This window comes from Dermochelys coriacea, chromosome 10 (genome assembly GCF_009764565.3).
Source record: "Dermochelys coriacea isolate rDerCor1 chromosome 10, rDerCor1.pri.v4, whole genome shotgun sequence".
NCBI classification, from domain to species: Eukaryota; Metazoa; Chordata; order Testudines; family Dermochelyidae; genus Dermochelys; species Dermochelys coriacea.
In genome coordinates this window covers 5,833,275-5,905,363 of record NC_050077.1, presented here as the reverse complement: position 1 = coordinate 5,905,363, position 72,089 = coordinate 5,833,275, and the positions used below count along the sequence as shown (strand labels likewise).

At 43.1% G+C, this 72,089-nt stretch overlaps 1 protein-coding gene across 1 annotated transcript; it reads left to right on the top strand.

The window, feature by feature from the left end:
- Positions 1–29,415: 29,415 nt before the first annotated feature.
- On the top strand, positions 29,416–44,416 carry C1QTNF8 (C1q and TNF related 8). Its single transcript, XM_038419949.2, has 3 exons — positions 29,416–29,514; positions 39,422–39,662; positions 41,037–44,416. Exons 2-3 carry the CDS (start codon positions 39,437–39,439, stop codon positions 41,582–41,584), a joined length of 774 nt encoding a protein of 257 aa, XP_038275877.1. The 5' UTR covers positions 29,416–29,514; positions 39,422–39,436; the 3' UTR covers positions 41,585–44,416.
- The last annotated feature ends 27,673 nt before the right edge of the window (positions 44,417–72,089 follow it).

The following is a 72,089-nucleotide window of genomic DNA, read 5'->3' as shown; positions in this document are numbered from 1 at the left end:
TGGTTCGAACAAAACAACAAAAAAATCCATCATGTTATCCCTTTGACCCTTTCTTTAGGATGGGTCAGCCTGTTCCTTGTTATCTGTGTGGAATGTGCTAGTTCTGGTACCATCCTGCACATGCTTATCTTACTAGTGCTTAGTACCTGTTAGGTATGTGTATAATTGCAACATCAGCCTTCTTCTTGCCAGCTTCCGTGAGCAAGGCCTGCCTCTGGCTCACAACTTAACTTTGTTTTATGTTACCAAAGTCTTGACCATTACTTTAATTCAGGCGTTAGGTCTCATACCGGGCCTCTGATACAAGGGTTTATGTTTCAGGGCCTCGGCTTACCGCCAGTGATGAGCTGCCAAAATCTTAACAACCAGTTCCCTATAAAAAGTTCCGATTTAAGGGATGTGCCCCAGTATGTATTTTTTGTACCAACAGGGTTACCATACATCCATATTTTCCCGGGAGGAATTTTTAAAATTTAAAAAAATTTAAATTTTTAAATTTTAAAAATTCCTCCTGGACGGCAATTTAAGAACCAAAAAGCCTGACCTGTCCGGGAAAATACGGACGTATGTTAACCCTGCCTAAAGTTCTTTTTTAAAAAGATGGGCCTGAACTAGAGATGAGCTCTTTTTCACTCGTGTGGGTCCCCGCCACTCCCTGGGGGTGTGCTAGGGTGACCAGATGTCCCGATTTTGGGACAGTCCCGATTTTGGTGTCTTTTTCTTATATAGGCTCCTATTACCCCCCACCCCATCCTGATTTTTCACACTTGCTGTCTGGTCACCCTAGGGTGTGCAGATATGTGCGTCCCAGCTGCTCCCTGCCCCTCTCATTGAAGCAGGTGTGCAGGGTTACTGCCCTGGGAACTGCAGGGCACCAGTGGACATGGGGCCAGCTGCAGACAGGGGCGTGGGGCAGGGCTAGCTGGAGGTAGGGGGATGCAGGGCTGGCTGCGGGCAGGACAGCGGGTGCGGAGCTGACTGGAGACAGTAGGGTGTGGGGTTGGCTGGAGGCAAGAGGGTGCGGGGCTGGCTGTGGGTGCCGCAGGGGCTGGCTGCAGGCAGGGCAGGGGCTGGCTGGAGACAGGGGCTGGCTGCAGGCAGGGCAGGGCAGGGGGTGCGTGCGGCAGGAGTTGGCTGGATACAGGGCAGGGGGTGTGGCAGGGGCTGGCTGCAGGCAGAGGGTGCAGGGGTGGCTGGAGGCAGGCAGGGGGTGCGTGCGGCAGGGGCTGGCTGTGGGCAGGGCAGGGGGTGCAGCAGGGGCTTGCCTGCGGGCAGGGCAGGGCGTGTGGGGGTGGCAGGAGACAGGGTCTGGCTGCAGGCAGGGGGTGCGGCAGGGTCTGGCTGCAGGCAGTGGGTGTGGGGGTGGCTGGAGGCAGGGCAGGGGCTGGCTGTGGGCATGGGGTGCAGGGGTGGCTGGAGGCAGGGCAGGGGTGTGGGGGTGGCTGGAGGCAGGGGCTGGCTGCAGGCAGGGGGTGCGGGGGTGGCTGGAGGCAGGGCAGGGGCTGGTTGCAGGCAGAGGGTGCAGGGGTGGCTGGAGGCAGGGCAGGGGGTGCGGCAGGGGCTGGCTGCAGGCATGGGGTGCGGGGGTGGCTGGAGGCAGGGCAGGGGCTGGCTGCAGGCAGGGGGTGCAGGGGTGGCTGGAGGCAGGGCAGGGGTGCGGGGGTGGCTGGAGGCAGGGCAGGGGCTGGTTGCAGGCAGAGGGTGCAGGGGTGGCTGGAGGCAGGGCAGGGGGTGCGGCAGGGGCTGGCTGCAGGCAGGACAGGGGCTGGCTGGAGGCAGGGGGTGCAGGGGTGGCTGGAGGCAGGGCAGGGGGTGCAGCAGGGGCTGGCTGGAGGCAGGGCAGGGGGTAGCTGGAGACAGGCTGGATGCGGGCAGGGGGTGCGGGGGGTGGCTGGAGACGGGGGCTGGCTGCGGGCAGGGTGGTGGGTGCTCATGGGGAGAGCGGCTCGGAGCAGCCCGAGCAGCAGGACGCAGCCCAGGGCCAGCAGAGCAGCCGGGGACCCAGGGCCAGGGGAGCAGCAGCAGCAGGGCTCGTGGCCAGGGCCCGGCAGCAGCCCACGTGGCTCCCGCAGCGCCGCGCCCCCAGCGGCTGGAGGAGGAATCACATCACTTCCCGGCCAGAGCCCAGCAAAGCCTCAGTGCCCCCTGCAGGGAAGCGGGTTAACAACCGGTTCTAAAACTGCTTCAAAATTTAACAACCTGTTTGCACAAACCACTGCGAACCGGCTCCAGCTCACCACTGCTTACCACGCCTGATTTTCAGGAAGTGCTGAGAACCTGCCCTCTGATAAACCCTCTTAAAGGCATTTCAAGCTGAGCACTGAAAAGTGGAGGTATCCATACTCACTAGTCACTTGGAAATCTCGGCTCTGTTCCCATTTTGCATGGGAGTACCGCACTTATATGTATAAACATGATCTTGCAGGACTTCTGAGCATTATCACCTGTGCTGCAGAAACCCCTTTGGTGTGTGCAAATTAGGTGCAAATGGATTCTGAACATGGACATGTTTTTATGTGCACTCGTGACAGTGTGCAAAACATTTGGCATGCTCATACCTTGTGTACACACAATTGTACTTGCCCAAATGGAGACCAGGTTGAGGCCCCTAATGTCTCGCAAGCATTGCTTTAAATTAGAGCTGGTTGGGAATTTTTTGACAAAATGTGTTTTCATCTGCAAATGCCCACTTGTTGAAACCAAAATTCTTTGCGGGAAAGGGTTGGTTTTGACAAATTTTCCATTTTGGAAAAAGGTTTGATATCCTCAAAGTGTCTTATTTTGACATTTTTGAAACAAAAATGTGGCATTTGGGTGGTCAAAATGACTTTTCATTTTGAAATATATGTTAATTTATAGTAAAAGAAAGAAAGAAAGAAAGAAAGAAACTTTTTTTAAACTTCCAAATCCAAACAAATTTTTCAAAATGATCAAAAACAAATCATAGAATCATAGAATCATAGAATATCAGGGTTGGAAGGGACCCCAGAAGGTCATCTAGTCCAACCCCCTGCTCAAAGCAGGACCAAGTCCCAGTTAAATCATCCCAGCTAGGGCTTTGTCAAGCCTGACAATGATTCCATTGACCTTATCTGATTTTTATTATTATTTATTTTCAGTTCAGAAAAGTTTTGGCATTTCAACTTTTCGTGTTGATGCAGGGAGGGAAATTTTTTCAAAATCTTGAAAATATTTGGTGGGACTGGAAAACCTTTTCCTACTCAGCTGTACTTTAAATACAGGATTTTATCTACAATGCAAGATGCAATCAGTAACTATAGTATTCGCCCAGAATCTGAGCAGTCAAAGACGACTGGGATTTCTAGGGCAGGTTGGTTTCTCATTGGAGATATGCAAATTGAAGCTTTCTTCCCAAAAGTCTGTTATATTCATCTGGACCTGATTCTGAACTCACTTAAACTAATGCAAATCGTGAAAATTCTCTGCTCTTGCCCAGTTAAGTTTCTCCTAATTTCACATACTTTTGCTGAAACACATTTGGAAAAAAAGATCCATTGAGTAATTATGAACAAACAAACAAGTAAAAAATCTAACTCTGATCTCAGATGTTGAAATAGGAATAGAAAAGGCTGAGATTCATCAAATCAGCTGTTCACAAACAACACCTTGCCCATCTCTGCTCTCCACTGTCCACATTCTTCCCTGCACATCGTCACCTGCAGTGTAATTTTAATTTAACTCTCTGCCTGTATGAATTCAAAAGCTGCATTAACAATCCATCACAGCTCAGAGTGTGCCTTGCTACCTCATCAGTCTCTGGCATCACTGTGATTATACAGAGGAGTCTAATGAGAACTTTGTGTCATCCATCAAGAAAATGTCTGGATATTACAAAAGATGCAAAAGAAATTGAACCTTCAGGCATGCTTATTATCAGGACTGTTTTTTTATTTCAAGCTGTTGTTTACTTGGCGAACGCTACTCAGTGGGTCCAGGAGAAGGTGAAAGAACCAGGACACTTAACTTGAAGGGAGTGTGATAATTTCCCTGCAAGGTTACAGACCATATAACAGCTGTCTTCAGGTCTTCTTTCCCATAAACAGCTCAGTAGACAGGGTGCTGGATTGGAACTCAGGAGAGCTGGGTTTGATTTTCAAATCTGCCACTGCCCATCTCTGTGATCATGGGCAAGTTCCTTCAACCTGCTGCGGCTGTTTGCCCATTTTGTCTAGTTAGACTGTAAACTCTCTGGAGCAGGGACTGTCTTTTACTATGTGTATGTACAACACCTAGCAGAACAGAGTCATGAAAACACCTGTTATTCTGCCATTCAGATGCGAATTGCTAGCCAAGACCTAGCTGGGCACATCACTGTCCCTTTTCACAGGACAATCCAAATGGAAAGCAAAAGGTTAACTATATCCGGTATTGTGTGTCCAGCAGTAGCAAGGAAGAGTCTGTAGACTGTTAATGGGCTCAGAGAGATTCTGATGTGGCTCTCTCTCAGTCTCTCCTCTTGAAGTTGTTCCACTGAGTACTAAATAATGATATATGGATTGGATCAGAGAGCAAGTGAGAATGACTCTGTAGTCCCATGGCTAGAGCATTGACCAGAGAGGTGGGGCAGAAAGGGGAATTAATCTAGACATTCAGACATCCTGAGGCCTCCTCTTCCTTGGCCATTTTGTGTGGAGTTTGCTCTGCTCTGAGCGTGCCTACTGGATTGGGCCCCCCAGATGAGATAAGTGGGACCACACCTAGTTTCACCTGGTTGGAAGATTCCACTTGGGATAAGGTGTGAGACTGAAGGAGGAGCATGCATGTCCAGCACCTCGGGGACTGTAACAGTGGAAATTTAGGTGCTGAGGGATTTTCAGGGTTGAGGCGGCAGCTTAGCGGGGCTTTTGAGGATGTCAGTGGTGCCTAAGTGGGAGTTAGGTGCCTACATCTTTTTGTGGAGCTTGGCCTTCCTCTTTCTGTGCCTCCATTCCCCATCTATACAACAGGGATTAAAGCACAGTGGTGTTGTGAGGATACATACATTAAAGACTGTGAGAGCCTATGTGCTCTCATAACAGGGGTCATATAAGTATGTAGATGTTTGATTGTGCCAGAATGACCAAGATATCTGCCTGCATAACTCCGTGGATTGCAGCGGAGTTTCACCAGCAGAGAATTGCACCCAAATTGTCCTTAATGTCAACTCTCTCGTAGAGCATAGCTATAAAAATTCTCTATTGGATTCAAGTACCAAGCTGGCTGCATTCCTGAGATTAGGTTCAATGCTCTTGAGGACAACAAAGCAATTCTACTTAATTACAAAAGGCTCGCTCTGCTCATTGAACATAGTACATTTGATATAAGAATATTGCACTTGTTCTACAACTACACTGAAATATACAATAGAACAAACAGCCTATGCAATTACATTGCATGGCAACATATTCACCCATCTTAGAAAGGCACAGGATAAACACTTGGACTATGCACAAAACAGTTAGCTGGCAGAAGTTAAACATCTACTTTATTTGTTTTTTATAAAGATCCCCAATCTCTTTTCAAGAAACCCAAAGATGCTAATAGGCTGAGATGATTAAATGAAACTTATGAAGAAACACTTTATACCAATTTAGGTTATTTACCCCACTGTGCAAGGTACTAGGGAAGAAGACTTATATCTCGAAATGTTGTTAAGGTACTTCAGCTCATAAAGCAGTGAATGATCCCCAATTTATGAAGACTGAAGGCAATATTCTTTGTGATCCAGTGGGTAAGAACAGATTTAACATTTTTATTAAAGCTAATGTTAAAAAAATTATATAATACATAGGTTGGGAAAAGAGTGTCTGTACATCTTGGTATAGTGCTTAGATTATCCACAAATAAAAAGTTCGTTTTTAAAAGTCATATGATACATAGAGTACATAATCAGCAATAACCCAAATGAGATGCAGAACAAGAGAAGTCTATCCTAACTCTGCCATTGACTTACTATGTCATTTCCCCTCCTATGCTTTGTCTGTCTTATCTATTTAGACTGCAAGCTCTTCAGGTCTGGAAATCTCTCTTATTCTGTTTTTGTACAGCTCCTAACACAATGGGTACTTAGCTTACTGTTGGTTGGTGTCTTCAGGCTCTATTTTAATAGAAATGATAACAATGAATCCTTACAGAACCCATCAATCTGTATTGTCTGGGGCAGACTCTGGGTTATATTAAGGTGTTGAATTCCAACAGTTCTGTGTCATGAACAAGGCATTCTACTCTCTGGAAGACAATGAGGGAGCCTGAACTAAATCTAATTGTGGCTTTCCATTACATTACATTGTAAAGCTGAATGTTTTTGTTTAGTCCATAGAAGACCAGCATCCAATGTCTCCTGTATTCTAAAGTGCTCAATGACATTTGTTTTTCTGCCTGTGCAATATGCAGCAATAATAACTAGCTAATGCCACAATAGACAAAATGCCTCAAGGTTCGTGTCAACTGGAGTGTGATCTCTCTGAGCTGGAGTTTATATAAATTGGCTGTAGCTCATTAGTGAAGAGTTACACATGGTAAACATTGCTGAGCATCCATTAATACCATGCAGTGACATAACATTGCAAGCTATTTAAAAGAAACACCGGGAGAGTGAGGATCATTATTATGGTTATAAGAAAAGGAGTACTTGTGGCACCTTAGAGATTAACAAATTTATTTGAGCATAGGCTTTCGTGAGCTACAGCATCCGATGAAGTGAGCTGTAGCTCAGGAAAGCTTATGCTCTAATAAATTTGTTAGTCTCTAAGGTGCCACAAGTACTCCTTTTCTTCAGGCTATAGCAGTTAGCTAGGTGCACTTAGTAAATTATGACATCAATTATCGGGGATTTAGGGCCCAGTCCAACAGCTCCTGTTCACACAAGTAAGAATAGCAGGATCAAATGCATGCTGGCCATTGACTTTGCATTGAAAAGATAAATGATTAGCAGACAGAATGGAGTTCTGGGCTGATCTTGCAAAATATTGATGCCCTACTGAAGTCAATGGGAGTTGATGACATTCGCCACCTGGCTGGATCAGACCATTTATGTGTAGGTACCAGGTAGAAAGGACTGTCTGTCATTAGCCAACTCTCCAGTATGATGTTTATTGCAGTGGCAATTGTCTGGAGGAATAAGCACAGTTTTGAAAACCAGGGAGTTTGGCGATCCAATCTCAAATCACCAAGTATGGTATTTTGGGGAAGTCACTTCTTATCTGACTGAAAAATTTCTGTTGAAACTGGTTTCAGGCAGAAAATTGGGTTTCTGGGTGAATGCAAACTTTCATGAATAGTGTCTACTTTCTGTGCAGAAATTTGACTTTTCAGCCAAAAACTTTTCAGTCAACAACTGCAAACCTTTGGCTTTCAGTTGGACATGTGCTAAGAAACAAACGGAAAGCTCCCAAACAGAAGTTGAAATTTTCCATGAAAAAATTAGATAATCCCCCACACACACACACGTTGCTGGGATTTTCCACAAAAAACCCAAACAAACAAAATACACAACAACCATCACCATTTTTGTGACCAGTTTTAGTCATAACAATTTTCCTTATGGTAGATCTGAACACATAAAGTCATATAAAATAGCTAAGTATAGATAAGATTGTTTCTTATCCAGACTTGTAGTCAGTGTAATTTAATACCAGGTAAACATCTGTTTGCTGGTGATTGTTTTCCATTGCCAGACAATTGTGCTTTGGTTGTGTATATGTTCCACATTGTGCTTCCAGTTGTTACTTTCTCCTTTTTTGTGATCTCCTGCCTTAGTAATAGTGCTCGCACCCCTGATACAGGAACCTTGGCTAATTGCTCACATCCTTACAAATAGTTTCGTACTTCATTTTCCAGCAGGCATGCAGAAGGAATGTACAGCTTTGCCCTTGTATTATATACCTGATTCATAGCCAAAAATGAAATGAAAAACCAGTGACAGTATTACAGCAAGAGATAGACTAAGAGAAAGAACCTCAGGCCATAGTTACTTATTTCTCTTGCAGTATTTGCCCATGATTTTGTTCAGAGGCCTGATCCAATGCCCACAGCAGCCCATTGACTTCAGTGGGACTCTATGGACATCAGTGGGAGTTGAACAAGTCCCATAAACAACAGGGTGCAAAAGTCATAGATGCAAATATATCACCTTGGTCCCATACCAGTTTGCCTGGACATCATCAGCATAACAGATAATAATTGGAGCTGGACAGAAGTTTCCCAAAGGAACGTTTTTCCCATCAGAAAATGCCAGTTTGTCAAAACTGAAATGTTCAGCAGGAACATGTTGATTTTGATGAAATTCCTGTAGAAACCAGGCACTTTACGACACAACCCTGCCTTGTTTCCTGCCAGGACCTGGGAGGCAGCCTGGAATCCTTGAGTCCCAAGTTCACAGTTTCTTGCTTTCACAGGGCTTCCAGGGGCAGCCCATCAAGCCAGCTCTAGCTCCCCGGCTCCTTGACAGCTCATCTCATGAGCTGCCACAGATTTGCAGCTCCCTAGCATTTGCAGCACCCAGGGACTCCCACCTCAACAGCCCTAGGGCTCACTTTTGCTTTATGTCTTATGTTCCTGAAGCTCATGCTTCAGGGTTTCAGGCCACCTGCAGAACTCAGAAAGGGATTTCTTCTTCCCTCACCAGTGTATTCTGAGAGGGTTTTAAAAAGAAATTCTCTCTCTGAAGCACCAGGGGTGGCCAGAGCTGGAGATGGGACACTGGACAGGGTGGGCCGGGGCTCTGAGGTGGCACCGAGCATTCTCTCTCTCAGGTGCTTGTCTGGTTGATTCTTGCTCACCCGCTCAGGGTCTAGCTGATCCCCATATGTGGGGTCAGGCAGGAATTTCCTCCACGTCACGTGGGCCATGACCTTGGGGGTTCTTCACCTTCATATGCAGAGTGTGGGTGCGGATCACTTGCCAGGGTTGTCTGGGTGTATCTAACTAAATCATTTCCCTGCCATTGTACGGGCCTTGGGTAGTGGTGCACCTCGGTCCTTCACTCTCCCGCCCCATTCTCTCCCTGTGGCACAAAATAGTCTAGTCTCTTGTTGGCTGTAATACTGGGGACTCATTTTGGTTGTTGTGCAGGTTGCTGGGTGGGGGTTGGTTGCCTGTGATATGCAGGACACCAGACTAGATGGTCTGGTGGTCTCTTCTAGCCTTAAACTCTCTGACCTCCCTGGGGAGTCAAGTGGCTGTCCGGCTCCATGGCAGGCTACCCTCCTGGAGGGTTGGTGGGTAGCTGGGATGATGTTCAGTTAAAAATTCAGAGCCCTGGTCTACACTACAAACTTACGCTGGTATAACTAATCCACACCCTTGAGCGCCACAGTTATATCAACCTAACTCCCGGTGTAGACAACGCTATGTTGACGGGAGGGCTTCTCCCATTAACACAGCCAGTGGCAGATTATCCAGTGGACCAATGGGGCCTGTGCCCAGGGGCCCTGACCAACTGGGGACTCCAGAAAAATGGGCGCCCCACCCCCAGCAGAAATTCGTTGTGGGGCAGCGGAAGCCTGGAGCCCTGGCAGAAGCGTCGGGAGGGTGGGGCTGGGGATGTCCCAGCGCCATGACCCTGGTCCCCCACAGAAGCACGGGGCGGCGGGGGATGTCCCAGCACCCAGACCTCCACTGCGGCCTCGGGACTGGAGGAGCTCTTACTCCCTGCCGCAGCCTCGGGCTGGGGGAGCTCTCACGCTCTGTTGCACCCCAGGGCCATGGTGGAGGTACAGAGCTTCTCTGGTCTTGGGCTGCAATGGGGGATGCTGCAGAAAGGAGCAAACAGGTTGCAGGGCCACAGTGGGGGGCAAAATGGGGGGGGACCCTTGGTAGAACAGTGGCGGGGCTGCAGGGGAAGGGGCAGAACCGGGGCAGGACTGCAGGTGGAAGGGGTGGGGAGGGGCTCCGCATTTGCTCTGGCCCAGGGCCCCAGGAAAGCTTAATCCACCTCTGGACACAGCTACTGCCTCTCTCAGGGAAGTGGAGTACCTGCACCGATAGGAGAACTCTCCTGTCTGCACGGGTAGCGTTTTTGCTAAGCACTACCATGGCGCTGTAAGTGTAGACAAACTCTGAGATTATTTTTGTTCTGTTAGGAAACAATGTTGTTGTTTTTCTCAAAATCGTGGATGTTTCCATGGCACAGAAAATCCTATTACCACCCCACTCTAACAATCCAAAAGAGGAGATTTTCGTACACAGGGGCAGTGGGTTTGGATACAGACTGAAATCCAAGCACAATTCTTTTCCGGGGGGGATTGTCCATCTGTCCTATGTAGTTGTGTGAAGAAATAAGGGTGTGCATACAGCCCTTTGCGGCATGTCTGGTCAGGAGTTTGGATGTTGTAGGAGGGGGGAGAAAGCAGGGTCCATGGGGCTGCTACTCAGTGGTGGCAAAACCAGGGGCAGAGGAAGCACTAGTGCCTCTGCTATGGAAATATTGTGGGGGGCTGATGTATGTGTCTCCCCTCTGCAGTGTTTTCCACCCCCATAATATCTCCTGGAGGGAGAGTGAGAGGTGGAGGACGGACTGAAGTGGTTGCCATGGTGCATGAGATCGGTCTCCGGAGAGCAGAAGGGAGACACCCGGCAGCAACACCCAGCCCCGGGGCGGGAGGACTCAGAGCACATGTGCCAGTCAGTTATGTGAGGTGGGGAACAGGGCACCAGCACCAGCGTGGGGAGATGGGGCATCGGTGAACAGGGCACCAACAGTGTGGTGGGGGGTGAGCACAGGGCACCCCCCCATCAAGTCACAGTAGCTCCCCTCACTATCCCTTCTATATCCCCCCTGCTGCTACCCCTCTCCTCTCAAGAACGCGGGGGAGAAAGATGGGAGTGGGAGGAGCATTAGCTCTGCCCATCAACCCATCAGCCAGCAGAGCTGAGCCTTGAGAAGAGCCAGCGCAAAGGGGAGCTCACTCACAATTCGTTCCCAAGGCTCCTCCTGGGGGCAACACATCTACGCATCCCCCTTTGCTTGGGTCATTGAGGAAAGTCTCCCACCGCATATACATTTTTTAAAAATGCCAAATCAGTGTCTCCAAAAAGCCTCTCTAGATGATCCTATTCAATAGGGCCTAAAAACAAGACATTCCCATTCACTTTAGAAAGCTTTCCCCAGAAATAATGGATAATGGCTTGTTGCAGCAGCAGGATGGCCTAGTGATTAGGTGGCCAGCTGGAAACCTGGGTTCAATTCAGCAAGTCATTTAGTAGCTGTGACTCAATTCCCCATGTGTAAAATGGGGAAATACTTCCCTACCTCACAGGGGTGTTGCAAGGACAAATACATTAAAGATTGTGAAGTGCTCAGGGACTATACCAATGGGGGCCATAGAAATACCTAAGAGAGATAACAGGAGGTTAAAACAAGTTGGGCCAACCCCTCTAGCCTCCCCAGTACTACCCAGAAGAGTTTCACCAGGGATGAATTTGGCCCACTGAGGGGCAAAATGTCCAAACAGATGCAACTCTCCTGCTGCAAAGGACCTTATTTGAAGAGGGTTTTCAGACCCACCTTTGGGATGTGTACCTTTCTCGTCCTTCACTTTGAAATGGTTCCATGCTCTTTAATGTTCACTCATCCAGTCCAGCCCTGAAACCAGGATCCCGTGAAAGAGCTCAGTGAGAGGCAGGGTGTGTCAGCTTTGTGTTCCAGCTCCTTTTTTGAAATGCCATTGCTCAGTGATGGCCGGGGGTTGTGCACAATACAGAGAAAAGGGCAGCTGCTGTTATACCCACTTGTCCCCTGAATTCAATGCTTTCCCCCATCAGTCCGCTAAGTAACTGTACAAATGGCAGGCAATAGCCCTCGAGGCAATTCCGATCCTATCACAGAGTCTAATGCTGTGTCTTCTACTGGCTACAGTAGGTGCTGGGAGTTAGAATTTCCTGGCATTACCATAACTTTTCTCATCATGAAATGATTAGAGTGACACTGTAGGTGTGTTCTCAGGCTTCATGCTGCCCCCAGTCAATGAACACTTGCTAAAGCATATTCCCGGTATATGTCAGTGTCAAGGAGTACTGCAGATCAGTGCTAGTTGCTACTCTTGCTTCCCAGGTTCTTCCTAAGCAGAAAGAAAACAACCCTGCTTCTGGCTGTTGATCTGATGCAAGGTGCCAAACTACCGTAGCCTGGTGGTCAGGAAGGAAATACTGCACTGCTGTTCAAGACCCGATCCTGCAATTGAATGCACATGGGCAGATCCTTCTGGCTGTGTGGACCATCACTGACTTGAATGGGCTTGAGATCTATGCATGCAGATAAGAGGATCGGGGTCATGCACTGGACCCAATTATGCCTGAGCTGTGGGACCCACTTAGCCTCCAAAGGCTAACCTGGGAAAATTAGCCTCCACCATCATCCACTCCCATAATCTCTTGCTTGATGTTCACATTGTTATGGTGATTTAGCACAGAAGGGCAATGTAGTCTAGTGGATAGGACACTCAGCTCGGAGACAGGAAACCTGGCTTCTGGTCCCCACTGTGGCCCTGATCTGCTCTGGGACTCTACACAAGTCACTTAATTTTTCTGTTTCATGTATTTAGATTACAAGCTCTTTTGAGCGGGAGGGCTGTCTTTACAGCGCCTCATCTGATGAGGCCCTGAACTCGTTTGGGCAAGGAGGTGCTAATGGGATGCACATATTAGTAACAAGAGAGCTAATAAATGATCTCAGGTTTTGGCACGAGATCTGTTTACAGACAAAGTCTTGAGTTTTTTTGTCTAAATTGGGAAAGTGAGTTTTTTACCCCATTTCCTTCTCTCTGACATCTGGTTGAACTACCTTCACTCACACGTCTCAAAAACCAACACATCACACCTCAGCGATTTTCTGACTGGAAGGTGAACATCTCTTAAAGTTACGAGCAATTTTAAACAGGAAATGTGTGTGCAATGTTAGCTGATAGGGATCATGGCCATTTCTCTCACCAGGCTCTACAGTAGCTGTCATCCAAGAATCAACAGTTAGCCACAGTTACCACAGTACCCAGGATGGATTAGGAACTAACTGTGGAATCCCAGAGACTATTATAAATGAATATTTAATGGCGCTTACTGGACTGGGCATTACAAGAAGATCTTTGAATAACTTGAAAGCAAAAATACTCCACAGAGATCATTGATACCCATTTTTAGTAAAAAGGAAGCATGAAGATGGGGAATCTCTCAGGCAAGGGTCAGGTTGGGTGTGGGTTTTGTGGAGGGAAAGGTCTGCAAGAATGGTGCTCAAAATATTAACACTCTGGTTTATTTAAAGCCAAGCATTGTGGTGACTGGAACTCATTAATATGCCAGGCAGCATCTAAATGTGTTTCTCACACACACATTTTAAATCAAAGAGTTTTGCTTGGAGACCCCATTAAATGTTGCATTTCCATTCTCACGCAACCCTGAATTCATATCTCTGCCTGGAAATAAGACAGTGTGGTAATCTTTACTTTGGTCTTCCTTTACATATGGGAGCTGACAGAATAGCCTTGGGTTTCATAAAACTGCCAATCAATTAGGGGTCTGTGTGTTAAGGGCCTAATCCTAGAAGGTGCTGGAATGCTCTCAAACACCCATGGTTGTTAAACAGGTGTTGACGGTGCACAGCCCTTCTCAGAACCAGGCCAGGAAGAAATAACAGTGCAATTTAGCTAGAAAAATTGTTCTTCTCAAGATTGGGAACTTGCAGCGCAATGCTACTTTACCAAGCAATCATAGACTGACCTCACTCTTGGTAAAACAACCCCCATCCTTTCATGTATTTATACCTGCTCCTGTATTTTCACTCCATGCATCTGATGAAACGGGTTCTAACCCATGAAAGCTTATGCCCAAATAAATTTGTTAGTCTCTAAGGTGCCACAAGGAGGACTCGTTATTTAAGGGAATGTCATTTCATACATGAGATGGCTCCTACCAGGTTGCATTGGGAAGCCTGCTAGAAAGCTAGAAATCTTTAACAAGATTAAAAAGTAGTAATAATAAAACAAAAAAACCAGGAGAAGGTCACCGTTTTAAAATCATTTCTTTCTTCACTCTCAACTCCACTACCACATTCTTAGGATTCTAAGGTTTTAAAGATTATTCTCTGTCTGGGAACATACAGGCCCCTTTTTGTGAAAAACAATTACACATGCTGTGGAATTCTGCCTGCTGCTACTTCTGCATAAATAGGTAAAGCTATTTTCTCCAGCCCGGAAAAGTAAGTTAATTCATTGCTGGAACACAGGACAGTGATGTGTGTGATGAATCATATTCCATGACCAACCTAGCCAAAAGATTAAAGCAAGCCTCCAAGACATTTACTATCAAGTTTAGCATCATTTGTTTGCTCTATACCATGCCATTGCAAATAATCTAAAAACTGCAAAGGAAATTGGAATAATCATAGCCTTCTTTGTTCAGGAAAAGAAAGTACAAAGGGAGGTAATTTTTACCCTCTTGGTTTCAGTGAAAATGTAATTGATGTGATAAACCTATGTAAAAAATGAGGCTAGGATCCTGAATATCAATATTTATCCACTGATTCCAACATCCTAGCCTTAGCTAATTTTACTTGGCTCAATCACTTGGCCAGATTTTGAAACAAAATATGTGTGCAGTTGCATACCTAATTTGCATGTGCAATTACCATGACTGAGCGTGTGGGTAATTGTGGGGCAAACTCAGCAGGTATAGAGGCCCTTGAGGCAATGAAATCACTGCCGATAGGAGGTGGATGGGTGAAGCCAAAATACCCTCCATTGCCCATGCTCTCACATGGGAAATAACAGTCACAGAACAGCTCCATGGCTTGGAGGTTGAATTCCTTCCACTCACACATCTCTGTGTACAGCCTGTCCCAAGTAGCTGGTCCATGTAGTGAATAGGAGTTGGACCTATGTGCAATGAAGTGCTAATTAGGTGAATTGGCACCCCCAGTTTACCTAATCTGTGGGTGTAATAATAACCATGGGTGCAGTGTAGGCATGCAATTGCAAATGCTTTTTGCCTCTGCTGCTATGACCTTAACGTGGTACAAATGCAGCCTAGGATCTTTATAAAGTAAACATTCAGTGCCAAGAGAAAATTTCTGGTAATTGACCGTGAATCTCTTTCAAACCCTTCTGCCAATGCATTTGTATATTTCCTATTGTAGTCCATAAGCATTGTGGCTTAGGGGGCTTTAGCATCAGGTTTGAAACATCTTGGATCCCTGGAGCCATATGTTCAGATATTAGTGGGGCTACCTGATCTCTTAATTCTTCTAAGGTAGAAAAATTGTGTCACATGCAAATTAGGGGAGAGGAGCATCTCAGGCAAGACCATGTAAACCAAAGTCCTGTCTGTTTTGGCATGACATTAAAGATCCAGTGGCTGTCTTTGAAAGAATACGGACTTCCCATGGTGCTTTTAGCAAAAATCCCTCCTCCCATCACTCTTGTGCTATGTGCCAGCTGGCTAGTGTTCTCAACCCCAAGGTGGCTGCATTTCAGTGGTGCTCTATATGCATGCATAGATGTTGTAAAGGATCTATGGATGAAATAGTATATTGTTGATATTTCAGCTCTTTTGACATGTTTCCCACAGTGAGGAGCCAAGGGAGCACATTTGCCATCTGTTGCAATGACCAAGGACCAGCACACAGAGAGGGTGCTGTGATGCTGACAGTCCAGATGCCAATTCTTGTCCAGGCTGCAGGCATTAGCTAATAAGTAAGAACTGACTAACTCATAGCTGGAGACCAGTCCACTTCGCCTCTATGTTAGTTTCACTGAAAATAAGTATTAATCTTATATGTAGTTAGTGTTTAGACTCTATGAAAAGCTTATAAATTGCTGCATCCATTAATCTCAGTTGTAATATCTGTATTCTATTCTATAAGAAAGTATGTAACTTTGGCTTTATAACTTTGAAAATGTTTGTTGTGAACCCAGGCATGGGAATCGTCCCCCAACCCTGCCCTTCCAGAAGGACCATTAAAATCTGATAGGCCATTACGGAACATCACAATACAAAGGATTAGTTAAGGTCCCTATCGCACCCATGGAGGAGTAAGTGCATAAGGTCTCGTCCTTTCGCTTTGAACGCTGGAAGAAGGAAACAAAAATAGTTGACATGATGATTTTTCATCTCCTTGCTGTTTGAACTCTCACAGGGCCAGAGAAACCAAACAGAAGCCAGAGATTCCCAGGGGTTATCTCCTGGGTCCACCCTGAAAGACGCTTTGAATTGACAGATGACTATAACTCTGTCATTTTTAGTATTTAGATTGCTACTCATTTGTGCATATGTTTACTTTCCTTAATCTGTAAATAACTTTCATTTCTTTTTCCTAGTTAATAAACCTTTAGATAGGTTATTACAGGATTGGCTACAAGCGTATTTTGTATAAGATCCAGGGTCCCAATTGATCTGGGGTAAGTGACTGGCCTCTTGGGACTGGAAGCAACCTGAATATTGTGTGATTTTGGTTGTAAGTGACCATTTATCACTAAATCCAGTTTGTCTGGGTGGCAAGATAAACTGGAGAGTCTAAGTGGTTGTCCGTGACTCCATGGTAAGACAGTTCTAATTATCCAGGAGTTCACATCTGTTACTGGCTGGGTACTATCTAATTATAGAACATGCCACCAGTTTGAAGTATCTGCACTGTTTTTGACAGTCTTCCCTGAGATAGGCATTTAAGGTCGTAAGCTACTTTAGACAGCGTGACAGGCATATAGTTGAGGAACATGCAGTCCATGTTACCTAGATTGTAACAATCCCGGTGATTTGTGTTCTTTAAACAGCAATATTCTCCACACGCCCTACTGCAAAACTCATAGCAATTGGGATGGTTCTTAATGAGAAGAGCACAATCGGAAGTCTGTGTGTCTAAAACCTAGGAGCAGAACTCAGTCTATTATAACTGATGTTTTAAATGCAATTGGCAGAAAAAGTCAAAAACACTTCTTACCACACATGGTGGGAAACCTACATACTGAGTCCCATACATCTGAACAAATTCACTTCACAGACACCAGAATGGAAAATATACAGGACAGCTGCAAAACTTAGCTGACTTCCTATCAGAATAATGCACAGCCCAAATCTAACTGCATTTTCAATGTGCATTTAAAATACTGTTATACTGGGATTAGCAAAACCATCTTTTAAAATAAAATCCACATTTTAAGCCTACACTACTTAGCAGTGTTGATTTAAAAATAGCTATTTCCTAGACCAGGAAAGGACTTTTAAGAGAGAGAGAGAGAGGTACATTTTGTGATTGTGTTATCATGTGTTTGTTAAGCATAGAGATGGGACTAACCTAAAACCCAGTTTTCAGTCTTTGTAGAAATCCTAATCTAGACTTCAGAGTTGGGCCTCTATAAATCAATGGACCAAACTAGAACCCTTAAATACCAACACCCCTGAATTTTGTGGGTTGGGTGTATGTCTAACTATACGAAGTCTAAGGAGCAGCCAAGCAAACTGATATGACATGAATTAATACAACTACATCGTTCATTTTGGACACATCTGGTCAAATTCTGCCCCCATTTGCACTTAGAGCTGGACAAATTATTCATTCTGAATAATCATCATTGTGAACATTTTCCCTTTTTTCAGTTTGTCTCTAGTTGCAAAATTATCCTGACTTTGGCAAACATATTTATTTTTTAACTATCCCTTGAAAAGTTTGGACAAATTATTGGCCGAGCATGAACTCTTTGCAATGCTATAGGGTGAAATCCTAGCCCCAGTGAAGTCAATAGCCAAACTCCCATTGACTTTCACAGACCCAATATTTCACCCACATTGTGTGATTAGTAACACTGTCACAAAATTCAGTAGAGGGCTTTACAAGCCACACAGATTATAGATTTATAAATTCAAAGATTTGAAAGCCAGAAGGAACCATTGCAATCTTCTGGGCTGAACTTCTCCATAATACAGGCCATTGGCCTTCTATAAATTAATTCAGGCCTAGCGTCTAATAGTTGCGGTGAAAGTAGGGCATATCTTTTAGAACAACTTCCAATCTTGACTTTAAAATGTCCAGTAATGGAAGCTACTACAACTCTCAGTAAGTTGTTCCAATGGCTAATTACCCTCACTGTTAAAAATTTGCCCCTTATTTCTAGTTTGATTTTGTCTAGTTTCAACTTCTAGCCACTGGCTTTTGTTATATCTTTGTCTGCTAGATTGAAGAGCTCTCTATTATCAAATTTCTGTTCCCTTTGTAGATACTTACAGGCTGCGATCAAGTTACTCCTTCACCTTCTCTTTGCTAAGATAAATTGATTGAGCTCATTGAGTCTATCGCTATAAGATATGTTTTCCAATCCTTTAACCATTCTCTGAACCCTCTCCAATTTTTCAACATCCTTCTTGTATTATGGACACCAGAGATGGACAAAGTATTCCAATAGTGGTTACACCAGTGCAAATACTGAGGTAATATAACCTCTCTACACCTGCTTGATAGTCCCCTGTTTATACATCCAAGGATCACATTTGCTTTTCTGGCCACAGTATCACACATGTTCAACTGATTATCCACCATGACCCTCAAGTCTTTTTTGAAATCACTGCTTTCCAGGATAACGTACGCCGCTTCTGGAAGTATGGCCTACAGTCTTTTTTCCCTTAAATGTATGACCTTACATTTAGCCATATTGAAATTAATGTTGTTTGAAATGCTTGTGCCCTGCTGACCAAGCAATTCAGATCACTCTGTATCAGTGACCTGTCCATTTCATTATTTACCACTCCCCCAGTCATTGTGTTATTTGCAAACTTTATCAGTAATGATTTTATGTTTTCTTTCAAGTCATTGATAAAAATGTTAAATAGCATAAGGCCAAGAACTTACCCCTACGGGAACTTGCTAGATGATCATTCTATATGTACAATTACATTTTGACACCTATCAGCTAGCCAGTTTTTAATCCACTTTATTTGTGTCATGATGATTTTATATCATTCTATTTTCAAATTCCTTACAGAAGTCCATTACATCAACACAATTACCTTTAGCAATAAAACTTGTAATCTCATCCAAAGAGATATCAGTTTAATAAAACAAGAATTATTTCCCATAAACCCAAGTTAATTGGCATTAATTATATTACCCTCCTTTAATTATTTATGAAGTGAGTCCTATATCAGCCATTCCATTATTTTGCCTGGGATCAATGTCAAGATGACAGGTCTATAATTATCCTGGTCATCCAATTTACCCTTTCAAAATATTGGCACAACATTAGCTTTCTTTGTCATCTGGAACTTCCCCAGTGTTCCAAGACTTACTGAAAATCAGCATTAATGGTCCAGAGAGCTCCTTGCCCAGCTCCTTGGACCTGTTGATTTCAACATTTCTAACTATAGTAGTTGCTCTTTAACAATCTCCTTAGTTAATTTTAGAATAGAAAGATGTTATCATCATCATCATATGATATGAATACATCATCTGACTTTTTACCAAAAACAGAACAAAAATATTTATTGAAAATTTCTGCCTTATTATTGACAATGCGACCATTCCCATCTAATAATGAACCAATATCGTTAGGATTTCTTTTGTTACTAATATACTTTAAAAACTGTTTCTTATTGTCCTTCACCCTGATGGCTATAGATTTCTTGTGTTCTTTTGCTTCCCTTATCAATTTTCTACAATTACTAATTTATATTTGCTATCAAATTCCCCTTTTTATTTGTTATATATTGATTTTTTTATAGTTTTTGTTATAATTAAGTGCACATCCTCTTTAAGCCATGCAGTTTGTTTTTTTAACCAGTGTAGCCTTCTTTCTTAAGTGTGGGACTGTAATTTTTCAGGCATCTGGTAAAGTGTTCTTAAAACAGACCTCAATTATCATTCATACATTTTTAAAGCACCAAGTAAAGACTAGTTTGACTTTATTCTGTAAAAGGCTTTGCAAATTCCACTTGCTGTCAATCCCCTGGCTGTATTCTGGCATGGTAATATTTTCAGAGCTAACTTTCTTCATTTTCCCCACTTTGCTTTAGAGTTCAGTACTGTCAATATGTTAATCAGATTATCTGCATCCACCTTTGTATTATCTGCACTGACAAGTAACTGCAAAAGATGTCTGATTTCAGTGCATACTGGGGGTTTTGCCATGTTACAAAAATCACTCCCCATCGGAAGGCCAGGAGGAAAGTTAGTTTAATATTTAATGTTTCCATAGGAAACAGCCGGGTGTGTTTTGCCATGTGATACATGGGTTGTCATGGTACAGAGCTTCAGCCTTGAACAGAAGCAGAGAGAATAAACAGAGAACACAGTCACTGAGCCCTCAGCAGTGCCAGAAAAAAAGGAGAGAAAGAGAAAATACATCAAAAGGAGTACTTGTGGCACCTTAGAGACTAACAAATTTATTTGAGCATAAGCTTTCGTGAGCTACAGCTCACTTCATCGGATGCATTCAGTGGAAAATACAGTGGGGGGATTTATATACATAGAGAACATGAAACAATGGGTCTGACCATACACACTGCAACCAGAGTGATCACTTAAGGTGAGCTATTACCAGCAGGAGAACGGGGGCGGGGGGATACCTTTTGTAGTGATAATCAAGGTGGGCCATTTCCAGCAGTTGACAAGAACGTCTGAGGAACAGTGGGCGGGGGGGGGAGGGTGTAATAAACATGGGAAAATGGTTTTACTTTGTGTAATGACCCATCCACTCCAAGTCTCTATTCAAGCCTAAGTTAATTGTATCCAGTTTGCAAATTAATTACAATTCAGCAGTCTCTCGTTGGAGTCTGTTCAAACTGGACATTCAAACTGGACAGTCTCTTCGTAAAAGAATAAATGGACACAAATCAGACGTCAAAAATTATAACATTCAAAAACCAGTTGGAGAACACTTCAATCTCTCTGGTCACTTGATTACAGACCTAAAAGTGGCAATACTTCAACAAAAAAACTTCAAAAACAGACTCCAATGAGAGACTGCTGAATTGGAATTAATTTGCAAATTGGACAATTAATTTAGGCTTGAATAGAGACTGGGAGTGGATGGCTCATTACACAAAGTAAAACCATTTTCCCATGTTTATTACACCCCCTCCCCCCCCCACTGTTCCTCAGACATTCTTGTCAACTGCTGGAAATGGTCCACCTTGATTATCACCACAAAAGGTACTCCCCCCCTCCTCCCCAACTCTCCTGCTGGTAACAGCTCACCTTAAATGATCACTCTGGTGACAGTGTGTATGGTCAGACCCATTGTTTCATGTTCTCTATGTATATAAATCCCCCCACTGTATTTTCCACTGAATGCATCCGATGAAGTGAGCTGTAGCTCACGAAAGGTTATGCTCAAATAAATTTGTTAGTCTCTAAGGCGCCACAAGTACTCCTTTTCTTTTTGCGAATACAAACTAACACGGCTGCTGCTCTGAAACCAGAAAATACATCCTTTTACTTAAGAAAATGGTTCTTACTCAGATACATGAAACTTCTATCTATGGCATGTTTTCAAGTAAAGGAAGGATGGGCCTTCTCTTAAAAAAACCCAGAGGTTTCTGAGAACTAACTATGAAGATTTGCAAGTGGAACATTTTCTTGCTCTCTTGAAAATTTAAACCTACTGATGTTCATTTTCCAGCTGAGCCTCACTGAATCTCACCCAACTTTTTAGATAAAATGCATTGCAATAGCCTCCCCAAACTCTTCACATAAAAAAAAGGATAGAGGAGGCGCTCAGTTTTTGGAAGGACACTCAGTGCTGCATGTCCTGAAAAACTCATTACTGTAAAATATATGGAGTTTCTTATTAATTTGCTGCAAGCCTAGTACAGTTTGTGAAGCTGATTTTTTTTTCTTAAAGCCACTCCCTGCATGGGCAAAAGCCAAGATTTATAAATAAACTGGGTAAACAGAAATATTCACCTTCCTTGGATATGATTATTATTCAGAAAAACTAGGTTTTCCATTCAGTAGGCAAAGGAACTGTTTAGTCTGGAGAGAACTGTTCTGATGCCAAACACTGGTTACCATAACAGTTTTCCTTGTGTACAAAGCTTGAAGATAGAAAATTAAAATATTTGTCTAAGTCTTATTCTATTTTTGCCAATTTTTGTTCAGCTAAAGTAGTTTTCAGGGCACAAAACACTCTTTACATTGCCTGAAATCAATTGATTGTCATCTGTATTTTTGTATTCATACAAAAGATCACTTCCAACCCTTGTGCTGGGTGCTATACATTCACATAGTAAGAGACATTTCCTGCCCAGAAGAGCTAAGCTTAAATAAGCAAGACAGACAGAAAGAATTATCTCCAGTTATCAGATGGGGAATTGAGAGATTGAATGGCTTATCTAACGTTGCACAAGCAGTTGGTGGCAAAGCCACAATCTGAACCCAAATCTCCCAAGTTCCAGTCCAGTGTCTTAACCACAAACCCATCTCTCCTTCTTAGAATCATAGAATCATAGAATCATAGAATATCAGGGTTGGAAGGGACCCCAGAAGGTCATCTAGTCCAACCCCCTGCTCAAAGCAGGACCAAGTCCCAGTTAAATCATCCCAGCCAGGGCTTTGTCAAGCCTGACCTTAAAAACCTCTAAGGAAGGAGATTCTACCACCTCCCTAGGTAACGCATTCCAGTGTTTCACCACCCTCTTAGTGAAAAAGTTTTTCCTAATATCCAATCTAAACCTCCCCCATTGCAACTTGAGACCATTACTCCTCGTTCTGTCATCTGCTACCATTGAGAACAGTCTAGAGCCATCCTCTTTGAAACCCCCTTTCAGGTAGTTGAAAGCAGCTATCAAATCCCCCCTCATTCTTCTCTTCTGCAGACTAAACAATCCCAGCTCCCTCAGCCTCTCCTCATAAGTCATGTGCTCTAGACCCCTAATCATTTTCGTTGCCCTTCGTTGTACTCTTTCCAATTTATCCACATCCTTCCTGTAGTGTGGGGCCCAAAACTGGACACAGTACTCCAGATGAGGCCTCACCAGTGTCGAATAGAGGGGAACGATCACGTCCCTCGATCTGCTCGCTATGCCCCTACTTATACAACCCAAAATGCCATTGGCCTTCTTGGCAACAAGGGCACACTGCTGACTCATATCCAGCTTCTCGTCCACTGTCACCCCTAGGTCCTTTTCCGCAGAACTGCTGCCGAGCCATTCGGTCCCTAGTCTGTAGCGGTGCATTGGATTCTTCCATCCTAAGTGCAGGACCCTGCATTTATCCTTATTGAACCTCATTAGATTTCTTTTGGCCCAATCCTCCAATTTGTCTAGGTCCTTCTGTATCCTATCCCTCCCCTCCAGCGTATCTACCACTCCTCCCAGTTTAGTATCATCCGCAAATTTGCTGAGAGTGCAATCCACACCATCCTCCAGATCATTTATGAAGATATTGAACAAAACGGGCCCCAGGACCGACCCCTGGGGCACTCCACTTGACACCGGCTGCCAACTAGACATGGAGCCATTGATCACTACCCGTTGAGCCCGACAATCTAGCCAGCTTTCTACCCACCTTATAGTGCATTCATCCAGCCCATACTTCCTTAACTTGCTGACAAGAATGCTGTGGGAGACCGTGTCAAAAGCTTTGCTAAAGTCAAGAAACAATACATCCACTGCTTTCCCTTCATCCACAGAACCAGTAATCTCATCATAAAAGGCGATTAGATTAGTCAGGCATGACCTTCCCTTGGTGAATCCATGCTGACTGTTCCTGATCACTTTCCTCTCCTCTAAGTGCTTCAGGATTGATTCTTTGAGGACCTGCTCCATGATTTTTCCAGGGACTGAGGTTAGGCTGACCGGCCTGTAGTTCCCAGGATCCTCCTTCTTCCCTTTTTTAAAGATGGGCACTACATTAGCCTTTTTCCAGTCATCCGGGACTTCCCCCGTTCGCCACGAGTTTTCAAAGATAATGGCCAAGGGCTCTGCAATCACAGCCGCCAATTCCTTCAGCACTCTCGGATGCAATTCGTCCGGCCCCATGGACTTGTGCACGTCCAGCTTTTCTAAATAGTCCCTAACCACCTCTATCTCTACAGAGGGCTGGCCATCTCTTCCCCATTTTGTGTTGCCCAGCACAGCAGTCTGGGAGCTGACCTTGTTAGTGAAAACAGAGGCAAAAAAAGCATTGAGTACATTAGCTTTTTCCACATCCTCTGTCACTAGCTTGCCTCCCTCATTCAGTAAGGGGCCCACACTTTCCTTGGCTTTCTTCTTGTTGCCAACATACCTGAAGAAACCCTTCTTGTTACTCTTGACATCTCTTGCTAGCTGCAGCTCCAGGTGCGATTTGGCCCTCCTGATATCTTTCCTACATGCCCGAGCAATATTTTTATACTCTTCCCTGGTCATATGTCCAAGCTTCCACTTCTTGTAAGCTTCTTTTTTATGTTTAAGATCCGCTAGGATTTCACCATTTTCTCAATAAAGACACAAGTGTCTAGTCAATGTATACAACCAGTCACTATAGATTGCATAGGTCCGTGCTGCTGACAGAACTCATTGATTTAGTTGGGGATTGGTCCTGCTTTGAGCAGGGGGTTGGACTAGATGACCTCCTGAGGTCCCTTCCAACCCTGATATTCTATGATTCTATGATTACTTATGCCTTAGTTACAAATATTAACCAGGGCCTCTGGTAACAGAGGAAGGGAGAAAAGCAGAAGACTCAGTTAAGTCATTACTGCATCTATTCACTTCACCTGGGAAGCACAGAGGCCATGATCCTGCAAAGACACATTGAGCATTATGACAGGTTTCAGAGTAGCAGCCGTGTTAGTCTGTATTCGCAAAAAGAAAAGGAGTACTTGTGGCACCTTAGAGACTAACAAATTTATTAGAGCATAAGCTTTCGTGAGCTACAGCTCACTTCATCGGATGCATGTATGCCAATAGTCCAGCTGAAGATGAATCATCATCAAGGGTAATAAATGTAGTCTCCTTGCAGGCTGAGCAGCACCTGAATCAATTTCTAGCTAGGTTTCTTCAGAGACCCTGGTAGATGCTCAGTCTATCTCCATCATTATGCAATCTTATCGCACCACTAAAGCTTTTGGTGGCCATGTGATTGCTGACTGTGTAGCGTAATTTCTTGGCAAACATGCTTCATGATTCATTGGTCTTTCATCCTAACAATTTGGCCATACCAAGAAAGCTGCCAAAACTAAACCAGTGCTGATGGAGGCAGGGGCTTGGTTCAGCTACTAATGTTCTCACTGGTGATCTTGTCTAGCCACTTAATATGCAGCGGCTGATAAAGACGAGAACTGAAAATGTCAATCTGCTGCTCTTCAGCCTTCCTGTGAAATGTGGGTACTGAGGCAGAAGATGAATGGTGACATAGAGATCCTAAAATAGATCAATCAATGTGACGCCCTATGAGATTTAATGTTTTCTAGAGCTAATTGAAAAATGAAAAAAACAAATAAAGATTTCACTAATATCCCCCCCCTTTAAAAAAAATCTACAAATTTGAAATTTCAATGCAAATTTTCAAAGAAAAATTCCAAATTTAGAAAATTTCAACCAGCTATAATTTAAATATTACACACACACACACACACACACACACACACACACAAGTGAGCTGTAGCTCACAAAAGCTTATGCTCAAATAAATTTGTTAGTCTCTAAGGTGCCACAAGTCCTCCTTTTCTTTTTGCAGATACAGACTAACACAGCTGCTACTCTGAAACCACACAGAACCTTGGAATTTTCTAAAAATAAGACCAGTATTTTATTATAAAGAAAACCCTGATCCACTTCTAGTTGTGTGTGTTCTTTCTCCCACCTCCAAAGATTTGTAAAAGCACCTATCCCACTTTTCCAGTGCAATTGCTGGCTCAGGGCCTTTAATCCAGCACTTGCTATGCACATTTGCACCAAAGACAAGAGTCAGCTTCATAACATAACATGTTGATCAAACTGATTGTGTGTAGAGAGGTGATGAATCACAAATGGAAATGGATGGAGACAGATCACACAAACAGATTTGATGTTTAAGAATCTGTAATGGAGGCTGTAAATTTTGTTAAAAAACTGAGTGGAAATATCTCCTGCTGGATAGTGTTTGTTAGTATATATTTTAACGGTGGACTGGACAAGTTGTAAATATGTCCTTGCTCATTTCATACCACTTTACTCATCTATGAAAGTGTAAACCATTTCCAAAAAGAACGGCTCCCTGATGCAAGCTTAGAGTTTAGAACACTGTGTGGGAGACCTTACAAGAACGAGTGCTGGCCTCAAGTTCTGTGACGTGCAAATGAATGGGAAAACCCCAGTCCAGTAGAGCCTGTTAATAATAAATTCATTTTAATCTAGAGCAGTGTTTCTTACCCAGTGGGTTCCAACCCCTGGGGTAGTCATGAAGGGCAATCAGGGGAGAGGGGTTATGAAGGAATGAACATTTTCTTACCATTTTAAAGCAAAGAGAATTAAATTTCCAGAAAAACTTCAGGGTGGCCAGAATTGTCAGTTTGTGATGTTAAAATGTAGTGCAGCAGTTGTATTATATAGGCTTAGCATTGCACACTTAATCCATTTTTTACTCTTCTGTAGTAAATGTAAGGGAGTTGTGAACAGTTTTGATGTCAAGTTAAGGGTTGCCAACCTGAAACACTGATTTACAGCAGATGGTAACAAAACAACCTGACTGAAGTTGCACAATAACAGGACAGCAGCCTACAGGGTATTAGCCTCAAGCAAAAGTAATCCAGTGGCGATGTGGAAACCTTATTGCACTCTTAAGGCATACGTTGGTCCCTGGGTACCCAAAGAGATGTTGCCCCTGCCTCCAGAGAGCTATGGAAAATACCATCCTGTACTATTGCTGCTGCTTCCATATCTTCTGGCCGAGGGCTCTCCCCACTCCAGCGCACACCTGCATGTCATGTCATGTTCCACTGTTAGTCTTCTTTGTTACTGGGAACACACAGAGTGCTGAAATGTACAGTAGCCCTGACCTCTGAAGTTCTTGGGGAGTCACATACACACATGATTCAATACTCGGCTTCCCAGCTGACAGGAGCTGAATGCCCAGGGCAGGCAGAAGCACAGAATGTGCAGCTGCAAGGCTAAACACAGCTAGAACACTCAGCAAGTGATGGGTAAGCACTTCTTTCTTTTGGACTGGTCTCCCACACCTACCGATTTCCTCCAGCCAGGCACTCCTGTTCCCTTCTCACCATACCCAAAAAAGACGTGTTATTCCCAGAGAACCAAAACATTACTAATTTAATCCGAGGCTGGGCAAATCAGTAAACAAACCATTTTGGGTTGCATTGTATAATACAATGCAGGTAATTATGCTGTAATTACGTAACAATCACACTGTGGTTAGGCAACACATGGCCTGTATTTATCAATAATCCATGTAACCACAAAGTTCACTGAACAGCTGACAATAACTACAGTGTAAATACAATGTAGTTAATATCCCTCGTTCCTAATATTATCTATCTGTGTTTTGGTAGTGCATATGGACCAGGAACGAAGCCCCCATTGTACAAAGCAGAAGACAGTTCCTGCTCCAAAGTGCTCACTATCTAAACAGGCAACATCCACAAAGAGTAGGGGAAAAGAATAGAAGATTCACGCAGAGTGAACAACGTGATGGTCTGCAAATGTTGTGTTAGCTCCTTGACTTTCAGTGGTGCAGGAGCGGTTTGTTTCCTTCTTAATTCTTTGGGTGGGGATTTGTTAAAATGGGATTAGCAAGATGGAGAGAAAAGGAAAGGAGGGACTCCAAGGGCTGGGCTGGGGGTCTATAGGTAGGAGGGGAGGAAGCAGGGGAGCCTGGAGGGCAGATGAAGCTGAGGTGAAGAGAGAGGGTGGGAGAGTGTTGGAGCAAACAGTCAATCAACACAGGACAAGTATATTTCTTATAGGTGGCACAGGTAGCAATGCATATGCTTAAAATTGCCTGACACTTTGCATTAGAAGACTCTGTTTTCAGTTGTGTGTATCTTTTGACAAACTTCAGCTTCTTGGGCTGCAATGTTCCAGGCTGGCTTTCTGCTAAAAGCTGACTTTATTATGACAATTCAGCAAAAACGGTTCAGCAGTTGAATGGCTGGGCAACCTTAATTGTGCCATTTCCTAACTTGCTTGACTTTGCAACTTTAGTGTGCTTCTGATGAAGGGCTTATTTTTAATGTAATTGAGAATAACATCAGAAGAATAAGTAATTCAGTCACGTAGTGAACTTTTGGGTTATTTGAAAAGGTGGTGATTACCTGCTGAAAAGCAAAACCAGTATGATTATGTTGTCCTTTCAGTGTAATTACAATCATGGCATTATAAACCTGACCCATACTTTGTTAGGCAACAGGTACAAATGAAAGACAGTCCAGGAACTAATGGTTATAAAGATTGTGTCACTTTACTCATGCCATTTATTCCATCTTGACTTCTTCTCCTTGACATGAGCTAACAATAGTTTAGGAGCAATAGATGACATGTGTGACATCCTGTAGCTGTTCATTACCACACTAACGCTTTGGAGGTGGAAGGATTATCCCAGGGAAATTATAATGCATTCTTGGATGTTAGGAAGAGTCCATTAATGTACACCTTTTTTCTGAGATTTGCACCACATCTGCACTAAAATGCAACAGATTGCTGCCATCTTCCTTTTTGTTTGTTTGTTTTGTTATAAATATGGAGTTGCATCCTTCAGAGAATATGGCATAGGTCATGTATGCCTGCACCCTGGGTACATCTTGATCCAAGCAGCCTGGGTTCTTTGCATGCTGGGATTTGTTCTTCTTGGACAGCACCTCCTGGTTAAAGTCAAGGGAAGCTGCAGATTACATTGTCGAGCCTGGCGGGTCCTTAAGAACATAAGACCAGCAGTACTGGGTCATACCAAAGGTCCATCTAGCCAAGTATCCTGTTTTCCGACAGTGGCCAGTGCTGGATGCCCCAGAGGAAATGAACAGAACAGGGAATCATCAAGTGATCCACCCCCTGTCGCCCATTCCCAGCTTCTGGCAAACAGAGGTTAGGGACACCATTTATACTTATTTACTTTCTCCTTTTCTCACCACTGCATCCGGTGTGTAAAAGACAGGGCTGCTTCTCCTTTTTCCCCCCTGAGAAGATGCTGAGTCTACCAAAAGATAATCTGTTTCATGTGTTTCTAGCATTTTCATCTTCCCTCCGGCCACGAGGGCCGATTGTCGGTTTGATTTGTTTGTTTGTTTTTTATTCTTCATCTCTATTATTGTGAGAGGAGCTGTGCAGCCTGACAGGCTTCCTCCAAATGCTGAGAAGGCAACAGCAAAACAAGAAAGCAGGAGCCCAATCCAGCACAATTGGATGAAAACAAGTAGCAAAGGAAAATCACTTGCAAACTGTCTGCGCTGTAGCTGCTGAGTTTCATAAGAAGTTCAACTGACGCTCACTGTTTCCTTTGGACACCGGCAAGGAAGTTGCAGCAACAGAAGCCACCAGACCAACAGCTGAATGAACAGGGGCTTTCATATATGAAGCTTACTAGGCAACAACCAGGAAACTAAGGAGAAGGGGATTTTGAGTCACAAGGTAAGTTAAGTGGATCTACATAGATGGCAAAACAATATCGATCTGGAGTCAGAACTGTTCCCAACCAGCGGCTGCAGGTTGTTCTCGTGAGTCACTATAAAGGGATGGCTGTGCCTCACTTTCTGCTTGCTGCCACATGCAAAATAAGTGAAAGGAAGCGCATGGGCTTTCCAGAATGTCACTAAACTGGCTCTGATTTGTTCCCACTTAATGCTCATTGATTCATTAGTCACCACAGACGTTGAAGCATGAATATATTTTGTACTATTGTCTGGTTTGGGGTAAATGGTGGAAGAGTCACCATGACCCTGTTGTATACAAACAGGGCCCCGGCTCTGCAATGCTCGCCGTTATTTCTGAAAGCCTCCTGAGCTATGGTGACCTTCAGCTGTATTAGTCTGCAGATCAACTCTCTGCTAGAACAGATGTGATGGAGGAGAGAAATGGGAGACAGGCATGGAAACAACATGGACTCAACAGTTTTGATTGTGCTTTTTTTCTTAGCCTCAGCCAGGAATCAATAGTGGTGCCAGAGCAGCTCAGGGGAGAGAGTTATAGTAATCAGTTATTAATTGTTATTATTATTATGATTGTTAGTCACAGTAGTGCAGGTCGCATGGATTGAAGGAGAGACCGCCGGTCATATTGGACTAAGCATCCATTCTCAGCTATTTCACAGGTAACATGAGTGTGGCAATTTGAAACGGGATATTTGTGCTGTTCTGCTGCGACATGTCAATCTGTGCTGTGAAAACATTTTAGTCGCTGAAAAAAGCAAACAACCCTCTCCAAACAATTTCAGCCTTTAGCTGAAACCAAGAAAGTCCAAAGACCAGGTGACTCATTGCTGGTGAGTCACCGAGACAAACGATATTTCCACCAGCAGAGTGCAAAGGAGCATGAGACACAGTCAGTTAATTTGCTTCATCTGGGCAATTGCCCGGCATATTATTTCGATGTAACTTGTCTCCTCTCTCCACAAAGCAGGGCTGAATCATTGTCTGGACATGCTGTGAAAATGGGATTCCTTTCAAGGGCCCGCCTAGTAAAAAAGCATGGCCATTTCCAATCCATGGCAATCATGTTCCTGGCAAGTAGGGACTTTGGATGCACACTCCAAATCCCGCTCAGGGGAAAGTGAACTAGAAAGGGATTTTTATTTCTTTAGTAAGTAAAAGTAACTGTTTACCGTCTTAAATTATTCGTGAACCAGAGGGCAATTGACACCTGGTTTAAAACCAGGTGCTACACCCTAGATCACAGTGGAGTTATGTCTGCTTTCACTGGATCTGAATTAGTGATATAAATATTGTAACAGAATAATTCTATCCCTTTTTATTAGGAATTGGATTAAAAACTTGTTGAGCGGCAAAGTTTGAATCAAAACTTTTGTGTAGCCCATTTTAAAGGACAGACCAGCCAGCCAGTGAGTTTGGGTCTAATCCGAGCTTCTGCAGTGTTAAGATCCAGTTCAAAACAAGCCCAGCTTTTGGAGTATACAAGTCTAAGGGTTTGCTTCAGGCTCTTAGAAGCTCTTTGTGTATGTATCGGCATGTATTCATACAAAGCGAGGAAGCTATAAGCAGCAGCATTAAAAGGATTTCAGCCAATTTCGATTCTGCTCGCAATGCTAGGGAATCCTCTCCAGATTAATCCCAAAATGTTTTGAAAACAGCGTGAACAGAGGAAGTTACCAGGGGGTCATCTGCACTAGGCTATGAATAACATAGGTATTGTAAACCACATTGCCTTTTTGAACCTAACTCTTCCTCTTCATGAATTTGCAAGTCAATTCATGGCTGCAAGAATGTTAATTACTACTCAGCCTGTGCTGAGGATTTAATGCTATAGTTTCTAAGAATGGCTGCCCACCCATTTCACCATGAGCCATTGCAGGGAGAAGAAATTGCTGAGCTGTTTGGACTTGTAGACCTTGCAGTGCTAACTGCTCTGAGAGTGGCAAGGCCTTTGCATAATAAATCATCCAAGAAGAAACTTTAGCTCCTCCAGCAAAATCAAATTACTTCCAAGAGGGAGTCTAGTGTTCACAGTATAACAGCCTTAAAGTTCTTTGCTTCCAGCCAATTCCACCACCAGGAGTGGGGAACCTGTTAGCCAGCATTGAGGACTTCCCAGAAGACAGAAGGTAAAAAGGGTAAAGCAGAAGGCACGTTTCTGCTACTACAAGGGGGCTTCATCCTCGGATCAATTCAAAAGCCTGCAGTACAACAAATCATTGTGTGTTTTCCAGCTATACCATACAAGAGGGATCTTTACCTTAAATCAGCTACTGGGTTTTAGTTGAGGATGTTTATCCTCAGTGAATTGGGCAGTGGCTTAAGCTGCTCTGTAAGTTAAAGGAAAGGTAATCTTAGAATGGCATTTTTAAGTGACCAGGACAAATCCTAGGAATAAAGGGAAAGGACTATATTAGCAGAAATTTAAACAGACATCCTGTAACTCAAGAATAGATCTACCTACTTACCTGGCCTTCATCAAGCGCCTCCCAGTTATGAATGAATTTTATTCTCACAACACCTGTGTGAGCAAATAAAATACTATCCCAATTTTACAGATGGAAAACTGAGGCACAGGATAGATTAAGTGTTGGCCAAGGTCACACAAAGTCTGTGCCAGAACTAGGAATTTAACCCACGTCTCCAGAATACCATGCCCCTACCCACAAGGCATATTGCCTCTTGTATAAACTAAAGAGATTCCCTTTCCCCAGGCTGATTTGCCTTCAGCTTGTAGAGAAACCAAACTGAATGGTCAGACTGGAGGACTGTGTGTTGTTCATTTGGATATTAACCCCCCTTTCCTTGCATGTCATTCACTTTATTATTATTATTTTTAAATCTATGTTCAGACAGACTCTAGCACCATACATACCATTCTCCAGCAACCCACCTCACTCCAGTGACCAGACGGCTGGGCAATGTTTTAAATGTAATGAGCGGGGACATGTAAAGGCCAACTGCCCCTAGAACCCCAACAGACTACAGATCATTGCACCTGAATCACACCAGAGGCCCTCAGGCTCAGATGCCTCCCAGATACCCTCAGAGCAGAGGGAAACTGTGAGTGTGGGTGGGAAGAAGGTCACGTGTCAAGGTTCTTCCCCACTCTAGGGTACAGACGTGGAGATCTGCATGAAAGACCCCCTAAGCTTATTCTTACCAGCTTAGGTTAAAAACTTCCCCAAGATACAAACTTTGCCTTGTCCTTGAACCGTATGCTGCCACCACTAAGCGTTTTAAACAAAGAACAGGGAAAGAGCCTATTTGGAGACATCTTCCCCAAAATATCCCCCAAGCCCTACACCCCCTTTCCTGGGGAAGGCTTGATAATAATCCTCACCAATTGGTACAGGTGAACACAGACTCAAAACCTTGGATCTTAAGAACAATGAAAAATCAATCAGGTTCTTAAAAGAAGAATTTTAATTAAAGAAAAGGTAAAAGAATCACCTCTGTAAAATCAGGATGCTAAATACCTTACAGGGTAATCAGATTCAAAACATAGAGAATCCCTCTAGGCAAAACCTTTAGTTACAAAAAGACACAAAAACAGGAATATACATTCCCTCCAGCACAGCTGATTTTACCAGCCATTAAACAAAAGAAAAACCAATGCATTTTCTAGTTAGATTACTTACTAATTTAACAGGAGTTGGAAGGAATTGCATTTCTGATCTGTTCCCGGCAAAAGCATCACACAGATAGACAAACCCTTTGTTCCCCCACCTTCCAGATTTGAAAGTATCTTGTCCCCTCATTGGCCATTTTGGGTCAGGTGCCAGCGGGGTTACCTTAACTTCTTAACCCTTTACAGGTGAAAGGATTTTGGATTTTATGGCCAGGAGGGATTTTATAGCACTGTATACAGAAAGGTGGTTACCCTTCCCTTTATATTTATGACACTCCGCTTTCCTTGCATATCATTCACTTTATTAATTATTATTATTATTACTATTATTTTTAAATCTATGTTCAAACAGACTCTAGCACCATATACATGAACCTTCCCTCTAGAATCAAATGAAACAGCCAGTGTTTGTTAAAGCCGACTCAGATGCATAAACACATTCAGTGTTCACCTTTGTTATTGATGAGTTATACCACCTCATCCATAGAGGAATCTGGATGTCCGCTGTCATTAAATACTGATTTTCTGACACCCCCCTTATTATTTCCCATAACAATGAAAATTTAAATAGATAACAATAAAAATGCTTAAAACCCATCATTTTGGACAATGGTGAAAATTTAAATGGATAGAAATAAAAATAAACATTGATATCTGTCAAAATCGTAAAAAAAATTAAATCAAACTCTGCCACGGCTATTCATACCACACCTGTTTTGCCACTGATGTAAGGAAGCTCAGTCCTCAGTAATAAGATGTCAGTTCTGTTTGCAAATGAGCACCAAAGTTTGGACACTTACACTTATCAGAATCTGTTGAATTTGCTATAGGGGAGACAGACTTTCATGAGACTGTAGTACTTCCTGCTCTGGTCTGGCAGAAATACCTTAGGAACAGAGTCTTATGTTGTTTTGACATTGTCATCCTAGTCAGAAATGCAGAGCAGGAGAGAAAAAAGACCAAAAAAAAAAGCAAACCAGGCGTTTTCAAGCCTCGCAAAAGATTTGCTTTGAGTCAAGCAGACTAGGGTTCTTATTGTATTTAAATCGGCTCCTACAGTACATCTAATCAGATTTTATAACAAAGCCAACACAGACATATTTAGCATATCCATACAGGTTTCAGAGTAGCAGCCGTGTTAGTCTGTATTCGCAAAAAGAAAAGGAGTACTTGTGGCACCTTAGAGACTAACAAATTTATTAGAGCATAAGCTTTCGTGAGCTACAGCTCACTTCATGCATCCGATGAAGTGAGCTGTAGCTCACGAAAGCTTATGCTCTAATAAATTTGTTAGTCTCTAAGCTGCCACAAGTACTCCTTTTCTTTTTGCATATCCATACAGAGCCTGATCCTAAACCCACCAAAGCTATTTTGAGTCTTCCATCAGGCTCAGATCCATGGTGATCTCACAGGCAGCAAGACTCCACTTTCCTGCTATTTTTTTTAATTGGTTTACCAGGACTGTAACCAAAAGGAATCAAAACAGAAGTCCAAGGGTCACAGTTGAACTATTTCATGGCTTGTAAGTTTCCACTTTAATTGCTAAAAGTTTTGAAGCCATCCCCATTTAACATCCAAAGAAGTTCCATTTTGCCAATTGTGGGAGAAAATGTCAATGTTGTTTGTTTTGTTTTAATTTCCACCAGAAATTGAGCACATTAATGCTGAACTTCCTGGGTTCAGAGCAGGGCATTTGGCAGTGTTACTGGGCCAGCAAGAGATTTTTCTTCTGTCATTGAAACTGCCTATTTGGAATCAGATTAGTTGAGAAGCAGCATCCCCTTAAAGTAACAAAAGCTTGTTAATGGAAATCTGACAGATCAAAATATGTGGAGCTCTCGTAATGAGGAATTATCAGCACCATCACATACACAGTTTGGTCACGTCTACTGTCAGGGAACATGGATCTCACACATGGAAAGAATTAAAATGGGCAAACCTCAAAAGGTTCAGAAGTTGGGTGCTGTATGGACAAACTCCGAAAAATTCAGATACTTTTTCAGAGTTTATTTAAACCGATGACATCTGCAAAATTAGGCTAGAAATCAGACTTGATCCCAAACCTAAAAGTCAGGATCCAAACACTTTTGAAGCTTCGGAAAATACACATTCAAATCCAAACCTTCTGATCTGGGCTCCCTGAAATGTGGGAAAGTTCAATTCCAGATGTAAATGTTGTGGATTGGGTCCCTCTCTCCAAGAAGTCTCCCAAATACCGTTTTTCTTTATTTGTTTTTGTTTTGCTGTATTTCTGCTCCTTTGTTTTAGGGCCCTTGAAGGTGCAGCAAAAATTAAAGAAATATATCATTTGGTAGGAAGGTCGTAACCCCCTGAAGTGTATTTTGGAAAAGTCCTCCTTTGTCTTGGAGCCTCCTCCTATAGCAAGTAGCAGCTAAGAATACCAGACAAATAAAAAAAAATCCTTTTAATTCAGTTATAGGCGTTAATAACATAATGACTGTGTATGATCCCATGTCTGGGCTTTCTACTCATGGAACAACAGACATCTGGGGATTCTTGTTTTCATAGCAGGGAAACATTTTTCACAGCAAAGAAATAAGCTGATTTATACTTCTAATTCTGACCTGCTGCTTCAAAAATGAATCTCTCTCTAGAGGCACCATGAAGGGTGATCAAATAAGAAAGATTTCAGCTTTGCAGTCTCCGGACATTCAGTGTTGAGCTAATATATCATTTTAGACACAAGCAAGCATGTCGGATCAGTATCAGAAAGTAGGACAAACATTCCTCTGGTACAGGATTTTGATTTATTTTCTGAAGACGCACAGACTGCCAGATCTTTATTGTAAGTGAAGGTGATAACAATCAGAGTTCGTTGTTCAGAAGAAGATACACCTGCCTTCTTGTTGAGAGAAAACAGGTTATCACCATAATTGGGACAGTAAGATCCCAATAACTGTCTTTAATAAGAAAAAACACACAACCCTCCCCACATCTATTTCCTTCCTGGCTGTTATGGTTTTGGCTCTCTCCCACTTTTTACATTTTTCTTTTCTTGTATTGTACCTTCTTGCCTCTTTCTCCAGGTTTCTGATGGGTTTTTCCAGCCAATCTCTAGACTTACTTTTCTTCTCTTATTTTTCCCCCTCTGAATTAAGTTGCTTCCCTGTAACTCAGCGCTTGGTCTCTCTTTATTCACTCATTCTGCTTTCTAGATTTCTCTTTTTCCTTTAGTTGCTGTGTGTCTTTATACAGAATGGCTTTCAAACTTTCAAAAATTCTCTACTGTGGCTTTATTTGGTTAGTTTATTCCTCTCCCTCCATTCACTTCTTCCCCCCCAGCTCTCTATTTTGCATCTCCTCTCCTCTCTATTAGTAACCATCTATAACCACATGCATGCTCAAACACCCCGGTGGTTTCATCTAACTACACATGGTCCATGAGTCATTCAGATACCCAGGTTTCTACCATTCGAATCTAAATCAGGTCTAAAAATTCCATCTAGAAGAGGGCAGTGGTATATACACACCAAGACACAGTAGAAAACCTTGGTGAGGCCCAAACTCCATAGGTCTGAAAGAAAATGTATTTCCTGGATTCCATAGACTCATAGATTTTTAGGCCAGAAGGGACCACTGTGATCATGTAGTCCGACCTCCTGTATATAAAGCAAGCTCTTGGACTCCCCTGAATTAATTCCTGTCTGAACTAGAGTTGATCTTTTAAAAAAAACATGATTGAAATATTGTCAGTGATGTTGGGATATGCTTCATGAGAATGCAAGAGCCATCAGAGGAATTTTTTCTTTAGCTTAGATCTAAGAGGTTCAGTCTATGGATGGATGATTTTCTCAGTTGACAGCGTTTTTCATAGCAAAAGGAAATTCTAGCCAAATGCTTGCATTTTTACCCTTCATGGATCATGGAGGAAAATATGGACTTTGTTGATTTCCCCAATGGTGTTACAATGTGCATAGAGCCAGAACACTGCTCTTTTTCTGAGACTTTAAAAAAAAAAGTCACTGAGTGGATGAGTTCTATCATTTTTTTTAATAGCAAAACCCCCACACTTGCTAATCCTGTTAGTTATAGTCACCATTCTTCTGCCTAATGAGGACAATGTATTTTAATCACAAGAGTTAATGTCTCCACATTTATGAATTTTCCATCTCTGGCCACATTAGAAATATTTTTCTTAATGAATTCTCTGATTGTCCTCAAGTAAGGTATTAAAAGCAGGCGTAAAGCAATTATGTCTCCTAAACTCAATACTCTGAGATTGAAATGACAGTCTCCTACAATATATCTCAAAGGTTACTGACTAGAAGGCCAAGGCCCTGAGAAGAGCTAAATACCTTCAACTTTTGCTGAAATTAAGTTGGCGCTGAATAATTTGTAGATAGAGTGAAGCTAATACAGATCTTTATATTGCTGAACAAATACAGTAGTGCAGTAAACTGTAGGTCAGGCCCTAAGTGAGCCTAGAAACTTGTTGACCATAAACAGAATGTCCCCTGTGGGCCATACACCATTTAAGCATGATATACTCGGTCCAATAAATCACCTGTCTGAGGCCTGATTCCCATTTACGCTAAGACCCCTTTACAATATTCTGCCAGTGTAAAGGGTCCTTCAAGTGAATAGAGCTCTAAATCACACCCAGTTTAAAGGCCCTTTTGTGCCGCCAGAGTGGTGTAAAGGGTCATTAGTGTAAATGAGAACCTTGTTCTATAAACTGATACCTACAACCAGATTTCTGTATACTGTGAATGAAAAAAATCTTTTAAAATTATTCAAAATTTGGTGAAGGACTGTTGACTGCTCCCAAATGGATGGGTAGTTTTTTCCGTGCTATTGACTAGAATTAGTTTAGCATGTTAATAAGCATTCCTCGAGTCTCATCATGAGTTAGACAGAACAGAACAACTGAATATTAAGGATGTATGGGTTCTGATTCTTTCTGGATGATAAATTTTAAAAAAACACCAGAGGAAAATGTCTCCTAGAAAGTGCCAGGACAGCCCTCATGAAAATTTGTTCCATATTCTCTGCACGAATCCATTCTCCAGCTGGTGAAGGCATAGTGCTTCCCAGCTCAGGAGAACCAATCTGGATTACCATGGTTTGAAATCTACTGTGAACAGGATCTTTGTGCAAATCATGTATTTCCCATAGCTTGGGCATCCATCCATCACTTCTCCCATCTTCTCCTGATAGTCTAGTAAGAATTGCTGCAGTACTAAAGTGTTCATGAAGTGCCTGATTCAAAGTCTGTTGAAGTAAATTAAAGTCTTTTCTTGGATTTCAATGGATGTTGAGATTGGGGGGAAGGAATTTTTTGCAAGAAACAACTTGTAATTTCCCTGAAGTCAATGAAGACTGTGATTTTCGCCAGTAAGGTTATATTTCCACTTCCATCCTTCGTAAGAAGACTGAGATTTGTATGCTAGAAGGTCTCCTGCTATCCACTGTCTACTATATTTCCCTTGACTCCTCATTTGCAATTCAGGATTTTGGAGCTTGCCAACAATACAGTACAAAAATCAATATTAAAATTCAAGAACCAGTGTTCATGCAAAGCAACAGTCACTTATGGCTGCATTCATTGGGGATATTTGGCTTTCCGGTATACATATGCAGCAATGCAAATATGAAGCCTACACAGAATTCTGCAGGAAGCAACAAACTGAGATAACACTGGTTAACTAACAGGCTGAAAGGAAGGTTATCTGGAGCAAATGGTGATTTTTTTTTCGGTTGAAGGTTTTCTGAAATCAGTTTCTTTCTCTCTCTTTATTTTGGAGAGTTATGTTTGTTACATATGAATTTGCATTATTTTTAGAATTGCAATAATTAGATATTGTAATAGTGAATAACATCAATAATTAAATCATACATAAATAATAAATAATAAGTAATAATAATACTAATATCTAGTAATATTTTGTTCTTTCCATCCAAAGCCTTTGGCAAACATTGGTTCGACAATGGTTACACAGTAGATGTGCTGTGACCAGTACTTGCTACACTAATAATCATCTCTTTGTTGGGTCATGATCTCTCCAGTCTTTATGTTGTATCCATCTTCAGATATACTTAGTTTGTAAACTCAAAGATAGGTACTATCTCTTTGTTGTGGGTGCACATCGCCTAGTGGAATGTGTCCCTCATCCCCGACTAAGTGCTACCCCAGTATAACATAATAAAGAAGGGAACCCTAAGGTAAGTGAATAGGTGGCCAACGGTTGCTCTGGCTTAAATTACCACATTAATCATTCCTATTACTCTCCTGCTCTAGCTGGCTCAGCTGAAGATGAGTGCTGTGCTTCTGATGCTCTTGGTATCCACTGTGAATGCCGGCACCCTACGAGAAAAGGGCTTGCTGAGACAGGAAGCCCGGCGGCTTTCATGCATGCGATGTTGTGGGCCTTCAGAAGAGCCAGTCTTCTTCGCCTCTTCACGATCCGCTAGGATGAGCAATGACCCCGCCTATTCAGTGCCCAAAGTCCAGCCCACAATAGATATCACCATCCTGAAAGGTGAGTCAAGCCCAGGACCACACTTTGTGAATTTACCATAACTTCACAAGCCATGTTCCTCCTCCAAGGTGGAAAACACCCATCTCTTAAGAACCGAAGCTGCTCAGTCTATATAGTTTATCCAAGAGAAGGTCAGGAGGCAACTTGGTTACAGTCCATAACTACGTATATGTGGAAAAGATGTCTGAGAGTTGACAGCTTTGTAATCTACCGGGAGATGGCTGGATGAGCTCCAATAGCAGGAAGCTAAAGCTAAACAAATTCAGGCTAGAAATAAGGCATATATTTTTAATACCAAGGGTGATTACCCATTGGAACAACATAGCTAGGGACATGGTGGACTCTCCATCATGTATTATCTTTGAATCAAGACTGAATAACTTTCTAAAAGATATGGTGTAGCTCAAACAGAAGTTATGAGGTTGATACAGGAATGATTGGGTGAGTTTCTACGTTATTCAGGTCAGACTAGATAGTAATGCCTTCTGGCATTAAAACATATGACTCTATTAAACTTGGATGTTTTGTTCTCTTTCCCATCAACCACACCCACAGTTACTCCCTTCTTCTCTGCCACAGAAAGACTGTATGTGTGTAACTGTATATATGTAAATGATATGGGTTGGGTTCATGGACCTAGGCGGTTTACACATTGAAGTTAATGGGGCTAGGATATCATCCCATGTTTTTATCCCTTTGTTTCTGCCATCCTCTCCCTTACTCACCCTAGGTAGTTGGTCACCTAAATCATAAATCACTCAGCTAAAGGGTGAAAATTCACTTTCTGCAAATATTTGTACCAAAAAACAACAACAAGAAAACATGTTGTTCCCATGAATGAAAAGAGGTATGGACATGCTAAAAACAAATTCTACATAGCGGTTACCGAAGGTTCCATGAATAATTGTTCTCACTATCCATCCTATTAACACAGATTATAGCTCAATTAATAAAAAAATTAGGACTCTAGCCTTCTCTCCCTGGCAAAATGTCCATGTGCTCTTGAATTTTATAGTTTAATCCTTCCAATAATCTGGTTGGAAATAATAATGCAAATGTAAATTTGCATACCCTAGATGATCAGAGTGGTCCCTTCTGCAGCTGGAATCTATGAATCTATAATGTATCAGAGAAAGCTATCTTATTTGTTGTGTGGTTAATATATGGAATAGGCATGTTAGCTAGCGGGTTCCTGTCCATAGTGTTCCTGAATTCAAATCTAGATATGATTTAGTTGTGATAAATATTTCTCAATGCAGCCATTGAGAAAGTGTTATTTTACCAGTTGGGATGCTGGCTATCTACATCTAGACGTCTCTGTGGCATGTGGTATGTGTGCATATGTTTGCAATTAGTTCCTCTTTGTGATCATAGGTGAAAAAGGTGACGTGGGAGAGAAAGGGATTACCGGAGGGGCTGGAAAGGATGGAGAACGAGGGCTACGTGGTTATAATGGATGGAAAGGTCAGAAAGGCCAGGTTGGCCCACCAGGCAATTCCTGCAAGCTGCATTATGCTGCCTTTTCAGTGGGCCGGAGAAAACCTCTCCATAGCTCGGATTATTTCCAGCATGTCACTTTTGATACGGAGTTTGTGAATCTCTACAAACACTTCAGCATGTTCACAGGGAAATTCTTCTGCTATGTGCCAGGAATCTACTTCTTAAACCTTAATGTCCACACCTGGAACTTCAAAGAGACCTACCTGCACTTAATGAAGAACAATAAGGAAGTGGCCATCCTCTATGCCCAGCCCAGCGATCGGAGCATCATGCAGAGCCAGAGTCTCATGCTCGAGCTGCAGGAAGGAGATGAGGTCTGGGTGAGAATGTTTAAACGAGAGAGGGAAAATGGCATCTATAGTGAGGAGTCTGATATTTACATCACTTTCAATGGTCATTTAATTAAACCAGCCATAGAATAGCCAATTCTGCATCTTTGGGCTCAGTGCTTTAGTAGAGCTCCTTGGGTAGATTGCTAACTCCCCTCTTTAAAAGTGCACATGTCTATGTCAACATGGAAGTAAATATGCAGTAAATATTGTCATGGTCTGATTGTGGCTAGCAGCCAGCTGATCTGCTTTTTGGCTTGCTAATCCTCCCAGTCAATTAGAGATATTTCTCATGCAACAATCTTAATGTGAAGAACACAGGTGTGAGCATGTGTGGGAGGGGAATGGGCACTGCTAGCTAAATGAACAGAAGTTACATGGCAGTGCCCACTTGATGAATACGTAGAAGGCCTGAGCTCTTTCTGACCCATGGGATCATGTGCTTATTGTTAGCTAGATGATAAAACAGAAGGACACTGTTCTGAAGTCTTCCATAGGCCCCTTGTAACATCTCTGCAGAACAGCTTGCCAAAGTCATTCAGTACATTACTTCGGTTACAAAATTTTTTTTAATCTATCAACTCTGTTTTAGTGGACTGGCCTAATCATTTTTGTACTCTGTAATTATGTGAAGATCACCTTTCAATCCCCAGCTGTCATATTAGACAAGTTAGTTAACGATTACAATGAAAGTAAAGTGTTTGCAGATTGCTTTGCTTACAAAGGATATCTTTGTAGTTTATGATTGCTGTCTGCAGTTCCTGTCCTCCAGTTCCATTCTAGAACCATACCTTGTACTCCCCTGAAATCACTGTCACCAAAAATGACCATTTCCTAGATAAAGCTCAGAATCGGTGCTCCATCTTCCTCCTCGTTGATCTGTCAGCTGCCCTTGACATAATCAGCCAGGCTCTTCCTCTTGAAATCTTTCCTCTCTTGGCTTCTGTGACTCAGTCCTCTCCTGGGTCTCCTCCAGCTTCTAATCACTCCTTCAGCATGTCCTTCAAAAATCTTCCTCATCTCCCCCTCTCAGTTTCTCTGGGAGTCCCACAGGTCTCTATCCTTGGTCCCCTTCTCTTCTCCCTCTACACCTTGTCTCTGGGTCATCTCATCCACAAACACAAATTCAGTTACCATCTCTGTGTGGACGACCAGGAGATCAACCTCTACTCCAGACCTGTCTGCTTCTGTCCAAATGAAAATCTTGGCCTGTCTCTCTGACATCTCATGGATGTCTAGCTGTCAGCTCAAGCTCAAAGTGGCTACAACCAAGCTCGTAGTCTTTCTCCCCACACTCCGAGCCTGCCCCGGTAAGCCCTCGCTGCTACCTCCTTTCTTGATCATTGTGGACAACGCCACCATCCTTCCTGTCACTTGGGCTTGTAACCTGGACATCATCTCTGACTCAGATCTCTCTCGAGCTTCAACTCCAGGCTCTACCTAAACCTTGCGGATTCTTTCTACGTAACAGCTCTAAGATCCAGCCTTCCTATCCATCCACACCCCTAACACTCTCATCCAGGCTCTTGTTCTCTGGCATCTTGAGTCCTGCAACATCTGTCTCTTGGCAATGCTCATATGCATTCAGAATGCTGCTGCAAGGATAATTTTCCTAGTTTGTTGCTCTGACCGTGTCGCTCCTCTCTTTGCATCTCTCTACTGGCTCCTGCTTCTCTGTCACACCAAATATAAGCTACTTGTCTTCACTTTCAAGTCCCTTCATGGACTAGCACTCTAGCTATCATCTGCCATTCAGTATCAAGATGTTGACTCCTCCCTCCCAACTGCCCACGATGTCCATCGCCACCCACGTGTTGTATTTTCAAACAAGCATCTTCCTGCTCTTTCCTGTGCTGCCCCTCGCATTTGGCAGGAACTTCCCGTAAACATCCAACACCGAACATTTTCCTTCTTAAAACTCTCCTTTTCCATGATACCTACCAAGACCATGGCAATAATTAGGCTACTGGGGTGTTGAGACCCCAGCCTATCATGTTGACCAACATAGTCTCATTGGAGTCCCCTATCTCTCTGTTTACATCTGTTGTCTCTTGCCTCACACTTAGATCGCAAGCTGTTTGGCACACGGACCATCTTTTTGTTCTGTGTTTGTACCGCACCTAGTACAACGGGGTCCTGGCCCATGTTTGGGGCTTCAGGACACTACAGTAATACAAATAATAAATAATAATAATACATTTTCTAATAAAAAGAAAGGGCCATATTCTCCTCTCAGTTATTCCAGTCCAGCCCCACCAGTTTGGGTACGGTTGCAGCAGGATTACAGAGCGTTAGTTGGTCCAGTGCATTTACCTTAAAATGATGCTGACTTTCTTTGCTGTAATTCATGATTTTGTCCTTTTTCCTAGAATGTAATATTGCAATGACCTAAACATAACATGCCAATCCAGCATAGCGCTTAAGAAGGTACATAAATTTCATCGTGTGTAGCTCCATTGGGATGCATATGCTAGAGCAGGACTGATACGGATATCGAAGAGCATTACAATGTGTTACCTTTCCCTTTTTAATGGCAACCATCATAAGGAGAGGCTGATTGTCAGAGTTACTGAGTACTTACCACTCCAGCTGAAGCCAGTGGGAACTGCCAGGGATCAACAATGAAAATTAGTTTACTATAATTTGTAGGCAGTCGAGAAATGATTATATTGTGCAAAAACATCCTTTCTGCAAGCTGCAGTGTTAGTTTCTTAATATTTACTGAAATGCTATGTGCTAGAACTAGAAAACAGACCAAATATATATTTGTTAGTCCCTGTCCCCATACACACACCCCTTGTGGGATGTTTGCATGGAGGATACATTACATTATATTGTACTGTATGTCTTGCTAGGCTAATTGTTGCTTGTTGCTGTACATCTCTTGTTACCAATCGTTTAATCTGAGAATTAACTGTAATAAAGATAGTGTTTTGAACCCATTGGATCTGTTTCCCTTGCTTTTCATGGAGCAGAACTGAATGCCATAAACTGAAAATCCAGCTCTGTATTGCCAGCTATGATGATGATATTGACACCTAAGTGCTCCAGAAACTAGACCAATTTCATTTCCATTGCCTGGTAATCATATGGGCAAACCCTGTGCATGGGAGATGTCAGGAACACATTTTCTTCACACTTCCACCATCTCATTTATGCCCTCTTTTGCCCCCTGGATTGCAGCTGAAAGACTAATCCCAATTTTTAGTGAAGTTGCAACAGTGGTGATAACTACGCTATCCTGGTCTACATTCGAACCAGCAACATAGAGGAGTTGGAGGGGTTCCAGATCCCATTGGCTGCTCTCTAGTCCCTTTTTGCGTTGTATGCTGAAACAGCCCTGGAAATGAAATTTGGAAGGCTTGTAAGTTTTGAAAAGCACATGAGACAGAGAGTGGGTTTCCTGCAGATTATCTGTTGACCTGCAACCAGATAAATTGTTCCTTGTAAGTAAACAAAAGTCCCAGTCACCTAAATTGGGCCATTATGCAATTTAAAAAAGGCTTCTCTAATCAGCAGCTTCCATTAGGATGGTGATAATAGCAATAATAGCTGCATTGCTTATTTGCAGCATGCCATTTAGTATTGAAAGCACTAGTAGAGAAACCTGCTTTGAACATATAAATACACATGGAAAAAACTCCAACTGTGCAATACTTACTAAAGGTATTTTCAGGTTTCCCCAGCTATTTATCACATTTGGGGGAATTTAAAAGCTTTACACTTCCTCTTTGTCTTCTGGTCTACTTTTGAAGGAATCCCATGTGGGTAAATTTTGCAGCCGTGGCTTGCTGGCTGACGAGCTGAACAAGTTATGGTGGACTGAATTCCAGGGGCGAGGGCAACAGTGTGAAAAAGATTTCACAACAGCGTTTTTCACCCTCTGCAGTTCAGCATATTTACTATACTTAAAAAGAAAAAAACCCTAAGCCTCTTTTAAAATGTCATAACCCAGCTGGTGTTATTGACAGTACATAATCCAGAACTGAGAAAACATGCCCAGAGATTGCTAATGTTCACCCACCTTGACTTTTCCAAATGCTACTTTCTACCAGGAAATGAACAGAAATGTTTGTAAATCCATAACACCTACGCACACAGTAAGAGAGGCTCTGATTATCAGTTTGACAGGGCAATTTCAAAATGTCTGAGTTGCTGATATGACCAATGTTAGCTATAACTAAATCAATGAAGCCACATTGGTTTGAGAGACAGAATAACCCTTTAAAGGGAAAAAAAGAGATTCCAATTTATGTAATTATTAACAAGAGCGCCTGGATGCCTGATCTGAACCTGGTTCCATTGTGTTAAAAAAAAAAAAAAAGAGTTAGACAGGCCCTGTCCTCCAGAGCTTACACTGTAAGACAGACAAAAGATAGGAGAAAAAGTATCCTCATTTGACAGATAGAGAACTGAGGCACAGAGAGATTAAATGTCTTGTCTGAGGTTACACAGGAAGTCTGTGGCAGACAATGGAATGGAACTCAGACCTCCTGAGTCCCACCCCAATGCTTAAATCAAAAGTCTCTTTCCTTTCCACTGTATACAGTCCCTGGAAGACTGACCACTTTAACATCTATGGTGAATACCTCTTGGTCCCATTTCTCTCTTTGTCAGACTGTGGAAAGTCCAGGTCTACTGAACATATTCCATTAATTGTAGAGTCTGACGAGGAAATAAATGTGATTGACTAAAGTCCAGAAATGTAAACATGTCTTGCCCTCTTTAGCCTGTCCAATCAGTTTAGCACTTTAACTCCAACACCTTCAGCGCACTGCCTTCGTCCGTGATGCCTCCCAGCTTCATTCCACCAACACTACTCAAGCCATCTGGAACACATTTGCACTTCACTGCATTATTCCTGAGCCTATAGGAAGACTTCCTCCAATCACCTGCTCCATTTTTTCTCTCCTTTCTGACCAGGGGAAAGATTGAGGGGAAAGCATTAGTGGTGCCATATCCAAGCTCTGCCCACTGTCCCAATATCCATCTCCAGCCCCAGAGTACCTGGATATTTCTTCTAAAAATATAAATGGTGATATAGTGATGATGTACATGATTGCATGCCATGATTAGGCACCAGAGTCAACTATTCATTGTATTGAATAGGGATAAGTAAGGCTTCTCGGAATTGTCTGCCTGACTGTAACGGGATACAGGAAGACACCGTGCAGCTTTGCTTCACAAACAGGTTTTCTTTGTAACCCCAAAAGATCTAGAAACTTAAATTTTAGAAAGGTGTACATTTCTGCTGTACTTATTACTGCCATAATTCAGCCCCATGCCTGAGGCTGAGGGAACACTATTAACTTGGTTCCAGTATTTCTGTTGATTCCTCTTCTCTCCCTTGTGATGAGCATTGTCAGCAGTGCCATTTTGCAAACTCCACCAGGACCTCTGGAAATGACTTTTCTTCAATTAAAAACTCCCTTCAAACATCATACACCAAAAGAAAGGAAAATATTTTAGCTACCTGTTGCACTGCCAGTTTGAACAGTGGGTTGGTGCAAACACAGAATCCACTATTCCCTGCAGATCTACATGTTTTTAAATAGCACTAAATATATTTTCAGCTCTTCTTCCTCAGTAGATGTGTTAAGAATTTCTAAGTTTATTCTTTTTACAGTAAACAGTTATATTCCCTTCCTTTGAACAACACAAGAAAAGCTAGAATATCTGTGCATGTTCCAAATATTAAAATGCTCGCAGAGTCCTAGATATATTTATAAGATACAAGGCCTCTGAAAGAATGTATTTCAGTTACAAATACACTAGGCATACAGTAAATACATTTGCTCCATGACAATATTTCTGTTATTACTTTATTGGTTTGTTATAGATGTGATTAAAAACTTCCTCATGTATACAGCCCTCTTACCTAGAAAGATTCTAGAAATATTGTAATGATCAGTGTCGAGCGCACCTCCACCAAGAGATGGTGCTGTATCTTTACGTTAGTGTTAAGCTGTCTTATATGTTATTAGGTTGTTGTATATGACCTGGGGGGCCGAGGGGGGGTTAATGGGAGGTTAAGTCTGTCTTTGGTGCTGGAGTTGTTACTTGCAGTGTTCCAATAAATCCTGTGATTGCTATAAGCGAGTATAACAATGTTTGAAATATTAAGCAAACAATACGTAGAAATCAAAATGACCATCCTGGAGAAGCAGGCATCACTATTTCAGCTTCCTGGACTTCAAATGTTGGGATAATTATCCATATTTGGGGGTGCTTTATGAGGCAAAGACAAATTATGAAAATGTGAAACTCACTGATCCATTTGTAAACAGCTTGCCAGCAGCTGGTCTAATACCTGAGTAGATTTTTAATTCTTTTTTCAGATGCAGTCAACGTGGATAACAAGCCTTTGAAAAAGTCATTTTTTAATCCTTTTGAGATATGTTGCTGGTAAGGCAGGAATCTAAATTATAACGACCCTGACAAAGGGCATGAAGCATCTCATTTACAGTTTTTCAATTTAGATACCACACTCCTAAAATTCATCACAGCCTGTGAAGAAACTACGGGGCAGCTCTGGACATTGCCATAATGTTCTTTCTAATCTTTTAGCGAGATGTGATGGCACACAAACGATACAACTGCCTTATCCAGTATAAAAACTTGACTTTGCTTGATTGGTAACATTTATTCTATGACAGTAGTGGCTGAGAACCCCACTCGAAGATCAGAGCCCCATTGTGCAAGGCAGCAACAACATCAAGCAACAAAGAGAAGAATAAACTCCCTGGGGCACGGATGATCTGGTTACCAGGAAGGACAGAACAGGTGGAGGAGACAGAGCAATGGGGTTGGAAGGATGAGGTAATTGATGAGGTAATTCTTCTTCACCCAGCGTACAGTCAACCTGTGGAACTCCTTGCCTGAGGAGGTTGTGAAGGCTAGGACTATAACAGGATTTAAAAGAGAACGAGATAAATTCATGGAGGTTAAGTCCATTAATGGATATTAGTCAGGATGGGTAAGGAATGGTGCCCCTCGTCTCTGTTGTCAGAGGGTGGAGATGGATGGCAGGAGAGAGATCACTTGATCATTACTTGTTAGGTTCACTCCCTCTGGGGCACCTGGCATTGGCCATTGTCGGTAGACAGGATACTGAGCTGGATGGACCTTTGGTCTGACCCAGTATGGCCATTCTTATGTTCTTATAGATATAAATCGCTGCACAGAGAAAGCCATTGCAAAGCACAAGAACTTGTATTGGTCCTACATACTAAGGAACTATGCTACATGTTCCTGAGTGCTGGCTCTGGGTGGGACATGGATCAGCGTTCACATCGCACTCCCTGTTAGTACCTGGCCCAGGCCGGGGAAGCTAACGATCCAACCAGCGGACCAAATTTGGTGATGAATCCTGGTCATATGCCACCTCAGGTATGTTGTGCTTATGCTACGAAGAAGTGCTAGCTATTGGCACGTTATCTATTAACTCTTAACCCATACATGGACACAGAGCACTCTTACAACAGTTAAAATAAAATTAGCATCAGAAATCTCAGCTCACTACTGGCTTAGCCAATGCCAGAGGGCAGTGTTAGGAAATAGATCTGTTTGTTGGCCTGGGATAGAATTTTGGGTTTGCTTTTTGATACATTTATAGTAAAATGTGTAAACAAGGGATAAAGACACTGTGATGTTGCTTCTGCCTAGTCAGCTGGATTTGTTAGTACAATGGGAACAGATAAGAGCAGTTAAAGTGTTACTCGAGAGCACACTTTAAGTTTGCCTCAACTCCTATCTCAAGGCAAAGTCAAGCAACCAGTCAAGAGGGGCAAAGGGGCTTGGAGGAGGGGGAGGTATAAAACACTGAAAGACCAAATAAATGGCCATCCCTGACTGGAGCACAACCTCACTCCTTACCCCTCCCATAGGTACAAAAGGAGTGGGATGAAGACCCCAGACCCAAAATGGAACATGACCCTAAGTTGTAAGGGGTGGGACTGTGAGCGTGCATTGCAGGTATAGTTGGGTCTGCTACGAAGGAGGAGGTGAGAATAGGAGAAATGAGAACGGGGACACAGGCAAGGCTCTGCAGCGTCAGAGCTGGGAAGGGGGATATGGGGTAAATGCTCTGTAGCATCAGAGCTGGGAACAGAACACTGGGAAACAGACCCTGTCAGCATGTAGAGATCTGGACATGTTTGTTTGGAACTAACCCCAATAAACATCACATTGCCTGCACTTTGGACTTCTGGTCTTCTGCTTTCTGTCTACATGACAAGAACCAGGGGAGGGGGTGAAGGGAAATCTCTCACAGGCAGAGATTTGTAATCACTGGGCATGAGCCCTGAGTTGAAACAGGGCTTTAAAAGATAAGGTAGCTGAAGCAAAACAATTGTGTATCTCCTCTGGAATACACATGTGCTTATTGGACAAAACCCCATGTAACGGAGGGGGTAAAAGTGTTCCAAATGGTGTCCTCATCCTGCCTCTTTGGAGACAGAAATCCCAAATCCACCTCATAGTACAAGGTGAAATGAATGACTTGCTATCATTCACAGGCTGATCAAGGTCTGACTCAACACCACACTGGCTTCCCTAATGTATTTAGAAACCTGAAATCGTATTAGACCTTTGGTCTGCTAAATGTGTGAACTTATCTTTGAGGAGAGGCTGAAAAGCACAGTGGGAAACTCTCATGGTGAAATTCCATATACAGAGAAGTAGCATGAAAGCCCCATTTTGTTTAAGTACATTCCTGCTGTAATCTCAGAGAGAAGCCTACACATAGTAAAGCCCTGTGAAAATAGCTTGATAATGGACAGGTCTCCCTAGCTGCACCACTGAATTCTGTGCACAAGCTGTCTTCCGACTTGCAAACTTGACAACCCATTACCTTTTTTTTACACAACTGTACTATTGCTTTATGGTTTTGAGTGTTTCCATACTGTTCTACCCCATGTAGAGGAATGAAGGAGGAAAGTCCTGCCACTAGATCACACATGGGAAGCACTAATCAGATGTAACAAGAAAGCACAACTAGGAAAAGCAATCTGTGCTTATTTTAAACAAGGAAAAGCCCTCTAACTCCATCAGGACTTGGCAAAATATGTGGCCTGTGGATTGGGCATAGTGTACCCAGAATGTTTTTAAGCCTTGTTCTAAAGGCAGCTGTGGCTTAATTCCCCATTTATAGAGATAGGCCTTACTCCACCCAGAATACACCTGAGCTGGCCGCTTCATGCTGAGTATATATAAGGGCAGATACAAAGGCTGCTTGGTTTTTTAGATGGTGTTCTCAGAATAGATGAGCAGTAATTGAGAGGTTAGTGCGATGATATGGGGTGTAGTATAGTAAGGAAAGAGATAAGGAGAAATTATACATAGGAAACTCTTTTTAAAACATGTGTTAAAATAGAATGGGATGTAAAGCATTTTTCTGTTCAAGTTTTAAGTAATCAGCCTCATGATCCCACATATAAACTCAGGAGTATCTTCACCAGGCATTGGTTTGTGTGGTATAATAACCATAGCAGTAATGAAAACACTTGATAATCACAACTCTTGGGTTTTATTTCTGGTTCTACAACTTCCTTGATGACTCTAGGTGCAAAAACCACCCTACAAGTTGCTCTGTAAAAGTTAGGCGCTTCCCTGTTTAATGTTTGTAACTCACTTTGAGATACTCTCACAGAAGGGACTCTAAAGAACTGTAATTCTTATTGTAATAAACAAGGGATACTAGAGTTGACAGAATTGCTGCAGCTGGGGTCTATGATGTCTGATGAATGGTATGTGATCCAAACTGGTGCTTAGTGGTCCAGAACTTGAACGATAGCACAGAAGCTAAACATTTTGGAGCACGGTGTCTATCGGGAACTCTTGTTTCCCACCTTCCCCTGATTTCACTGTCCTGTTACCACACCCTTGGCACCTCTGGGTTGGTTTTCTAGTGACATGGTCTCTGCTGGCCCTGTCTAGTTTAGGGTTGTTACTGCTCTAATTTGGAATCCTGTTATCTGTTTCAAAGTTACTCTTACTCTGACATCATACTTAATCTTAAAAGTGATTACTGTCGTACTTTCACTGGTGGAGCCAAGTAGTTAATGAATATTAAATGTTAAGAGCCTGGTGAAGCACAACAAGCAGGATTCCTATTTAACAGATGAGTAAACTGAGGCATAGAAGTTAATTGACTCGCCCAGGCTACATACCGGTAGTGAATCATCAAAGCAAGCTGGGAATAGGACCCAAGAGTCCTGACTCCCAGTCCCCTGCTCGAGCCATCGGACATAATTTCCTTACAAAGCCAGGAGTAGAATCAAAGGGGCCTCTTGACTCCTTTCCTTGATCAATTAGACCATGCTCTGTTCAGCTTTCAGAAGGAGCCCCTATCTTTTGACTTTATTTCAGCTTGTAATAGCATAGAATCACTCAGTGTCAGAAGTAAGAGATGCTTGATCTTGATTCCAGCAGCCACGGTTCTGAGCTCAGCAAATGATTTGAAATGGACTTGGGTCAACCTCATGAATCAGTTCAGAATGACTGGCCATATCCATGTTCTGCTTATTATCCATCCTGCTACGATGTTCCTCTGAGTATTCTTTGCTTCTTGAAATTCCCCCCTCTATATAATCAGAGCAGACCAGACAGTGCTATACATAGTGTGTTTCTTTATGCAGTTCACATGCAGCAGGAGCACAGAGTCCTGTGCTTGCCAGCTTGTTCATAAGCCTTCATGGTGCATAGTAAGTCCCTCTAGCAGCTGCGGGCAGGAGTAGCACCTCCCCTCTCACCTGTTAGTGTGATTACCCTGTAAATGGCAGGATGCCTCAAATCTCCTGGAAAAGGACAGGTTGCAAGCAGAATGACAAATTGTACATAATACTGAGTGGGTCTTAAGATCCGGCTGCAAAGAGCGAGCCCTGAAGTAAGGGGCCAAATATACCGGAGTGCAGCTTTTCTGCCCTTGGGGCTGCACCAGAGGGGAATTTAACTCATCATTTTTGAATCACAGTTGAGTCACTCTGTTAGGTTCCAGTTTATTCTTTGCAAGCCCCTTTGTTTGTGTGTGTGCCAGTGGTTCACCCTAGTTTCCTCCTGACCCTCCACTGATTCCCCTATGGAGTAGGCTGGACAATATCTCCTAGGATGCACTCAATCAGCTGACTGCATGATGCACCACACGGTTTGTTGTGAGAAGAGCCATCATGATGCATCATGGGAGATGTAGTCCTTCCAAGGAGCCTGGCCCATAGGGTATAATGGGGCAATAGGCACCCTAAAGACTGCTCCCAAGAGGCCCCACAGCATCTTAGGCAGATGCAGTTCAGTGAAACTAAACTGAAATATTTTGATTTTGAGTCAAACCAACCGGAAATGAAAAATTTAGTTTAGATTGTTCCTGATGGAAACCTGAAAACCTTCAGCAAAATTGAAACTTGTGGAAAATTTCTGGCAAAATCATTTTGAGAAAAAATTCCTGATTGTGTCTGTCAGGGAGGTCATGGAGCCTTCCCCACTTGCGTCAAAGGAATTGGAAGAACAAGAGGCAGTTTGCTGTACTAGCCCACACAGTATCAGTATTACAGTGATGTGAAACCATTGTGTATTCTGAGCCTAAATGTTTGTTCTTCTTGAGTACAGATAACTCCCTCTGGAAAAAATCAATAAGCTACCTAAGCGTAATGCTAAAATATTGATGTCAGCCCATACATACCATAAGCCCTTCCACCTTTCAAAGTTAGTTTGCCAAAATTTGTCAGAAGTTTCAATACCTGTTAAACATTTATGAGACATCCATCCTCAGGGGATTTCTGGTGTGTGTTGCTGTTATTTTTAATGCATGAAGGAAAGGGGAAAAAAAGGAAGGGCACACTCAAGAGGTGGTCGTGGTTTAAGATTATTTATTTATTAGGTATAATATTGCAATGAGAGTTTCAAAAGCGTTTTATGTTACGGATGTAAAAGGCCAAGTTGAGCCAGCGGGTTCTTCTGAATTCAGCAGAACTAATTCTATGCTCATTTATGCCTATGGAACATTACTGATTTGTCCCCATGGAGTCTCAGTTTCAATGTGGTTGCAAATGAGCAGAATTTGGCCCACTGAGAGTAAAGTTTGTGCATATCAGAACTTGCTTCTCATCTGTTAGTAACCAGATCCCGGCTGCTTAAAACGTCCATTCTGACAGGGAGCTGTGCCATCTATTGGCACTAAGCAGACTATCTTAAAGATGTACAGCCAGATTTTTAAGAGTATGGCCACTGATATTTGTGGCTTCAGTTTTGGTGTCTCGTGTTGGGCAATTAAATGGCTCAAAATAAGTGGCCACTTTAAAAAAAATGTTATTCGGTCTGATGTTTGAGGTGTTGAATGCCACGAACACCAGTGAGAGCTGCAGTGCTTGGTACTTCTGATAATAAGATTTTATATATTAATCATTTGATGGACTGTTGAGATTGCTGATAATGTGCCATTGTTAGAAGCCACTCTGCTTTCTCTTTCTCTTTGCTTTCTGCTCATCGCATTGCTCTTAGCTATTCCTTGGCATCAATCTCTTTCCAAAAAGAAAAGGAGTACTTGTGGCACCTTAGAGACTAACAAATTTATTTGAGCATAAGCTTTCGTGAGCTACAGCTTACTTCATCGGATGCATTCGAATGCATTCGATGAAGTGAGCTGTAGCTCACGAAAGCTTATGCTCAAATAAATTTGTTAGTCTCTAAGGTGCCACAAGTACTCCTTTTCTTTTTGCAAATACAGACTAACACGGCTGCTACTCTGAAACCAATCTCTTTCCAGTAATTTGTTTGAACCAAAACAAAATTTTTTGTGGCCTTTTTTGTTTGTTTGTTCCCTGTAAAACTTTTTGGTTGACCCAAAATGTTTTTGTATGTCGTCCCCCCCACCAATTTACCCACCAAATTGAAAATCAGTTATTCACACAGCTCTATTTCTGGCTTAAGCTAACTGTTTTCACTGTCTTTCCATCAATAAGGAAATTCTGTTTTATGACAGGCACAGGCTGATGACATTAATGCAGATAAGGAAACCCAGCAACGGATAAAGCTAATGGGTTGTGATTAGATGAGTCGAATGGGACTTAATGATTGTAGTATGAACGTATTTGCTTACACAGATTTAAAGTAGCAGATAAAATATTTAAGTGTTAAAACAAATAAAAACCACTTATATATCAGGGGTAATATATAGCTAAAAGGGTGTGCTACAGACTTTGGACTGAACCTGCTATATAGAAATTGGTCTTCATTCTCAACCTTGCCCTTTTGTCTGCTTGCATGGGAAAAGTTTGAACAGCACTTCCGCAAAAGTGTTAGTGTAAAATTCTGGACCCCATGCACAAGCAGATGAGTTGCACGCAGACATTTTTCATGGAGATTAGGGGGAACAGAACCCACCTGTCTAGATCTGCTCTGTAGCAACTGCTACAGTCCCAGTGCGAACAGTAGGCCCCCTGGTCCAATTGTACTCGCTTCCTCCAGGGGCAGGGTGGAGAGAGTTGGACGGTAGATCCTGTGAGCACAGCTCTATGGGCTGCTGGCTCCTTGCATCCTGCCTGCCCATACACACACCCTCCTGCTTTTCCATGGCAGCCTTGGCTCTCTATGCAAAGATCCAGGGGAAAAGCCTTCAGAAAACAAACAACTCCACTGCCGCCAAATGATCTAAAGGGGCCACATTAAAGCTTCTCAAAGGCCTCTGACTGCCATCATCAATCTTCATCCAGGGTCGGGTTCTGTGAGGTTCTGAGCACTTCCTGCAAGGTGGCACGTGCCTGGCAGGATCAGGCCCCTCTGTGGGATGAAAAAAAGTCAGTGAGGCTGTGCAGATGGGCATCATAGTCCATCAGTGTCACCACCCACCGCTCTGAAGAGCAGGACAGTTCCTTTGTCGTGGAGATTGAACCCCGCAGCCAATCAGCCTTATACCCTCACAAGAAAACAGTGGGTAAGGGAAACATTGACAGAACCTGCTGCTCTCAGCATCTCTTTTGCACACTGCTTCCAATGCCGACCAGGGTCCCGTCTGTCAGCACTGGCATCTCTTCAGGAAATCAGAAAGGGTGTGCGGGGCTGGGGGGAAAAAACACTTATTTTGTTTTGGCACACTGCAATTTCACTCCCATCTACCATTTGCCAGAAGAGCCGGTACCATCAGCTTCTTTTCTCCCGTTTTAAAAAAATCAGTGCAGGTTTTATAGATGCCAGCTCTGATTCAGGTGCTGTTCGAAGGAAGTTGCAGACAAAGCCAACGAGCTGGCAGATAATCTGGGCACTGGGCCATCATGCCCTGGACATGGTGACATAATGCTGTTTGCAGCTGCTTTATTCCAGAAGAAATTGCATTAAGCCACCATACAAAGAAATTTCTTCCGCTGTGGGGCCCAGATGGAGCGGGCACCTGAGCAAGGTTATGGATGCTGCTGTATGACAGCAAAGGCAAACCTCACTTTGGCTTTAGTGACATTTAAGGAGCATTTAAAAGAGCAAAACTCTTGTTGCAGGAAACAGAATTAACTGATTGCCACAATTTATTTTCTTTTACTGAGACAACAGCTCCAAGCCAAAGGAGCTGGCTGCCTTGGGGTTTAAACGCTGCTATTTATTTGTCTTATGGTGATGGCTAAAAGCCTCAGTGGGGATCATGTGCCCATTGTGCTAGGAGCTGTACAAACCCACAGTAAGAGTCACTCCCTTCCCCAAAGAGTTTACTCTCTAAGTAGATGAGACAGGCGGATGATGACAGAGGGTGGAAACTGAGGCAGAGAAGGTGAAGTGACTGCCTAAGGTCACACAGCAAGTCAGAGGCAGCGCCAAGAACAGAACCCATGTCTTTTGATTCCCAGTCCAATCCCTAGCCACTGCACCTCACTGCCTTCCTTTCTCAGTAGCGCCTTTCCCTCCCTGAAAAGGACCAGGTCATATTACTGTCTGTTATACGCAGGGTTTCTGGTTTTAGGTTAAAACCCCACCCAAGAAAAAATTAATTGAAACTAGATTATAAAACATCCAAGGTATCTAGAAATCACCATTTAGCAGGGTTGAAATTCTTTGTAAAAGAGGCTAGTATGTCCTACAGATCTCCCCTGCTCACTGAGCATGCATTATTGACAATATGGGGTGTTTGCAGAAGTCAACTTTTGGTATAATTAAGGAAAGCAATTTTTGCCCAATTCTTCACAATTTTATTTCATATATACAGAGTAAGATATTTTCTTATGTTTTCAGTAAAAGGCAAGGTGTCAGTATACAAGATTATGGGGATGGGGATATATTAAAACCTGAAAAGCATGTGCGTAGAACAGGCAAATAAGGGTGTACAGCAGAGTTGAGGCAGGATAAGCTATGGTTTGCAGTAAGTCTGTACACTATTCTAGAAGTTATGTCAAGATTTCTTAACTACAATCATTGCATATGTCCTGCTGCTTTCTTAGCCAACTACTGGTATGTCTACACTGCAATGTAAATCCAGGGTTAATAGACCTTGAATTAGCAAACCTGGGTTTGTTAACCTAGGGCTTGAGTGCTTACACACATTTGTAACCCCAGGTTAGGAATTGTTGAACTCTGGGTCCCAACCTGGGGCTACAATCAATTACATGGGCCCCAGTCCAATCCCCCATATCCCAGACTTCCTAACACCCTCCCCAAATGTTGCCACTCTAGTCCTTTGTTTGTGGTCCAGTGTTGGGAAACTTGACTGTCCACCAAATGTGACGGTCCAGAGAAAAAAAAACATTGGCCCATGGCATTGTGGGATACTCTTGGAAGACTCCCAGAGCACAAATCCAGTGGGGCTTCATCTACACTTCAAAGCAATAGGGCTTGAATCCTGAGTCCCAGCTTGACTTTGGCTCAAACTCTCCACTCCTGTGGGGTCCTAGAACTCTGGGTCTAAGCCCTGGGTTAGTGCAATTGGGTATAGATGGAAGAGGGGCTAGGCTTGATCCTGTGTTTGAACCCGGGGCTTCCATTGCAGTGTAGACTTACCCGACATGTCTCTCGCGCTTATTGATTTCTTTACAAATGCTGTGCAGAACTACATTTAACGTGCTCACACTTAATCACTAGCAAACCTTCCAGCTGGTAAGTGCAACCATGCCAGTGTGTGGGCTGCATTCCCAGCAATGAGAAATATTATATTACATTTTAGTATATCGGGATATTGATAATTCCATAACAGGACCTGGGTGCTGTATCCCTGAAATTACTCTCAAATTAGTTTCCAAAAATCAGACGGATGATTTGCAATTGAGAGAATCCCGGAAGGTATATTGATGGCTCTCGGTGCCAGGGCACTTTGTTGTGAATGTTCTTTGTGTACACTTTATTTAGTAAAATGCTGGGCAAAAATATCTAATCATAACATCCACTGTTCTCACCGTGAGAGAGAACTTGTACTATTTGTATCAACCCAATCCAGCTCAGACTGCAATCAATAGGAGTCTCACCACTAACTTCAGCTGGATTTGGAGCAAGTCTTACATCCTTCCACCTGTCTGGAGGAAATAGCTTGATTAAACTGAGCTATCTCCAGCTGATTACAGAATTGAATGTTTGGGTCTATTTTGTTGCTGTCTCTGCTCAGATTCAAATAATAAGAACATAAGAACGGCCATCCTGGGTCAGATCAAAGGTCCATCTAGCCCAGTTTCCTGTCTTCTGACTGTGGCCAATGCCAGGTGCCCCAGAGGGAATGAACAGAACAGGGAATCCTCAAGTGATCCATCCCCATTCGCCCATTCCCATCTTGGCAAACAGAGGCTAGGGACACCATCCCTGCCAATCCTGGCTATTAGCTATTGATCTGATTTAGAGGACATTAATCTGTTTGTAGCCTCTGAGGGGAAAGCAAAGTAGGCCTGCTCAGGCAGTCTGATGTGCTGGGAACTCACAGTGCAGGCAGGGGACATGCAGCTTGGAATTAGCTCAGGCAGAAGGGAGAAATGTGTGTCTCCACTCATCACAGGTTTAGGAGCTGGAAGCCTGAGTATGGATGCCCTTGATGGACCATGGAGGGGAAAGACAGGTACAGCTGGCTGGAACTGTGACATGCCGTACATCAAGTTATAAGGCGGATGGAGAACTTGCTTACGGACTTACTACGTGACATTGGGCAAATCACTACAGGCCAGATTTTTAAAGCTATGTAGGCTCACGTAGGTGCCTAGCGGGATTTTCTAAAGTGCCTCGGTGCCTCAGTCAAAATTAATCCCAGACTATCAAAAGTGTCCCCTGATTTCCAGTGCCTCAGTTGTTTGGTGCCTTAGGGCCTATTTTTCAGCAATACGGTGTACCTGCAGCTCCTGCTGACCTCAACTGGCATTCTGCGTGCTCAGCAATACTTACGATTTTTGCCACTTTCACCTGCAGTTGAATCAGGAAGCAAAGAGGTGCATGAAACGAAAGAGAAAAGAAAAATAACCAGATTCTTGTAAACCTCAGTAAAAGCTTGGGTCAGGTTTTAGGCTTTGGACAAAACTTCTGGGAGTCTTCACTCTTCTGCTGATCATTAGAAACAGATGCTGGCCCTGTAACTGTCCATCTCTAGAAGAAAGGCTCCCACACGCATGTTAAAGTAGAGAGCATTTCCCAAGCTAGGTAGATGGGCTGACAGCCTCATAAGGTTTACACAGATCAGCTATTCTCATTCTCAGTATTTTCTGGTGTCCAAGAACTCTCCCATGCTTTTTTTTGGTTTGTTTTTTTGTAACTAGAGTCGGGATGGAGTGATTCTCCCACCAGACAATGGGTATTTTGACTCAGCCTTGCTTCTGCCGGGTGTCTACAGGCACAGATTTCCAGGCCTGCATAATGGTTATGGTGCCACCTTTTCTCTCGATTTTATTGTACGGTGCAGAGGGGTTTCTTTTTTTGTGAGCGTTACCACTCTCCTGGCATGGAAATGTACTGAGAAGATGGAACAGTGCCAAGACACTAACTAACCAGGAACACAGGAAATGGCAGGTAAGATAAAAGGTACACTTAATCTGGGATGTGACGATAGATACGCTGGGCCAAAGGTGCACTGGTGTAACTCCATTAGCTCTGGTGGAGCGACACCACAGATGAATTAAACCCATTCACTTTGATTGTTCCTGGCCTTGTCTCCCCTGGGCCTCAGCTGGCACAGGTAGAATAGATCAGCATAACAATAATATATTTGCTTGGTACAACCAGAGATAAGCCAAAGCTAGAACCTCAGTTCTGAACCCCTTTGAATTTGGGGCAAGGGAAGTAAGCAGGGGGGTTGGGAGATTCCTACTCCTGGATTGCAATCTGCCCATGCAATTTTGGTCCTGGGCTGGATATAAACTGGAAATGATCTATTTCCAGTCCTAGTTGCGTGTGGCTAACTTCTCATGAGAATAGCCCATGAAATTTTGGCATCATCCAGCCTGAATCTCTAGTTCAGCTTCCAGCTCTGAACCTCGGCCTACAGTAAATCTAAATGCAGGAGAAGTCCGCGTACATGTGGCGTGAATTGAGCTCTTACTGTATTAGAGAAATTCCAAAATATCTAAGGGCATGGATACAGATAGCAATATGCACCATGGGTTATCTAACCAGCCCACTTTGTTTAATTCACCTACCAGGAGGTTTAAGGTGGAAGACAAAATTCATATTTTGCTCAAAAAGGCTTCAAATGTGGAGAGCACCTGTGGACTCTGCTACTGTACACACCATTCAAGGGGTGTAATTTTCACAGTTGGGAGGGTAGAGAGTTGAGCTGTTGACATTTTCATCTGACATTTTCAAATGGACATTTTGCCAGACGTGTCCTTTTTGACTAGGTTTTTTTTTGTTTTTGTTTTTTTAGGTTTTGGTAAAAAAAATTGAAACCTGAAAATTGACATTTCTTTATAGCAACAAAAAAACTGAAACATCAGCCCAAACCCAAGCTGTTTTCAGGTTTCAAAGGAATTGTTTGGGGATGGGTTGGGGGTTTTCAGTCGTCCAACAAACACTTTTGAAGAAAAATCTAGACGAAAATGAAAACGTTATTGCTTCTGTCACATTTTCAATGGAACAAAAGACATTCTTGACCAGCTGTGCAAGGAGCTCCTGTTTCAATGTTTGCAGGATGTGTTGTGTGGCCTTCCTCAGGAATAAGTCCCCATTACGTGTCCCCATGTCAGCTCTCCTCTACAAAAGCAAAATGATAAATGAGGGAATCGCCACATGGTCAGCATTGAGTTAAGTGCCATTGATGCAGAACATGAGTATTGTACAAGCGGGTAAAGTGGATTTCAAAATAACCACAATAACAAACCATTCTGGCCCTGGAATAACAAAGTTAATTGAGGGTTTCAGCTACGATGCTGCTCCTGACTTAGCTACAGGCCCAGCAGGTGTAAATCAGCATCAGTGAAGTGACATCAATTTACGCCAGATCAGATCTGACCCCTGATTTGATACTCCAAAGACTGAAAAGTATCTGGGATCCCTGAGACATAAGTCCCCCTAATCGTTTGTTACCAGATGCTCAGTCCCAAGCTTGTGGTTTCTTAAAGATGTTACTATTACATATCTCCTGACAGCATGGGACATTACACTTCAGATGATACTCAATCAGTTGCCATTGAATGGCCACAAATATCACTTATTTGCTATATTCACCTAATTGAGTCTTTGCCCATGCAGAACAATAGTCATATTAGTGCCATAAAACTGCGGGCTGTGTTTCATTAATTACAGACAATGTCATTTGTTAAGGCTTCCGAGGAGAAAGTGGTGGGTGTTCACTGAATGCAAGACTTCTGTCACAATGTCAAACCGTGATTTGAGGACTTGGTAACTCTAGCCAGAGGTTAGGGACCTATTACAGGAGAGGGTGGGTCAGGTTCTGTGGCTTGCAATGCGCAGGAGTCAGATCCCATGATCAAGATGGCCTCTTCTGACCTTAGAGTCTATGAGCAGCCCTGTCATATAAGCTCTGACTTTTTCAACTAAACACTTCTCCATTGGAAAATGTTTATTTGTCAGAACCAAAACTTTTTTGGGGAAATATATCAGTTTTGACAAAGATTCTGTTGAAAAAGTTTCTCAGGTCCAGGATGGAATTTCTGGTTGATAGAAAGAACCAGCTTCCTTACCCGCGCCCCCAAGCCAATAGACCAATGGTTCTATGGCACTCCCTTAGGATGGGGGAGACCCAGGTTTGAGCCTGCTTTGACTCAAGTAGAGTAGTGACTTGAACCTGACTCTCTAACATCTGAGGAGGGGGTGCCCAAACCACAGGCTAGAGCGTCAGTCTTTCTCTAGCCCACTGAATATATTATTACACACATTGGAACAGCTCCAGCAGGAAAGCTTGAGAGAGACTGCTTCTGGGTTGTAGTGAATACTCTAGTCACCTGGCTATTCTGCATCTTCCTCTCTCATGGATTTTCTGTAAATAGTTTAGAAAGATCTTGGTTTTGTTCCAATGCATAACAAAATGTCAACACCTGGAAATTTTTTACCTTTTTTCCCCATCTGGCCTGACCTATCATAATATCTGAGTGCCTTGTGTTGCAGCCAGCCAGCTCAGAACACCCACACTGCGGTCAATGGACCTGGACCTGGACCAGGACCATTTTGATACAAGCCAGCAGCTGAAATGTACCTGTAGGAGGATAACCTGATGAGGCACAGAATCATTTTCCATTCCACTGCATGATCTATTCACTTGCCAACCAGACTATGATCAGACAAGAGGAGATATTGGCTCATGATGCGTCCTCCCCAGGCATAAATTTCCTCTGACTAAAATTCTGCAAATTGAATAAGCTGGTCTGGAGCCCTCTAAATTATTGCTTTGTCAGGTGTCCTCCCATATCCTTCACTAACGAATACCAAGTAAAGGAAAATACACAAAGTCACTCTGCTTAATTACATGTCACAGCTTGGAAATAGGATGGTTTGGGAATGATGGATTAGATTTACAAAAAAGTGTGTAAAAAGAAATCAGGAGCTTTAACACCAAAACCATGTTCCTATTGCCAGTGCACATGCAGCCATATTAATTTCTGGATTAATATTGATTGGTTTTATATTAGATCTCAATGACCTGAGTTAAGAGTCCGGCCTCCTAAACAACACCAATGTCAGGATTATCGGGGTAAGAATCACCATTAGGAATATCATTAGTTTTGGAGACTTTAGCATCACACAAGGAACAATGACCACAACAGATGTGCTCACAAGTTCTTAACCGTCCTTTTATTAAGAAACTTACTAAGCAGATCCACACTATCAAAAACACTACTGCAGTCCAACAGTAAAGAAAGGGGTAACGCAGCACGTCTAGTCTTAATACTGGCAACATTTACATTTCCTGGTAGGGATCTTGAGGTCCCCCAAAGCACACAGGCCATGATCTCCTTCCCCCAAAGCACCCTCATGCCGATCCATAATGGTTTCAGCTTCTTTTCTTATCTGTACTTCCACACCCCAAACTTTTAGGCACTTTGTTTTTCATAGGCTAAAATTCCTTTGTTCCTCTTACCCATTAGCATTGATGTCAATGAGTTGTTATGGTAACTTGTGGTCATTGCAGAATTCCTCAAGATGTTACTCCAGGTCAGCTTGCAATATTAACTGATACATTGCGACGTATTTTCCAATCTGTTGCTGCAGTTTCCAGAACATCAGCACATCTCTTACTGTAATCTTACATTTTAATGGTACCAAGTTCTCTCTTGGTCAACTAGTTTGAGACCTTCTATGGCCAAGCTCATATTTTAAGGACCTAGAGCCTATACGCCTTCCATTACAGCTTATCTTACTTATATACCTAATACATACTCATCAGTGATACCTACTTATTAGTCTCATAACCCTGTGAGCCTATTATACTTTACCACTTAAATTTACAGCTCTAATCTAATCCTCATACATTAATTACCTTATTATATGATTATATCTATATTTAGCTACCACATGTCTTCTTATAGCATATAATAGCCTACATCTATCAAACATCTTTCTCTGATGTGCTTTGCAAGCTGCGGGACAGATTCTCTTACCATTGTAGGCAAAGGCAAGCATTGGGTTTGAGCATTAGCCAGCCCTTTGAATTTGGGATGTGTTTAGGGTCCTAGGGCATCAGGTCCTGCAATTGTGGAATTCTAGCTTCTTTCACCTGCTGGATCAAGAGAGGCATCCATTTTTTAATACTTGGAAGCAAATATTTTTTTGTGCGCACTTCAGGTTTGAATGATCTGCTGTAAAGAACTCTTTTGAAAAGGCACTTATGGCGTTTCAAGCTTTATTCCATTTGACAGACTGGCCTGCAAAGCAGTGTAATCTGAACATGAAGCTCTAGCAAGGGAGCTGTTCAGGCTGCTTGTGCTTATTATGGATGGACGCAGCTCTTTCGAAGTGACACTCACGGAATTGTCAAGTGTCTGTTATCGGGGCCGGCTCCAGGCACCAGTGAACCAAGCAGGTGCCTGGGGCGGCAAACGTAAAGGGGTTGCAGGACGTCGGGCTCTGGGGCGGCAATCTGCCCTTGGCGGCGGCGGGAATTCAGCGGCCGCTCCGTCACAGCATGTTTCGCACTCAGCGGCAATTCGGAGGCAGGGATGCGACTCTTCTTCGGTTGCTGGCGGCAATTCGGCGGCCGCACCGTCACTCTGCCTCCGTGTTCGGCATCAAGGTTTTTTGTTTTTTTTTTTGCCGTTTGGGGCGGCAAAAATGCTGGAACCAGCCCTGTCTGTTATAACAGCTGGCATGTAGATTTTGTTCCCCTTCCCTTTGAAATCAAGTCTGAGTAGAAAAAGTATCAGCATTAGCTATCTGAGAGAGTCAGTGTAGATACAAGTTTGTATTGTGCTCACCACCTTAGTATGTGGGCACATCGCAGAACTTAGAAAAGCAAACATAATAATGTTACTAACAATATGAGTTAAATCAGCCCTAAGGTTTCACCACGAAGAGAATAAACTATCTCTCCCAGAGAGATGCAGCCTGAAATCAAGGAAGAGCTGCATTAAATTATATTAACTAAAATTTCTTACATCACATTCTCAGAGGCACCAACCTCTAGCTCTGATCCACCTATGGGGCAAGTTACAGGAGTAGAGCAGCGGTTCTCAAACTGTGGGTCGGGAACCCATTTTAATGGGGTCACCAGGGCTGGCTTAGACTTGCTGAGGCCTAGGGTCGGAGCAAAGCCTGAGACCCACCATCTGGGGCCAGGGCCGAAGCCTGAGACCCCCCTGCTGCTGAGCCTGAGGTCTTCAGCCCTGGCAGCGGGGCTCGATTACTGGCTCCCTGCAGTGGCTGAAGCCCTTGGGCTTCGTTTTTGGCTTCCCACCTGCGGTGGTGGGGCTTGGCTTTGGCCACCCCACCTGGTGTGGCGTGGGATTGGGCTCTGGCTCAGGCGTCAGTCCCTCCCTTCTCGGTCATGTAGTAATTTTTGTCGTCAGAAATGGGGTCGCAGTGCAATGAAGTTTGAGATCCCTGGGTAGAAGATGGTTTTCTTCTCTCGTTGGTATAAATCAAGAGTAATAGCCAGACTGATCTAAATGAGATTAGAATCAGCTCGGCAGGACTCTTGTCTCATAATAACAATTCTCAGCCTCATTGGTATCTATTTCCTATGCAGTTGAGTCCCAGGGACCGTCAGAAATAGCCATTGATGGACCTATCCCCCATGAAGTTAACTATTCTTTTTTAACCCTATTATAGTGTTGGCCTTCACAACATCCTCTGGCAAGAGTTCCACAGGTTGACTGTGGACGTCGTTGGAAGAAAACTTCCTTTTGTTTGTTTTAAACCTGGTGCCTATTAATGGTAAATAGTCTTTGCTAAGTGCATCTCTCAGACACTTCCAACTTTTTCCTGTTGCACCTTAGGGAGGTTGTTTGTTTGGTTAATATATATCAATATCTCATACCATAGAATGTCTCCAAAGATTCACAAAGGATGAAATGTAGCCCTGTGCAGATAGCCAGGGCAAAATCCATGAACTGTAGTAATAGACCTTGTGCTGGCCTTATGTAGAGTAATCGATTATACCCAACATGAGCTGTCTCAGTAGACCATGGGACTCAGATTCTGTCTGGTTTTAGACCAGCTCCCACCACTACCGAACCTGCGTGGAGGGCCCTCAAACGGAAAGAGTGGAGAGGAGGAAGGCTGTGGGTATTACCAAAGGTGTCACAATCTCCTGAGCACAAGGCTTTGTTGCCCATGGAGCAGGAAGGAACTTGTACAGACCTCAGAATTTGGCCCTCTGTCTCTTAAAGGCATTTTGATGGAGTTATGCAGTTTTTTTCTGTATACTGCTTCATTTATTCCTATCTGTAGTTGTGTGGGTTGGTGTAGACAATAAATATTCAAGAGTCTTCCCTAGATTCCTAGGTTTTAGGGGCAGAAGAAACCATTAGATCATCGAGTCTGACCACCTGTCCTAATGCAGACTGTAGGTGAATGCACATGGCAGATGTAATTCACCAGTGTGATGCTTTAATGAGATACAATTGGAGTTCAGAACAATCTGGTTAATTCGGTAGTCTAGAAGAAGTTTCATTTCCTTTCATTACTCACCACTGCCATCATGTCTCTCTGCCTTGTTCGGCTTCCCACTTCTAAACCTCGATAACCGATAGCAAGGATTATCTGGCGGCACCGTGTCAGATCTGTGAGGGACCCTGGCATCCAGGCAAGGTGATCTTTTAAAACAAGTCTGTACGTTTGCAACAAAAGAGCTTGCGTCTGTAATATGCTACTCTATTACACTCTGCTGAGCATTTTTCAGCCCACAGGTATCCGCGACAGTGGTGAATCAAAGTACCAATTTGAGACTGGGAGGAAATACAGTGCAACAAATGGTTCTATTAATTTGATGACATCTGTTTCCCTTGCTCTTGCTCTGTCATTTGCAGCTGACAGTGGGTTTATGAGTGCCTACCAGAGCTGAAAAGTGAGAGTGAGAAAGATAGCAAAAACTGTAGCTAGCAGAAGACAGTGTGGTCTAGTGGATAGGGCACGGGGGTTAAACTCCAGAGACCTGGGTTTTACTTGGCTGTACACTGTGTGGCCTTGAGCAAGTCACTGCACGTCTCTGAGCTTGTTTCCTTCCCCACTCTTTGTCTGTTGCTTCCTATTTAGATTGTCAGAGCAGATACTCTCTCACTGTGCTGTACAGCTCCTAGCACAATGGGACTTAGGTGCTACTGAAGTAAGAACTATCTCAAGGTCAGCAAGATGTCACTGCACAGGGTAGACTGCGGGGTTTCCGTTAGCTGTAATACTGAAGTAGAAATCAGAGTATGGGGAATATGGCCTTCCCACTGATTGAAAAATCCCATGGATGTTGCTTTTTAGTCAGTGGGTGATAGTGGAGTGGAAGCCAGCAACTTCCAAAGAGGTCTGTGGTGCTGTGCAAGAGAGAGAAGGGAAGAACCCATCCAGGGAGACGTGTGCACAGAGTAATATGCTGGCACTGAGTGGCGGCGAAGGTATGTGGCCTTGTATCATTTAAAGTCTGCTTAGCCAGACAATTCAGAAGCTCTGCCGATGGGCTGTGCGAAGCCTGCTGACCATAAATGGTGGCCATGAATCTAGCAGGGTCTCATCTCTTGAAGGTGGAGGATTTAAATCTGGGGGAAATTGGGTCATTCCCTGGGAGTCATTCAGAGTGTTAAAATCCTGATCTTGCCAATCGTTACTCCCAGGATCAGTAATTCCATGGAACTACATGGCCCATAGTTTGGCAGGGAATTTTAAGCTAAAGGCGACTAGTGCGGACAAAGCCAAAGAACGCGTGAGAGCAGCCATAGCTTCCGCTCTGCTATTTATCAGAGATAGACCAGAATCAAAATCTCTGATCCAAACATCGTTGACATTTGGGAGGAGTATAATGTCCAGATCCATATTTTGCAGTTCACGGCTGTTTGTAGCGTAGGAGCTGGAGCTAGGGGCATCCCCTGGCTTGAAGTGGTTTCTGTTATTAAATGGGTTTATAGTTTAGTTCAATGGCTTTCAGCTCCCCCACTACAGAAATTGTTCCTGCACCTGTAGTTAGGGCTGAGATTTAGTCACAGATATTTTTAGTAAAAGTCATGGACAGGTCATGGGCAGTAAACAAAAATTCACAGCCCCATGACCTGACTGTGACTTGTACTATAAATACCTCTGACTAAATCTTAGATGCTCAGAGGGGCTCTGGGAGCACTGCTGGTGCTCTGGAGGGGGTCTGCAGGGTGCGGGGGAACTACTGGTGCTCTGGGGGTGGGGACAGGACCACAGTTGCTGCTCGGGGGGAGGGCACAGCCCAGAACTGCTGCTACTGCTTGGGGGTTGGCACAGGCCAGGACCGCCGCTACTGCTGCTCAGGGGGGGGGGGAGAGAGTGGTGGCTCAGGACCGCCCCAGCAGTGGTCGGTGTGGCTGACCCGGGGCAACCCTGGGGTCAGCTGCACCAGCCACTTCTTTTTTGTGACTTTTGGAAAGGAGGACTTGTGGCACCTTAGAGATTAACAAATTTATTTGAGCATACAGCTCACTTCATCGGATGCATGTAGCTCACGAAAGCTTATGCTCAAATAAATGTGTTAGTCTCTAAGGTGCCACAAGTCCTCCTTTTCTTTTTGCAAATACAGACTAACACGGCTGCTACTCTGAAACCTGCAGAAGTCACAGAATCCGTGACCTCTGTAACAGATTGGCAGCCTTACCTATGGTTTCTAGTATGCGGGCTATACAGCTCCAGCTATAGATACATTCATGTGCACAAAGACCTGGCCAAACTGATCCCTATGGAATCTCCATCAAGGTCAATAGACTTACTGCAAGGATCAATTTGGGCCTTGCTCTATATACATTGCAATGTCCTAAGAGGTGAATTAAGATTGAAAACTAAAATGTTCACCTTATATCACCTAGCCTCCGGATGAATCCTAGCCCCAGAATACAGGAATATTCATCCTTTGTTGCACCTGCTTAATTTGAATGGGCACTGGCCATGCTCTTCAATTAAACATGTCGGAAAGAAAAACATAGGGCAATTTTTAAAGATTTCTCCAGCAGAGGAGAGTCCAAGGAAAGAGATTACATCTGATGTTTGGAAAGGCTCATAAATAAATCATTGACCTCAGAGTCCTGGATCAAAAGGCTTAAAGGCTCAGAATAATATCTGGTAAGAGCGAGGAGAAAAAGCTTTCACCTGTAGTGACTTTTCAGGGAAAGATGAAGAGATACAGTGGATTAAGGGTTATGAGATTACAAAGGGAAAAAGAGAGAAAACACGGATACCATAGAGCATTATCCATCTCTTAGCAACAAGGCTGGGTTAAGATGGGGATATTCATATGACACAGAAAAGAGCCAGGGAGAAATGTGACCTGAGGAAGTGAAGGGGAAATGAGTGCGTATGGATATGACTGACCAAGACACTTCGGGTGAATGAGTTAGAGAATGCAGATATTCCATTCTAGCAAAAAGGCAGACTTCTTCAAATGGACTTTCAATGTGCCACTTTTTGCAGAGCTCTGACTGCAAAGGGGAATGGAAATGTAACAGTGTTAGAAAAAATGCATAGTTTAAAAATTATATAAGTAGATGGATAGGCTGCCTTCCTTTTTTAGTGATATTTTTGCTGCGTTAGCTGTTGGAAATTAGAACCAAACCCAAAGCACTACAAATTCACAGGACGTATCTAGCCTTTTGGAAAACTGAATTTGCTCAGACGTGGATCAATCTGATGTTTAGGGCTATAAACTTCCACTCCTGGGGTGACATGCTTTAGCCAGGACAATGTAAGTTAATGGGACTATTCATTCACATGAGTAAAATTAAGTATGCTCCGAATGTATGGAATCTTTGCCTAATTTAAAATAAAATCCTCTTGAGCCAACACCACCTTTCCTCTGTGTTCTGCGGGGGGGGAAACAATGACGACTGTCAGGTGGCTAAAGAAGCTGGTGAAGGTATGTTTTCAATATGAATTCTAATAGGTTTTTCCAGATCTATTGGGTTGAAATGAAGGAGTGAATAAGCAATAGTGATTAAGGAAATTAGGTTGCGTTTGACAGTAGAGGGGAAAGGAACAAACTGGAAACATTGTCCTGATTCTTCTCTCACTTATGTCCATGCAAATCCAGAGACCTCAGTGGAATCGCTCCTGATTAAGATACTAATTCAGGAAAGCACTTGGGCCTGTGCTTAACTTTAAGCACATACTTAAGGTGAAATCGGGTCCCTCTGAAGTCAATGGCAAAATTTCACCCTTGATGTTAAGCCCCTCTTCAGTGCCTTCCTCTGCTGGAGCCTTATACTGGTGTCAGTGAGAGGAGACCCAAGCTGTCGTTAACAGAGACTTGGGAATCAGGAGTTGTTGCTTGTAGACATGACTCCACCTCTGACATGCTGTGTGAGTTTGGCAGTGGCGCAAGTACGGTCATATGGTCTGTTATGCCGTACCAATAAGAAATGTATAGCTGGCATGGCATACCGAAAAGACACAGGAGGAGCCTGCCCCCAGCCCCAACCCCTGCCCTTCCATGGAGCTGCATCTCCTGAGTCCTCCTGTCTGGGGTCTGTACAGCAGAAGTCCGGCGCAGTGGCAGAAGACAGAGCCCCCCCACCCCTCCCATGTAACGTGGGATGTGTGGGATCATGGGGAGGGGATGGGGAAAGCGTGGGGTCCCAGGCTGGGGATGGGGCAGAGAGGAGTCACATGTGGGGTCATGTGGGGAGGTCACGTGCTCCCCCCCTTGTGTCCCTCCCATGTGTGCAGCGTACCGGCAAGAAATTATTTCTACTTGCACCACTGGAGCTTGGGTAAGTCTTACTGAGTCGCTCTGTGCTTCACTTGCCCCCTCTAAAAAATGGGAATAATTGTAGTGTATGGGAAGAGAGTAGCATCTCTAAACCCCTTTAGAGTTTGAGAGTCCTCTAGCAGCACTGGGTTTGAGAAAGCACCCAGTAACCAGTTGGAGCAGCAGTATTTTTGTAGCTACGTCTGGCACATTTGTGCATATCTAGTACTGTAAATACAGTTATGAGACCTAACTGTACCTGTGTGCTTTGTTCATATTCTTTTTGTTATGTAAAGAGCAAAAGACAAAGGAATGTTACAAAGCTTAATAGACTGATGCTCATTAAAACACTTTGAAGTGGTCAGTTGGAAGGTGCAAAAAGGTGATTACTGTATTCCACAAATATTGCATGAGTTAATTTTTCTCTATCAAATTCTATGCACATTTTTTGGTTGCACAAAGAAAACTAATGCTACATTTGCAAAAGAAATTGGCCCTTTGTCCTAATTCATCCCTTATTTTCTCCTTTCATATATACTTTAGCAAGCCTCACATTACCCGGCAATTCAACGTCTCTTTGTTTAGCAAGTGATCTGCATTGATGAATATTCATGATGTGTGAGTTAAACAAGAAAAGTGCACTGTGCCCTTATTTTGTTGTACATTTCATGAAGTTAGGGGGGACACAGAACCTGGCCTGTTTTCACCTTCATTTGCATTTATGTGGGTTAGTCTTTACTTCACTTTAGTGGAGCAGGTTTGCTAACATTTGTTTTGCTTTCACAAAGCACAGGGATCGCAAAGAACTGAGGAGGCAAATGGAATGGAAAGTTTCTAGTTAGCGCATTGCCTGGCCCTAAGCATTCCAAAAATCATAAGCCAGTGCCTCAGAAATCTTGAGATTGGCTTAAAAAAATCAAAAAAAAATGTTAAAGATGATAAATGTTGGGTTCCTTTTACATGTCTGGCTTTCAAGTAGAGCGGGCTGGAAAAAATTTCAATGTAACATTTTTCATCAGAACATGTCAGTACTTCGAAACTGAAAAGTTTCATGGGGATGTGTCGATTTTGATGAAGTTTTGACAGACAGCAGATTCCGTGGCAGCTTCTCCAGTGTTGGCCACCTGTGCTCTGTGCTTCCAGTGTGGGTGGCCCTGGGTTAGCCCTGCTATCCAGAAGGCTAATTAATAAAACATCTAAATCAAAAGTGGGGTTAAGGCACATCGCTACCACCTGCCCTTAGTGTGAGGAAGTCTTTTCTGTGCCTCCTGTCGGTCAGTTCCCCAACACCTCCAGTCTGTGGCAACACAAGCACTGCCTTCCAGGCCTCCACAGGCCCTGCTTGCTCATTACAGGTTAACAATAGGCACACTGTAACCCCCAAGTCCTCCACACATGCCCCTGGAATGCCCAGCCCATAATCCACTGGACACTCTCAAAATTCCCAGTTTGTTCATTCCCGAAGGAACAGTATACCACAGCTTTTCCATTACACCATAAAACACAGATCCGTACAACACACCACACTTAGATTTGTTTATAGAGAAAACATGTATACGTTTATTGAACAAAGGACAGAGATTCAAATGAAAGCAAACAGAAATAGTGGAAACAAAGGATTACATATTGTGACTGGGTCGGGCCAGATGGCTACAGGAGAGTAATAAAAGGCAGATATATTAGCCCCAGATTAAGTAGGTCCCTTTCCCCTGGATAAGGTAACAGGGAAGGTTCCAGAACAATCAGGAACCTTCTGGAGACAATTAAGACAGACAGGCTGATTAGAACACCTGCAGCAATCAAGAAGCTGCTAGAATCAATTAATGCAGGCTAATCAGGGCATCTGGGTTTAAAAAGGAGCTCACTTCTTTT

Excerpts from the sequence above, each read along its gene's own strand:
- C1QTNF8 (XM_038419949.2), top strand. The coding sequence starts at position 39,437 with ATGAGTGCTGTGCTTCTGATGCTCTTGGTATCCACTGTGAATGCCGGC. Across the intron at positions 39,663-41,036 it reads AGATATCACCATCCTGAAAG|GTGAAAAAGGTGACGTGGGA; the intron begins GTGAGTCAAGCC and ends TTGTGATCATAG.